This window comes from Rhododendron vialii, chromosome 7a (assembly GCF_030253575.1).
Source record: "Rhododendron vialii isolate Sample 1 chromosome 7a, ASM3025357v1".
NCBI classification, from domain to species: Eukaryota; Viridiplantae; Streptophyta; class Magnoliopsida; order Ericales; family Ericaceae; genus Rhododendron; species Rhododendron vialii.
The window spans coordinates 12,207,112-12,263,328 of NC_080563.1; the positions used below are offsets into that span (position 1 = coordinate 12,207,112).

Consider the following 56,217-nt stretch of genomic DNA (forward strand, 5'->3'; position numbering starts at 1 on the left):
CTCTAATCTTATTTGTAACTTTCGTAAAACGATTTTAGTATACAATAAAAATTTTATCAGAAGACAAAACCAATTTTGGGCTTATTTCCAAATAGGAAACTGATATTAATATGATAACGTTATTTATATAATCTATTTCTTAAAATTAACAATGTGTGATTAATAGTTATTCCACCAAAATAAATAAATTGAATTGTCAATTTACGGTGACAGCCAGAATGGCATGCATGCGTTCTTAGCTTTGTATGTACAAAAGTGGCGAAGCAATCACTGTACAAAGCCTGCTATGAGTCCTTTTGGGGGTGGCCGTTCCCAACTTTGTTTCGGTTAGCTAAACAATTTAAAATATTATGGCGATTGGAAATCAATAAGTACATGATCGGTCATCGGAGTACATTTATTTTAGAAAAAGAGAGAAACTTATTCACAGCGGAGTCTCCATTTCAGCCGTCCGTTTCGGTAATTAATAGTTCAAATTTAAAAAAATTTCTTCCAGCGAATAGTTTTTTTTAAAAATTCGGACCGTTCAAAACACTTTTAGATGCGCGCAATTGAGCGCCGTAAAGTATATTCACGGCTCCGCTGTAAAAAGGTTTTCCTCTTAGAAAAAATAAGTTAGACACAACTTGAAGAAACCATTTCGTTTTTTCAAATGCGCGTACTTTTAAAATCACGTTCTGATTATATTGAACGGTTTGGATCATCAAAATTCGATCGGAAACTTGGAGGGTTTTTTTAAGGGTCCCCGAAACCGCTCCGATATATATTTATGGGGATGCTACAACCGGTTCAAAAATAGTTTATCTAAGGGATTAATTGCGATCACATTACTTCGATCGGACTTCTAATTTCAAGTTTCAATCATATTCTAACTCAATATGAAGCAGCAACAACAACCCCAAAAAAAACGCACTGTTCATTTGTAAAACTATTCTCAATTGTTTGTTACTTTAGTTTCTTCATAAATACATAGGACCCATTATACAAATTCGCCTCGGGAACCGATAATCGCAGGACCGGCCCTTTTTAGTGGAGGCCTAAATCAGCAAATACATTACATATGCATGGAGAGGTAAAATTTGGATCTGCATCATCTCCGCTCCAAATCTTTGGATTAAACGAGATAGTTCATATCGCGACCGTTCATTGGCCTAAGCAACAATTCGGATTTGTTCAAAAACTCTTTCATGAAATCGTTAACTTTTCGCTTACATGAAAAAGTTTTTCAACAAATCCCGACCATTCATTATAGAAATGAACGGTTTATACATGGACGGTCTCGTCGAGTCAACCTTAATTTGGGCCGGAGAGGACCCGTTCCCTAAAATCAAGGAAAGGAAAACAGGTGGCAACTCCGAAGCTGTCAACTGGCCTTGTTTTTACTGATAGAGTGGTCAAATCATAATGTAAAAAGAAAGCTTTTCACTTATGAGTCGTATTAATTACAGTACACACTTTTGTTCAACAAAAATAAATACAGATTACAGTTTTCTTGGTGTGAGAAAATTCATCATGTGTAGGTGATGATAAAGTTATGATTGTAAGAACCCTAAGGAGACGGAGAGGTAGAGGGAGTTGGAGGATCTGATCTGATCAGATAGGGCTCATTTGTATTTGCCCGGGGGGTCATGAGAGAGAGAGAGAGAGAGACCTACCTGTGCAGTGGGGGTAGCTGTATGCATAAGTGGTTCCAAAAGCCATATCTTAACTTTGAAAACAACAGGTGAATGAGCGGAAGCTTTATCACCTCCCATGCAAACGTCCCTTTCTCGCTCCTCTCCCCCATGCGCTCTCTCTCTCTCTCTCATGGGGAATGCCAACCACACATGTTCTCTTTCCTTCGTACCATATTGTGCCGATATTATTGGCCATATAAATGCCCACCATGACACTTATTCCTTCCGTCCCAAATTAGATGTCAATTTTTGATATTTGTGTTAATTTTAATTTTTTATATCTTTCAAGATAGATCTCAAAAAATAGACAATATGAATCTTATTTAATAGTTCTTGATTAGTTCTATTATACAAAATTTTCAAACTTATGAAAAATATTAGAGATTGAAAGATATAAGCGATGAAAAATGATACGAATTTCAAAAAATTGTCATCCATTTTGGGACTGAAAGAGTATTAATTACCGCAGAATTTGAAGAGTTGGCATTGTAGTCGTCCCCTGTCATTAGAGTCTCTAAAACCCATTCGTTTTGGAATTTTGAATTGGATTTGTAATTAATGAATGTAGACAGACATAGAGTAATAATTGAAAATATGAGTAATGATTGGAGAGAGATAGAAAGGAAAAAGTGAGAGTAATAATTAAAGAGAAATAGGATAATTATTAGAATCCAAAATCAAAATCCTTAACCGAACAAGGTCAAAGTTCCGGCTAAGTTACACTAAGATTTTAGGTTTTTTCTTGTTTTGTTTTTTTTCAATTTTTTTTTTTTTTGCATTTGTGAGTTTTGCACTTAATTTTTGGAGATTATTGATTCATTTCATAAAAAAAACCGGATATGTAAAAAATTATGACTTTTTCACAAGTATATTTTGGGAAATATCCAAGAAAAACAAAAACAAAAAAAAGCTTTTTGGATTTTTTTTTTTTGGATGTTTCACAAAATACATGTGTAAAAGTTATAATTTTTTATTTTTTCAATTCCTCTCATTGAGACAAACTATAATATATAAAAGTTTGGCACAAAACTAACATATGTGAAATTTTTTTAAATAAGAACAAAATCAAAAGTTGTTAACAACTTATTTCTTAGTGGAAACACTCCAGATTCTTGCTTGTGTTGGCCTAGTCAATAGTGATTCTCTTTGGATTTTTCAATTTCTTAGCCTTTTTTCCATCCTTTCAACCACTGGATCCCATGTTTTGATTCTCTTTGGATTAGCTTCCAATGGCAGCCCCAAGTACTTGATTGGCAAGTGATCAATTTTGCATCCCATAATCATAGCAAGGGAAGTAACATCCTGGTGGCTCACTTTAATCCCACACAAAGAACTTTTGGAGTAGTTTATCTTTAATCCTGACATAAGTTGAAAACATCGCAGAATTCTTTTGATATTAGCCAACTCCTCCCTATCATTATTGCAGAAAATAATCGTGTCGTCAGCAAATTGGAGGTGAGAAACTAAGATCCCAATTGCTCCATTCAGTCCAACTCTAGCCCCTTTAATGATGTTCAGATCCCTCGCCCTTTCTAGCAAATGTTGAGCCCTTCAAAAACAATATTAAATAGAAATGGAAATAGAGGATCCCCCTGACGAATGCCCTTCTGAATTTGGAATTCCTTTGAAGCGGAGCCGTTTATCAGTACGGATATGGACACCGTGGACATACACTCCTTAATCCAAGCACACCACTTCTCCCCGAAGCCCAATTTTGTGGATAAGTCAAGTAAAAATCCCCAATTAACACAATCATAGGCTTTCTCAAAATCAATTTTCAAGATCAGACCTCCCTGAAAGCTGTTTTTCCACCTATGAATAACCTCATTTGCTATAAGAACACCATCCAAAATTTGTTTGCCCTTAATAAACGCAGCTTGGGATTCACCGATAAGAGGAGGTAAATGGCATTTGAGTCTATTAGCTAGAACTTTTGCAAGCACCTTATAAACCCAACCTACCATACATATGGGACGGAATTCTTTAAAGACCTAGGGCAATCAACCTTCGGAATTAAAGTTATAAAGGTTAAGTGCCTCTAAAGAGCTTGCAACCGGAGTAGAACTCAGAGAAGAATTGCAGTAGCAGTTCCTTCATAAACTTCCACCCTTTTTTAACAAACGAGAAGTTGAAGCCATCCGGGCCCGGAGCCTTGATACTGCTGCAGTCCTTCAAAACCGCAAGGATTTCCCCTCCTCAAAAACTTCATTTAACTGGCTAGAAGTGGCTTGATTTAGAACTCTAGGGAGCTCTCCCCCCAGCATTGGTCTGAGCTTTCTCTCCTCTTTAAAGTTATCACTAAAATAATCAATGGCTGCAGCTTTTATTTCCATGGGATCCTCAAGAACTCTATCATTCACCTTTATCGAGCCCACCATATTCCTCCGAAACCTGTTATTTGCAATGGCTTGGAAATACCTTGTGTTTTTATCCCCCAATTTCATCCAAGTCAAGTGTAGGGAGGCACATAAACATTACCATATGTAGTATGTTTTTGCCAAAATATAGCATCTTAAGACTAATAACCCGTAACAAATATTACTCCCTCCATTCATTTTTAAGTATTCAGCTTTGTAACTTCAACTTGTTAATGAGGTAACATTTTTACACCTTTCATATAAATTTTTATCTCATTTTTCCTACTTACCTTCTATGAAGACATCATTGTTACATTTTTACTCATTAATTTTTAAAAATGGAATCTACTTTTAAGGGAAAAAATGAAAATGTATATATTTTTACCTACTAACTTTACAAAATGGACACTTAACAAGGACAACTCAAAATAATAGGGTAAATTATTGTTTGCCCCCTCTAACTATGGGTCGGGGACACTTTATCCCCTCTAACTATTTTTTTAACACTTAACCCCCTCTAAGTAATGAAACTCTTGCTCCATCTAACTTCCATAACGGAGAGGCGTAAAGTTACAAAATGCCCTTCACAAAAACAGAAAATTAGATCGTAAAGTCACCCCCCCCCCCCCCCCCCCAACTCTCTTTTTGTACATCCGTCTTTCTCTCTCTCTGGGTTTCAATGGAAGCTTCAAGCAATTCGGCCCAGATGTACTGTAGTGACTATGCAACAATAAACTGTCGTTGTGGGGAATTGCACCATTGAAGACCTCTAAGACAAAAACAACCTAGGCATTGCTGCAATTCCATAGAGATGAAGAGAAACAGACAGAAATTCAAGAAATGAAGAACAAGATTTCTGAGATGCAAAAGGTAATTGATGACGTGGGTTGTGCTCGAATTTCCTTCCCTAGCTGTTGCTGCTAATGTGGATTCGAGTTAGGGTTTTGATTCTACTGAATAGAATTAGGTTTAGGGTTAAGATTGGGGGTTTGCTGATGTTGTTATTGGGGGTTGAAGGAAAGGTGCGGAAGGCCGAGAGGCCTAAGGTGGGTGTCAATGTTGGAAGGGAAACAAGAGATGGCTGATTGTTGCTATTAAAGATGATGTTGTTTCTGCTGTTGTTGTTTGAATTGTTGAAAGAGAAGCTGCTGTTGTTTTTTTTGGGTACATAGCTGTTGGTGGTTCTATTGTTGTAGCTGATGTTATGCCAAGGCCAAATTGAGTTTAAGGGTTAGTGAGAAATGGCTCTTTAGCCCTTGTAAATTCTTGTTTTCATGAAGGGCATTTTTGTAACTTTATGCCTTTCCGTTACAGAAGTCAGACGGAACAAGGGTTTCATTACTTAAAGGGGGTTAAGTTTTAAAAAACTAGTTAAAGAGGGGAAAGTGTCCCTGGATCCATAGTTAGAGGGGGCAAACAATAATTTATCCAAATTAGTATACTGGACCCTATTAAAAAAAGACAAATAAAGTGACATTTCCAAGGGGGAAAAAAAGTTTTGGCTCGATCAACTAAAATTATATATCTAATGAGGGGTTGGTTGTGTATTGGAAACTCATATTTGGTTGGACAAGTTTGTTATTGGGTTAAACATACACCTAACATCACTTACAAGAGTATGACCTTAACTTTGGTTTCGGCATGACAAGATACTCCCTCCGTCCCAATTTACTTGTCTCAGTTCTATTCTAATTGGATAAAAAAACTAGTTATATCTTTAAATTGATAATGAATTTTATATCAAATATGGATCTTGTTTGATAGATCTCGATTTGTTTTATAATACAATGTTTTTAAAATCACCTAAAATATTATAAATTACAATATGTAATCAATTGAAAAAAAAATGGTACAAACTTTCAAAAGTAATAATTAAATTGGGACCGAGGTAGTACCATACTAGCACTTTCATTTTATATACCAAAATATCTATGCAGTATGACCGTACCTCTCTTACTGAAACACACACACACACTCTCTCTCTCTCTCTCTCTCTCTTGATTGCTTCCTCTGCGAAACCCGGCCCCCTTTATTTCTTTCACAAAAGGCAGATCCAAGGCACTCGGTTAATCTGTCATCCGCCCATCAGTCAATCAAATCAAAATCAAAATCAAATCATACACCCAATCAATTTCTAAAGGAATCAAAGGGAGAGAGAGAGATGTCCTCCTCCTCCTCTTCATCATCTTCCAACTTGTCATTGGACCACCATCAGCTCCCTCCCCACTCCTCCTCCTCCGACCAGCTCTGCTACGTCCATTGCACCCTCTGCGACACCGTCCTTGCTGTATTGATTTCCACTCTTCCTTCCCTCCTCCACCCATTTTCAATTATTTATCATATCTTTTTTGCTAGGGTTTCTTTTTCCTTTTTTGATCAGGTCATGAGTGTTTTTTTATGATGATTTTGATTGTGTGTTTTTTTATGGAATTAACAGGTGAGTGTTCCTTGCACTAGCTTGTTCAAGACCGTCACGGTCCGATGCGGCCACTGCACAAATCTCCTCCCTGTGACCATGCGAGCTGGGTTCCTTGTTCCTTCTTCGAATGCAAATCAGCTTCATCTCACTCACTCTTTCTTCTCTCCTAATCCCCATAATCTTTTGGTAAACATTAACCGAGTTCGGTTCATTGATGAACATCATATATATCCCTTTGTGCCTGGTGGTGCCCTAATTATATTTCTTAGTTTAAATTTTTAAATATCACGAATTTTACTCGTATTTAATTTGGTGAATTTGTTCTTAGTTGAATCTAGTCTTTTAAACTTTGCTCTTGGAGTAACTCCATTTTCTGGGTATTTGAGAATTATAAGACTCTTTTAATTCTCGAATAGTACTATTTTTTTTTTATAAATAAGATTATTATTTCTATTGTTATTTGAGGATTATAATTTGTTGCAGGAGGAGATCACAAACCCTAACCCTAACTTCCAGATCAACCAGGCCAACCCCGGGGATTTTTGCCCACCGGTTCGAGGAGGACTTGATGGGATTTCAAGGCCGCCAGTCGTGAACAGACGTGAGATTTTACGGCATACATATTATCATTTCATCCGGCCTGTTTGTTCCCTGAACAAAACTTTACTTTCGGTTGTTTTACACAGCTCTTTTTTCCAAAGGAATTACTTTTGAAACAAGGTGCTAAAAAAGAATGGGAAATTAATTTATAGTAATTTTGTGCGAGCATAATTTAGCACATATCAACCAGAACCCTAACGCCCTAACCTAAACTACTTTGGGATCAATATTTCCCGATCAATTTAATGTCTCGAAAAAACGAGATCACTTTCATTAAAGACATTTTGGAAAGGAAATTGATATTCACATTCCCTTTTTTGTTGTCTACACTCTTATTTCTTTATGATTTTTAATCTCATTTTTTTCTTTATCTCTCTCTAATTATCACATATATTTTCATTCATTAATCTATTTTTTTTTACAATCATTGCCTACAAATTCAAATCCAAAATTTCAGAACGAAGGTACTCTTTGTTTGTTTAGAGAGAGAGAGAGAGAGAGAGAGATTGCAGAAGCCACGAAGGGCAGAAATCACGAGAGAAATGATGATGACGTGACAGTTGCAAGAGTAGTAAAAGAAAAAATCAGAACTGCAAAAAGAAGCGAACAAGTCATACAGTAATACAGTCGTAGCTATGAATTTACTTGAAGTTTGCGTCTGTTGGCATGCAGCTCCGGAGAAAAGACAGAGAGTCCCCTCCGCCTACAACCGATTCATCAAGTGAGTTTTTTACTACTCTCATCTCATCTCATCTCATCTCATCCCTCCCTTTCACTCTCCCTCTCTCTGTTTTTTGATCCAAATATATGGGTATATTTAATTATATACTAGTTGAATAACAATGCATGCTAAAGCTCCCCTTATAATTAAGTAGTACCCTAATCTTTGCATATTTATCAAACTAACTTCATTAATTTGTGAGTCTCATTCCGAATTCGTTTCGTAGATACAAGGTTTTCCTCGGGGAAAAAGTACATCTCTATAAGAAATCCGCTTTGATTTTTAACATTATTGTTGTTGCTGCCTGCCGATATTCGGATTTTTATGAACTACAGGAAGAATGGTTTTAATTTATGTAAAGTTATGAAAAGTTTAATATAAATAAATATTATGATACGATATGTAGGGGAGCTAAACTTTCAAGAAAAGTACTTCTTTTTTTGTACAAAAGAAAAGTAAGTACATATGAAATGAAGAAGCAACTGATCATAAACGAGAGATCGAGGTCATGACGTCTATTAATTGATTTGTTATTATTGATCAGGGAGGAGATCCAACGAATTAAAGCAGGAAATCCAGATATTAGTCACAGGGAGGCCTTCAGTGCTGCTGCCAAGAATGTATGATCATCCCATCCCATCCCATCCCAAGAAATAAATAAATAAAAATTACATTCATATTAGGTTTCTTCTCATTATCCATATATGCTCCAATTCTGAGTTACTATTAACGTTTAGTTTTGTTCACTGATCATTTGTCCATTTTTATGGGTATGTATTATATTATTATTATTTCTCAGTGGGCCCACTTTCCACACATTCACTTTGGTCTCATGCCTGATCAGACAGTGAAGAAGACTTCTACCGTGCGTCAACAGGTACTTTGCTCTCCCTCCCTTCACAGCAAGTGCACCAAGTTAGACGACAAATTTCGAGTAAAAACTGTTAATGAACAGTGCACATTTTAGCTTGGTTCACTTAGTAGAAAAAGAAAAAAAAAAAAGTGATCAATGGATGTACTTTGCTCTCTCTGCTTCGGGACAATTTTAGCTGCAGGATCACGCAAAACTATTGTACCAAAGATAAGATGATACTTCTGGATGATTATTTATTTGATACTGCATAGAAATGGAGGTACCAAAAAATTCCAATGCTGGTGATTATTTGGACCCTTTGTTTAAGACCACTAGGTTATTACTTATTATGTTAAATTCCATTTATTACCTTGTTAATTATTTACTGGTTGTTAAACCACTTCTTTCACAAATAAGATGACGTTTGAAATTTTTGGTAAATAATAAAGAATATTGAAACATATTAATTCGTGCAAAATGGTCTGAAATTCACTTCCCTATGTTTATCATAATTGTGTTTGTTTTTGTTATTCTTTTGTGTAGGAGGGAGATGTCCTTATGAAAGATGGTTTCTTTGCTTCTGCAAATGTGGGTATCTCTCCTTACTGACTAGGGGAGCTGCCTCTCTCTCTCTCTCTCTCTCTCTCTCTCTCTCTCTCTTAAGGGCTTGAGGTTCAAATGCTAGCTAGTAGAGAGCCAATTAGTTATGTTACTCTTTTTAGAGTGTTTATGCTTTGCTAGCAGGCATGTAAATCCTAGTCCTTCTAACTCGTGTACTTTTGCTTGAAAAACATCAACCTTTTAATGTTTCACATTTCTCACCTGTATATGTAGCTTCTTCCTATCTATTGCGTACGTAAGGTATATATGTTATTATTTGTTCTTCCTTCTCATTAGCATTCATGGTCAATCAGGGACGGAACCAGGATGTTATAAACGCAGGGGTCAAACCATGAAAGACAAGATTTTGAAATTTCAAATTTCGAAAATCTAATAGTTTGTTTGGTTTAAGTTTTGAGGAAGGTTTTTTAGTTAATGAGTGGAGAGAGAGAGAGAGAGAGAGAGAGAGAGAGAGAGAGAGAAATTAGATTAATAATGGAAGAAAAACTTATGAGAGACCGTATGCTGAGAGAGAAATTAAGGTTTGGGACCAAAACAAACACATTTTTAAAGCATTTAAAATGTCTAAACAACATTTCATACAAAGTACAATATCTAGGTGTTCTTAACAAATAATAAATAAATAATATTTAATTGTTTATAAATAAATAAAAAAATCCGAAACAACGCGGAGATTGTGGCCCTCATATGCCCCAACATACATCCGTCTCTGTGGTCAATATTCTTTATTTATATCAATAGATGTCTGTATGTATATGTCTGTGTTTTCTAAGATTACCATGACAATGCTTAGCAAAAAAAAAAAAAAAAAAGATTACCATGACAACATCAATTTGTCTTGAAACAATATTCGCCTTATAATTAGTACTACTTCAAAGTGATGCGCGAAAACTTTAATAATGTATAACAAGTTACAAGGGTGAAAAACTATATATAGGCTAACGGAGCCCGATGCTTCTGCCACCACGGTTTTTGAAAAGGGACGTACTTGCGTAGCCTCACCTCTGCAAACAAAGACACGATAGTTTCCTTATCTCAAAATTGCATGTAACCAAAGTCCTATTAATAGGGCGACCTAACTGTACGTTGTGCCAACGCCAACTCAAGGAAAGGTTAATTTTTTACGCAACTTAATAGCCTAGCTTGAAGCTGTTTCCATATTTTAAAACCACGAAGCCAGTAATCAACGGGGAAGGCTATCCTTTATAAAGACCACTTTAACCTTAGTAAGTGTGGAAGTTGACCCAGACATCTCGAATTATCGGGAAAAACAACCACCAACTTTGGTGGTTTTTTTTTTTTTTGTCATTCGTTAATCATAATCTACTCTATCCTAGGGGAGGGGGATGCGTGCTTACGGGAATCGAACCCCGCCCATGTGTATGAGAGTATAAGGGAGGCACCAACTGCACTTCACTCCACTTGCAACTTTGTGTTGTTTAAGAACCCCTTTGAAGTTTGAATCGCTGAGTGTAGTGTTTTCTGTTAGAACTAACATTCTAAAACATAATTTGACACAGCTATTGACATGGACTAATTAATACTCCCTCCGTGCCAATTTGTTTGTATAATATTGGGATTGAATCCAATTTATTTAGAGAGCATAATGGTTACACCTAAAAGTAGTTTATTTTTCATTGTTCAACCTTCAACTTTTTTGAAAAATTACTTATTTTCGAAAAAGTAAGGGCAAAAAGAAAATTTTATACATTTACAAGTCAAACGGACAAACAAATTGAAACAAACCAAAGTCAAAAAGTGGTCAAATAAATCAGAACAGAGGGAGTACCTCAATTTAAATGATGGTTCCTATGAAGTGGGTTTAGCCATAAAAGTCCCCAAAACCCTGAAGTTTTAATACCAAAGTAACAGTTTAACCTTCATTTGATTTGGTTGTGTTGTTTGTCTTATTCGTGTGGAATAAGTCTTTTAGTTATATTAGATGGACATGATAGATTGTAATATCGTTATCATTAATGTATTTCTTGCCCATTCCACCCAAAAAAAAAAGATATCAAAGTAACAGTAGTGCCCCGTTCCGCTTTTAGTCCTTAAAAAATAAGTACTTATTTGCAATTTTCAAGTTTAAAAATAGTAGGTTTATTGAAATAAAAAAATATGCAATATAGATCTTGTCTGCCCTGCAAAAAAAATTAAAAAATTATTTTTGAAAGTCTATTATTTTTAAACTTAAAAATATATCTTTATTTTTTAAGTACTTATTTGAGAAAATGGAACGGGGTGTGATTTCCTTTTCTCACTTCAATACCTAAGAGTGGAAAGGGTCGATGTCTCAGTCCAGTAGGGATGGAGGACTGGACTGGACTGCTTTCAGTTTGGTTTGGTGAGCTAGTTATTGGGCCCATTTTGGTAAGACGATGTATTCATTTCCTAGGCTCCTCTGTGTGTGTATGTGTTTTTGTGTGTGTATCTATATATATATATATATACACTTTTTTTTTTTTTTGAGAAAATGACGACCCAGGACGTGTTTTGATAATTAATATCCGCCAAGGACATACTGAGAATATTTGTTATTGCTGAAAATGTCCTTGACGGGTATTAATTATCAAAACACTTCATTGGCCGTCATTTTCCCCTTTTTTTTGTAACGCTCCGGTGTATATATTGAACTTTGGAGAACCATCATATTTGTCTCCGGGAAAAAAAAGCGTATTACAAGACATTTTAAAATCAATACTACCATCCACTTTTCCGGGAAAAAAAAACGTATCAAATCATTTACTCCATTTTTTCATAATTGATCCACAGCCTAGAAAATGAAAAAGGTCCTAAGTGGGCCTGTCCACTTCAGTCCTCTCTCCCAAGCAGACAGAAACTGGGCCCAAAAAAGTTATAACGACAATAGCTTTAGGCCATATTTTAAGGGAGTCTAGTGTGATTCTAACTAGTTAAGGAGGTCTAGTGTGATTCTTGCTTTGAGGCTTTAAAAAGAGTGGCATTCCTTCATTCCTATTATCCTACGTGTGCTCAAAAAATATTACTCCCTCCTTCCTAATTTAATTGTTCCACATTCTATTTTAATCGGATAAAAAATTAGTTATATCTTTAAATCTGTAATAAATTTCATATCGAAGATGAATTTTGTTTGATAGATCTCAATTAGTTTTATAATACAATGTTTTCGAAATCACATAAAATATTATAAATTACAAGATATAATCAATTAAAAAGTGACACAAACTTCCAAAAAAAATAATAAAATTGGGACAGAGGCCAGATGGAGTACTATACTACGTGCTCCCTTCTCCTGTCCCACATTTTTTCTCTATGAAAACCGAGGTGAGTGATTTTCACTCTTTTCTTTACGATTCACTCTCATTTTTTTGTTTTTATCCACATAAATTTATTATATTGCCCTTTTTCCAATACACTTTCACACATCCAAGAGCAACATTGTAATTTCATGTGCAACAAGACAAAAAAAGAGAGTATTGATCGTAGAAAGGAAGTGTGAAAATCATCAAAAACTAACTCCAATCCACTTTTCCCCAAGATTTGAAAAAACGTCGACTATCATCATTTTGTCAAAACGTTGAACTATTTTTGTTCTATGTCGATGGATCTATGATTAACCAAGAGATTATTCAGTGTCATTAGAGCCCCATACGGCGGTGTCTTAAGTTTCTCCCCACCGCACATTGTGGTGGGGTTTCCATATTTAATCCCGGATCCCACAGAAATATATGATTGAGGAGAGGCCTGAGGCAACACATGGTGGTGCCTCACAAGCATTGTATAATTTTTCAGGACTAACCATACAGTATGTGTACCTTTCTTCTTCTCTTTTTTGTGATTAACTACAATATTTTTAGGGAAATGATATTGACACTCCAAAAATTAATGCAGACACTCCAAAAAACAAAGGAAAGTGACTTTGGAGTTACACTGATTTTGGAGTGTCTGCATCAATTTTTGAAGTGCCAATATCATTTCCCTATTTTTACTTTTGTAGGTATTAACAAAGATTTAGGTGGGTTTTTTTTTGGAATGTGATTTTGACATTCCACTTTTAGTTTTGTTTTCTCACATTATCAAGACACAAAGTGGAGTATCGGTTGCTAAAACTGGAATGCCAAAATTCTTTTTTTTTTTCCTTCAAATTTCGCCATCCTCGAATTCAAATCCTCGCGTGATGACGGAAATAAATGACAGTTGACCCGCTTTTTAAAAGCTTATGAAACTGATGAAAGTAAAAGAGAAAGGAAAGCGAGGCATATTGGAGCCTGGAGGTGCATGTGGTGGTCCAGACCAGGGTGCATGTGGGGGATTATGAATGATGCAGTACAGGATAAGTGGCACACACACACACACAAGAGAGAGAGAGAGAGAGAGAGAGAGAGATGAAAACGCGTTAAAGTAAAGATCCCATGAGGATCCAGCTAAGACTGCACCTAATAGCTCTTATTCTCGAGGAATGGCCATACCAAACTACCATCAATTGGAAAAGTTTTTCATTTGTGGTGTGGATTCACATGGAACATTAAGCAATGTATTGAAGGCAAATTCCAAGTTCTATGCATGAAACAAAAAACAGTATTTCAATCAAGTGCGGAAATACTAGGGACGTTAAGGATATTTTGATAAAATAATCTAGCAATCACTAAACAAGTAGCAGCAGCAGCAGTCAAGAACTAGGCATTCACAGTCATTTTGAATCGCCCGACCTTCTTAAACTTGCATTCCTAACGCACATGTCCTAGTGTGTTCCAGCGTGTCCGACCAAAATAATTAGTAACAATGAAATAGGACACATGCATTTGGAACAAATTACAAGGTTGGCGCGTAACTTGATCTTTAGATAGAATCCCTCTCCATGCTCTACTAATTAAGCATGTGACTTGAAGCTATTTTTTCATTCTACATTAATTTCTTTTCAGTAAGTCTGTTTTTTTTTTTTTTTTTTTTTGACAAGTCAAACATTTCAGTAAGTCTGTTTACACAAACTTTTTCAACACAGATTATGCACAGATCATCTTGTGGGACCCACATAAACGATCCAATCCGTTCATTTAATGTAAAATATTTTTTCAAAGGCTCTTGCAAAAAAAAGAGCTCAATTTGACACTTGTAAGTGCTTGATCCAATAATCTAAATTTTCATTATCCTGAAATCTGAATAAAAAGTTAGATGATTGGATCGAGCATCTTTAAGTATCAGATTGAGATGATTTTTTCGCGGGGGGTCTTGAAAAAATATTTTACATTTAATGAATGGATCGGATCGTTTGTGTGGAACCCAAAGTGGGCCCTACACAATGATCTGTGCATGATATGTGTGAAAAAGTCTGTGTAGCACTGTTGCATTTCATTTTTCTTCACGAGCCGTGCTAGAGGTACAGCAAAACTGGTACAAACAGCTTGCACAGATCCGTTTTGGACCCGTTTCGGGTCCCGCAAAAATGATCGGAGCCCCTCATTTTGTTCAAAATTTAATTTTTACGGTCCCTGTTTCTTCACAAATCGCCGGTATATCAAAGATTCAAACACAGCTTGATGGCAATAATTAACTTGCAGTACAAACAGGAGACCTCACGGAAGTGGATGTTCTTATACAAGTTTCTTCATAATCTTATCAGTAACTGTTACGGAGTAAAATCCTAAAAGAAGATTCATGGCATATGAATGCAAGTTTTCGAGAGGATTCACAAGTTGTTCTCGGTCAGAAAGGGTATGTGCACTTCACGAGTCCAATATTGCAACAAGACATACATGAATACAATATCAAAATTTGGAGAGTTGAAACTAGGATCAGGGTTTTTGGTCAAATTATATAGAAAATTGATGAATTGTCATCACTACATCGAAATACAAGTTATCAAAGAATCGTAAATCCCAGCAAAAAAACAATGATCCCAGGTAGCATTTAGTACATCAGGAACAAAAAAATGTCCGTGAAAATCAACAAAGATTCGTATGAACAAGCCTAAAGTTACACACACCTACACACTCACAAACACAAAACTCACTAGGCAAGCCAGGCTCCCGCAAGCAACACAGAAGCATCCGGTTTAGCGCAAAATAGAAATCACTGTAGATATCAACATCACCAGATTGAATAAGAGTTGTGATGTACTTCCCATGATTGATGCTGCGGAAGAGATTTTTTGGGGCCTGAAAATTTATCAAAGATACAAAGTTAGGATAGTTAACCTTGATAGAAATTCAAACATAGACAAAATCGAGACAGATGGGTCTGATACATACTTTTGCATTTTACTGAGGGCACCACAAAAGAGAGCATTATCTGGCATGGGGAACTCCGTTTTGTTATTCACCTCTGGATTGACAACTCTCACATAGGTTTCCTGACCAAGATACCAAGAGTCGAGGTTATCTGTTCTCACATTCCAGACTCCAACATTATCAAGCGAGATTAAGATTGCCGTCCACGCCCCTGGAAAAACCTGTGCAGAGCAGGAGGGAAAAAATGAAGCAAAAAAGGTTCAGGAAAACTAAAGGAAGGGCACGTGTCAGATACCTAGTAAATAAACAAGGATACATGGATGTTTCCAATAATCGCCTCTTTTTTTCAAATGGTTGCATCAGCAGGATGTACATGAATGTTACACGATGAAGATGGTTTGGCAAACTTTACGTCTAGCATGACATCAGAACAACAGTTTCAAGAAAATGTAACAAGAGGGAAAGGCAGGATTGTCTTCCAAAATCCAGGTGCTTGATATGACCTTTTTTCCCCTCATCCTATAATTATTTATGATACAATATGAATATGTTCATAAAGCAGTCAAATAACAATTTACTGGGGTCTGGGGGTCTGACATAAGTAGCAGTAGGAAGTTTTATCCATGTCTATTGTGGACAGCCTGGTTATCATGAGTTGAGGCCACATCAGAGTGTAGGGCGGGCTAGCATTGTCATTATACTAAAACAGATCCTCCCATATGACACCAAACTATAATTTTTTTCGTCTGCTAAAAAGACAGATCCTCCCATATAGGCAAAGAACATCAAAGGGCCAGCAAGTAGCTATTAAATACAAACATCCTGAGGCCGCATAGTAGTAGAGTATCTCACAATGGAGAATGCAAATCTGGAACCCGGCTCCCAGCATTACGGAGGAATAAGTCATCAAAAGACTTACCTGTATTGTGCTGCGGGCAATACCATCCCACTTGTTGTATGTCCCCCTGCTGTTCTCCGTCCACTCCCCAAAATCCATCCTGCAAATAATTAATTTAAAATATTGGTTCTCCCATCAAACTTGCCAAAAAGAAAAAAAAAAAGGTGTATTCACATGGAAGATAGATATGATGAAGTTTGGATGAAGGAAGCCAATTCCTACCCAACCACAAAAAAGGCATATCCATCCACATGATAGCTTTGCATCTTTGTGTCATTGTTTTGCAGTATAACTTCCATAAATCCCTTATATGTGCCGTTTATAACTGATGTCTCCATCCTGGGTGGTCCAGTAATTGGCCTACTGGGGAAATCAAGCTTGTATGCTCCCTTCACTTTGAATTGGTCGGCAAGCCTGATTGGTGTGCCAGGATTGACAAATGAGATCCCACTGAGCGTCGTTCGCTTCTTCCCATTGATGGTCACCGCTGGCTTGTTTTGCAACACATAAACTTCAGTCACATTGATTGAGCCATATCGAAATGAGCCTTGAGGGTTGGGGCGAGCACCACTGGCGGACACATTCCACCTGCACACAATATTGACCAAACGACTCAGAGAGAGAGAGAGAGAGAGAGAGAGAGAGAGAGAGAGAGAGAGAGAGAGAGAGAGAGAGAGAGATTTTATCGGTTCAAACTAAAAACACTGTCAGATCTTACGGCCATCCACTAGTTTTGCAACATTTGCTCAATGTCATACCTTCTTGTTTCCTTTACTAATTTTTTTCCCCAGTGAATACTTCCCATGTTAAATATACTATTCCACATTTTCAGCTGCAATCCCTCTGACCCTCAAATCAATACCTTGATTAAATGGTTAATTCAGAATCTTTGGCCAAGTCATAATTTACAGAGGCAAGTGTCTGATCTTTAAGTTCTCATTATGCTTGAAATGAAGAAACATCATTATCTCAAAGAATATATAGACATAGAAGGAAAAATATATACTCGTTCACTTAACTAATTGGCCAATGCATCAAAAAATTTGCCAACAAACCTGATCGATCTGGCCTGGTTCATGGAGAAGGTTTTGTCATATTGGTCATTTGGTGGGTCGGGAAGGGGGCCTGATGCCTTCCCCTTGGAATTTGAGTAGTGCAAGATGGCCACACCAGTAACTCTTTGCCAGATTGATTCATTCACAAACCTGGGACTTGCTACGACGTAGTAATCGCTACTTGCATTCTGGTCCATGGTTACTAAGAAAGAATATGATTGTCCAACATGAATATCTAGGTTAGTGTAATTCTGCTGCACTGTATATGATCCCTCTGTCTCCGCTAAAAGCAGGTTATGGTTCTGAATTCTGAAGTTCAAACTAGTTGACACCCCCACGTTGTGTACACGAAGACGATATGTTTTCCCTGGCCAATATCACATCATAATCTATTAAGAACCGAAAGGAGGAAGTAAAAATGGATGAAAGAAAAACATCTCAAGACCAAAAAGATCATAGTATACAAATAAAAGAAGCTACGAACTGCAAACAAGTTAAGAACAGGAGATGGCAACTTCAAGAGGGATTTGCCAAGAATGGCAAAGGCAAGGTTAACAGAGGAGAATTTAGAGCCCATAAACGTAACATCATCTTCCGAATGACAGAGAAGAGGGTAATTTGGATACCCTGAAAGACTCTAGTCACTCTACAATTCTTTTCAACCATATGTATAGTAATAGTACACCATCGCAGCCCAAGCAAGTTTTCTGATAAAACGTAGTACATCATGGCGGTATATGTATTTCCTAGCACCTAGGGATTTTCATAAATCATCTTTTTATGCTTCTATGTTAAGAAGTTTTGAGCAAGTATAAAAGGAACACACCAAAAAAACAATGAACATGTTTCTTCCATAAATGTTTAGAAGTTTTGAGCACACCACAGATTTGCTCCCCCTTAACTGCAAGGGTGAATGATTACCCCAAAAGTTTGCTTGTTTTCAATTTTCAGAGAATGGAAAGAAAAAAATAGAAGAGGAAAGGAAAACCGATGCCTATGGATCATATGGCCGCTTGCTCTTTCTAGATATACTTGTGTACATCTACTTGCGTTCACGAGATTCCAATCCCATCAGGAAAGTAGAATCAATCGCTGAAGCTCGTACGAAAGAACATGATATCTCAGATAAATCATGTTTCAGAAACACCTCGAGTATAGCAAACTTAATTCCATCAAGATAGTGGTCTACTTGAAAACATACAGAAACAGACAAGCATGCACATCCCAGCCTATAATGGAAGGTCAAAATGTTTATTTCTATATATTGCATAAAACTATCAAAGGTAGGTTCACTGCATAAATATGTCATTGCAAGGGTGGTTATAGTTCATTCAGAGCCTGAGACCAAAACCAATCTATTTCAACTTCTAGTTGACAAAGTTCCGGGACATATTAAACACTAATCCATTTGGTAAGAAACATTAAAATTTCCGGTATACTATTCACAAACGAACACTTTAAAACATACTAACCTGGTTGAACATCAATTGTTTCATAGTCAATGCCGTCAGGCACGAGTGTAGAGTTGTATTGGTAAGGGCCTTTCCCGTTGATAAGGACACCATCCGGCATCCCAAGATCCTTGCCTGCACTAAGGGTTGTCCTCAAAGCCTGCACCCGAAAAAAGATCCTTACATGCAGCTTCAATATGACCAAAACAAAGTCAATTTTGACAATTTACCAAACACTTACTGTGTGGTTCCGAGTGTACCAATCACCAATCAAAATTGTTATATCCCCATCTGGAGTCGCAAAAGGAATTGGAATAATATCTCTATTATTTATTATAAATCCGCCAAAACCACCCGAGGCCCTTTGAAAGTTAAGCGACGGGAAGTAAAAGAAACTCCCAATCTGGTCCTTAACTTGGAATTGGTAAGTCCAATTCCACTTGGGAGGAATCGGGCAAGTAGTGCCGAGTACCCCATCTTGCCAAGAAACTCGCCTCTGTTGAATACCATTCCTACAACAAACCAATAATTGTACACCCCACAAGGTCAATAAATAAATGAAAAACAAAAACAAAAATACAAAAAATCCCAATAAAATCAGTACAAAATTACTGCAATCCTACCAAGTCAGGAGAAGGTCCTCATCTAGTTTGTTCTTGACATTGACAACTACATTGTTGTTAGTAGTCACGTTAACGATAGGCCCTGGAAATTTGTCATTAATAGCAATAACCTGCATTTAAAAGCAATGTAGCTCAGAAAAACAACTAAACCCCTACTAGCTCTTCATTACTAGATAAACCCTCCATTTTTATTGTTTAGTAAAGAACCACACACACATACACACAAACACACACACACAAAATAAGCACGAGAAATAACCACGGTTACACGTGGTTGGACAAGATCGTCTCTCCCCCCAAGAAGAAGAGTACACACACACATATAGATATATATTAGGGTTTACATCACATTACCGTAGCGAGGAACCCAATACTAATGAAGCTCCAAAAACCCAACAACAGAAACTATAAACCAAAACCCACATGAAGTTTTAAGCACATTTTACAGATCTGAAGCTAAAGTTTCAAAATATCGAAAAACTAGAGCTAACCGATTATCTGTTCAGATGAATATCATAGAACCCCAGATGGAAATATCAACAACAGAGAGGAACTAGAATAGATAGAGCAAAAACGAGATCTGTAAACGTACCTGTTGGGGAACACCCAAAGGAGAGGCAGTAATGTAAGAGACAACGAAATCGTAGTTGACAAATGGGTCATCAGCCAAACAGAGGCTCGTGAAGAGACAAATGTAGATAAAGAACCAGGAGAGAATGTAGCTAGCCATTTAATCAGTGTTTTCAGGGGTTGAATTTGAAGAAGAAGAGTCTATTTTAAGTAGTAGCTTTTTTTCTAGGCTATTTTACATTATGAGAGCAACAGCAGAGGAGAGAAAAATAGCAGAGGAAGGGACTAGAGACTGGCTTGAGTCTGAATGAGAGAGAGAGAGAGAGAGAGAGTTTTTGTTGTGCAGTTTTCTTAGGCATAGTAAAAAAAGCGGAGTGTGATCACAACGGTTGGCTGGAGGGAGTGACAGTGAAGCTTTTGTCGGCGTCTGGCCCACTTTGGTACTATCATCCTGTGTGTAAGCATGCCATGGAGAAAAGAAAGCTGAGGAAAAAGGGAAATTTTTCCAAAAATTTGGATACAAAAATCTAGAGAGAGGGTTTGAGTGAGAGAGAGGAAAAGAGCGTGCCGGGCCAGCCCGTAGCCAGTTCACACTGACATTGTATTTCCGATCCATCATTAAGATCCAAAATGGAAAATAGATCTCTTAAAAAAAAAATGGATAATAGATGTGACATAGTATTAAAGAAAGATTCTATAATTTATTTTTATTTTTTACATTTTATGAGAAAATGTAGGACGGACTTATCATACTTTCTAAATATTTAGTCTTCCAAATGCCTTTGGTTCTTCAAATGTGGAGACCCTACTCCTATTTTGGAGACAAATTTTCTAAAAAGTTCGATGAGTCACTTTTAGATTCTCTCATAAAGTGCAAAAAGTGGGTATAAATTACAAAATTTTCCTCCAATATTTCCTTTTTTAACAAATGCACTTCTTTTTTTTCTTTTAATAAAAAAATAAACACAAAAAAATTATGGGAAAACAAAAAATGGAGTGTTTTTATCAAAGAATGGAGTGTGAACTGTGTGATAATCATTTTTTTAAACATATTAAATTTAGTTTGGTGGATGTGTATAATTGTTGGGACACAAAACCGAATGTGATTAGAAAATCGGTTTTGGGTTTTCTAATAATGGGATACCCACAATTTCAACCAACATTGAAAATTTGGAATCGTCTCAAGGAAACATTAGGACGTAATCAAAATTTTATCATAGGGAGGCGAAGCTAACATTTTATTTTTTATTTTTTTTATATATCCGGATGTCCGAGTTATCTTACGCATACCTTAACTAATTTCAGGATCTAGCAGTTAATGATCAAACAAACTTCCTAGTGAAATTAATTGACATCAAACTCTTTTCCAAGCCTTTTCCTTCCCTTAGCTAGTGGGACCTCCTTAATAAATTTTCATTCACCGGCCGCTCTCAAATTGAGTATTGTGAATCAAAATTCAGTTTGATGGTGCGTTATCAAAATTGAGTATTGGCATGTGCTCACGTCTAGCTAGTTTGTGTTAGTATTGGTTCAATCCTGTATTTTGTGATGTACTGTGTATTGCCTTCGGGCTTCTTCATTGTATAACGGATTGACATTTTCCAAAAAAAAAAGAAAAAAGACGGTGCGATATCATACATGGCATAGGTCATATTTCTTGATAGGGCTCAACATAACACATGCGACTGGGGCGTTGAGGTGGGGATGCCACAAGATGATGTAATAAAATTGGATTTACGAGAAATCTACTCTTTTCTGGCAGAGTTTAGTAGGGTTTCCTTTGAATTAGGGTTCGGAAACTTCGGATTATGGCATCCGATCGAGCCGAGCCCCACTTTTCTTTAGTTAATAATTATATTTGTCCGAATTAATATGGGATGATCATTGGCCCTGGCCCCTGCCTGATTTGAGGAGGATGTTTTTGCTTGATTACCGTTGATTCCGTACCATATTCGGTTTACTTCGGAATCCGAGATTACTAGAGTATAAAAATATGAAATTTAATCTAACTTTAGTTGTGTTCAACAAACCCATGTGCACTTGAGGTGATCGGTCCACTTTAAGATAAATTACTCCTAAAAAACACTATGATACTAATAAAAGATTTTGAAACTGTTATCAATGGAAAATAATTCAAAACAGATAATTTTGTGATTTATTTTTGTCTTTTCTCAATTCTGTCAAAGTTCGGTCTATAATTTCTTTTTCTTTTTTAAGTTCTCCTTAAGATGAATTAAAAAAAAAAAAGTTGTTTTAAACGGAAGTTAAAGAAAATTTACTAGGAACAAAAATAAGCAAATTTACAGAAATGCTAAAACCACCGATGGTGGCTACACCGACCGGGAATCAACTGTGTGCGAGCCCACTCCGGATTCCGCAAGGATGATCCGAGCTGTTCATAACTTTTTAAAAAAAAAATCAAGTGGGCCGGAGAAAAAGTTAGCAAAATCCGATATATATAGGTGTTCGATCCAATCTTTCATTTTTTTATCCAGATTTTAGGATCCGGTAATCTGAATGAAAAATGGAAAGATTGAATCAAGAACCTACACATATCGGATTGAGCTGATTTTTACCTTGCCCACTCGATTTTAAAAAAAAAAATTATTGAACAGCTCGGATCATCCGTGCGGAATTCAAAGTAAGCCCCACAGAATGATTGATTCCCCTATAGGTGCAGCCACCGTCGATCGCCATAGACGGGTTCAATTATAAAAGAGAGAATAAACAGTCCAAACTCCAAAGAGTTGGATCTCTAATGATCTTTTGGGGGCTTTTTACCACCTGTTCAAGACGATTAGGTCAACACAATCCCGAAGCTATTGCTCGAAAATTGTTCAAAGGTTTTACTCCTAAGAGCATCGTAAATGGGTGTAAATAAGTAAATTTAACAACAATACTCAAAAAATATCTCACATAGTAATAAGTAAAGTTATAAGTCTTTTAACAAATAATTAAATTTCAATCATTTCATAACCAAACTTAACAACTTTTAAATAAATTTACAGTCGCGAGGTCATGTCTTGAGAATTGAAGGGCGGGTGTTTTCAAAACTTTTACACCGTGCGGTTGATATCCCGTCCAGTCTCTTATGATCTAGTCCGGTCTAGTATTGAACCATTTGTGGGCCCTTTCTGAGCTCACAACAATGATCGAAACAGTTCAACTTTTAGAGCTCGCTGAAAATATTAAGCACGTCGAAAATCACAATAATCCGATACCATTTGATATGATTTCGAACTGCATTGAGCTTTTGTATAATTGTGTTACATGGATTTTCATCCAGTGTTACACACTTGTTTTTTTCCGATACCATTTGATATAATTTCAAATTGCATTAAGTTTTGTATAATTTTGTTACATGGATTTTCATCCAGTGTTACACACTTATTTTTTTACAAACTTAATACATTTTAAAATCATATCAAATAGTATCGGATCGACATGATTTTCAACGTAGTTAATGTTCTTGGCGAGCTCTAAAACATGAACGACTCCGGTCATTTTCGAACCCACAAATTACCCAAAACTGAACCAGACTTGACCGTTAGGAACTGGACAAGATCTATTCTCCAAGATATTTGCCATCATAAACTACGAACCACTCTTACCAACCCTCTTACCAACTGCTATAATACGACGTCCCCTGAAACTCGTTATTTAAACTCTCGATCATTATTACTACAACTAATATATTGTCCTCCTCTTAAAAAAGGATCTTATGATAAGAGCAACCAAGGTCAAAGTAGTGGAAACACTGGAACCGAAAGCAAATCTTGTCACGTGATCCTCATATGATCTACTGATCAGCACACCCTGGCACCAATTTGGCTGGTCCATTTTTGTCACCTGTTTCTTAGGGTATGACTTTTCAAATTTTGGACCAAATTACACATTAAAAATTCACTTTATTACTTTAGCTATTTTCTCTCACTCTCTTCTCAATTAAATATTCGTATTTAGGATAAAATGATAAAAAAATAAGATCTTCGCACCGGTTCAAACGAATTAAAAATTGAAAAACTTAATTTTTTTACATGGTTTATATATTACTAAAAAATATGGTTAAAAAATTGGCTTTGTTCGGTTAACCTTTTATTTTTAGTTTTAGTTTAGTTTTTAATCATTATTCTATTTCTTTCTTCAATCATTACCCTATTTTTCTAATTATTACTTTCTCATCTCTCCAATCATTACCCCTATCTTTAATCATTAATCTATTTATCTCTCCAATCATTACAAATATCTTTAATCATTACTCTATTTCTTTCTACACCCACTACCAAAACTAAACTAAACTCCCAACCAAACAAAGCTAAATGTTTTAATTTTTAATCTGTTTGAACCGATGCAAAAATTTTATTTTTTTGACCCTTAATTTTATCCTAATAGTCATAATAAATTTTTGGCTCTAAGACTTTCAACGAGCTCCCGAAAAAGCCCTATAACCAAATATGAAATGTTTGAATTGAAAACATTAAATTAATGTTTAACCTGTGAATAGTTCCTCTTCGTTTTCCACGAGGTACTGTAGCAAATGTTTGTTTGATGCCAAGAGAGGAGAGGCTGATGCAAGGCCAATTCCTCTTTCGACTGGTTACTATAGAGGCACTAGGGAAGTAGCGTCCCCAGTGCAGATGCTCTTACGTATTTGGCGCACCCATGCACTCTGCAATGGCTCACCCTTTTTTTTAATGAACTATGCAACTACGATTATGAATTAAAAATAAGTCTGGGGTATTTCATCCATAGAGAATTTTGATGCAATTGAAATAACAATAAGGACGGAACAACATTAAAAGAAATATAACCCAACTCATGAGACAACGCATTCCTTGCTAGCAAATTGGCACATCGATTAACCTCCCGATAGTCGTACTTGATGAGCATTTGTTGAGTCTAGTTTTGAAGCACATTGGTTAGTGTAATAGCATCAGTACACACAATAATATTGGAATATTAATTGCAATCGATCTTAGGATAACTTAAGGCCATCCCTTAAGCCCCAAAGCTCCGCCGCCAGAACTGAACAAGTCCCAATCTTCCTTTGGAGACCCAGAATAAAAGCCCCATTGTGATCTCGAATAAGACCCCACAAGCTGCATTACCATGTGCATCCACTGAACCATCCGTATTAATCATTAACGCACCATGTAAGGGGGGTTTCCAATTGACCAAGATAGTGGTAGCTCGGATATCCCGCTTAGCAATATGCGCTGTAAAGAACCATTCCGAAGACTGGGCCAAAACATCAACGCGGGTAAAAAAATTCCTGTTCTGGTGGAACATTAGGAGTTAAAAGACCGAAAAAGAAACCTGTTCCGGTTGTTCCAAATGCACCAACAAGCCAAAGGACAAAATGATTGCCCGCGGAATGCCCGAAGAATGGACCCAACGAGCACGGCAATTTGAAAGGACCCACTGAGGTAATGGCTGAGAAAAGAAGAGGGAGCTGGAAGGAGGAGGAATGATACGATTCCAGATGGAGCGAGCAAAAGGGCAGTCACGAATGACTTGCAGATTACTCTTGACAATAGTTTGATTCTTAGAGTCAGATCGCAAAAAAATAATTTTGTGTAAATTACCTAATTTCGGCGTGGATGACCTACCTTTGACCAAACCAGGGGAGAACATTAGTTATGGTGCGCGTAAGTTAGTCCAAACACCCCTTATCGACGAAAAATAAATATTGTTCACGTTCTCATTTCCTCTTTTTGGAGGTAATTCAAAAGTATTATGAAGTTGTAAAAACAACCTTATTCGGGAGAAGGGAAAATCCAAAGATTGACAAAGACATGTCACAAATAACAGATATATCACCAATCTGCTCAAACCGAAATTCCAGGAGTTCCACAAAATCCTTATCTTTCGAGTATTTGTATTATATGTCGTAAAATATGGACATGATGTTGACATTTTCCCCCCATTTTTATTTGATAAGGTTCATCCGTAAACAACAATTATAGGATGCGCTTATTTATTTTGCACTCGTATCAAACTGTATCTGATCAAAGTGATTTTAGGTATGAGTGAATGACAGTTCTCTTGACGAGTTTTAAAAAGTAAACTATTTAGATCATCAATATAGATCTAGAAAGGACCCTTAAACAAGCAAATTGGATCATCGAGTCAAGTTTTCTTTCCATTTGTGGATCAGAAAGGATCTCTTTCCTTTTCGATAAATTCTCCGGTTGTATTTGAATGTTGAATTTAGAAAATTGTGAAGAGAAAGGTAAAGGTAAGACACTTTCCTCCGCAATTCAAGTTTTATTTTCTCTCTTCACAAAATTTCTTGACCATTCCCAATCCAAATCAGTGTCCCTGGGACATCACCACGTGGTTCCTCAGGCCCTTTCTCCATAACACATTGCGGTGGGATCTACACACTTTGCCTTGGGTCCTACAGCAACGTGGACATTGAATAATTTTTCGACTAGAAGAGATAGAAAAACCGAAGCTCACCTTCAAGATTAATATTCCATAAAATTGCAGTGTCTCTTCATGCCTTTGAACAACAGAGCTAGCTAATAATGAAGAGAATCAATTGACAAAATAACAATAGTGATTCTTTACCGACAGTGGAGTTCACTTATAACTGTACCCTAATTGTTGAACCCTCCATCATGCAAGTGTGCGCAAGTGTGTAAAGGCATGTTGATCATTTCACAACATGGAATGATGCATAGACATGCCGATTCAGGGTCCATTCCGCTAAGGTTTTTATTTTTTAAGTATTTATTTTTCGCTTTACGAGATATGTTATTCTCTCACAATACATCACCTTTAATTCAAAAAATATGTACTTATTTCCCTTGACGGAATGGGAACTCAAATTGACTAAAACCAAAAAATCTAGTAGATAATACGTAGCATATACTATAGCAACTAATTAAACACTAATGTATTCTGATTGATGCTATTCTTTTCTCTCTTTTTTTGGATTTTTTTTTTTACATTATATAAGGACAATGCTAACGAATCTTAGTCATTTTAAAATCAAAATTCAATCAAAAAAAAAAAATCTACTGAAACAGTTTGTGATAGTGGTTATGGAGGTGGTAATTAATAACAATTGTTGTCTCCATCTTTGACAGATTTGAACCAGCCGTGCCCATGTAATTATAAAGGTGAGATACGCAAACTAAGGTTGCAATTGGTGGGATCGGATTATACAAAAGAAAAAAAGAAAATCGAAAGAGAATTTCATTAATTATGCTCCATCTTATCATCAAAGTTCTTTTACCGTCTGCGATTAGGATTAGTGAGTGTGAAGACTACATACATTAAGGCTCCGTTCAGTTGCCAGGAATATTGTACGGAAAAATTATTCTTAGGAAAAGTCAAATAAAGTGAAGTAAAGGAAAAAGAAAATTATTTTCCTGTGAGTGTTCATTTGACAAAAGAATTTTGCAAGAATAATTAAGGTTTAGTTGTTCATTTGTCAGGAAAAAGAAACTTTCGGGAAAATTTTGTGAGTGTTCACTCATTTTCCTTTTCCCGCGACCAAAAATTCTGTGTTTTTTGCAGGATCACTTTTGCAGGAAAGTAATTCCTGCAGGAAAACTTAAAAACATGTTTCCCATTACTTTCCTGCCAACTGAACACTACAAAAATCATGGAAAAGTTGATTTTCCCATCCTTTCTTGTACTTTCCTGGCAACTGAACGGAGCCTAAGACATTATTTAGTTTAAACTTTTGCCAACAGCATCATGATTTACCCCTGTTCAAGAAACCTTTATCAAAGAAGCACTTCTTCTCCTTTTGATTATTTTCTTAATTGAACTATTATGAATCGCATTTGGTACATGGTAGAACTCGACGTATTTTGCATTCTTGATATGTATCCTTTATGGTTTCGGTTTACCAGTACCCAATCAAAAAGAAAAATACTCGGATGATAAATGATTAACATACATACACCAATGAAAATTTATTTACCTAATGTAACAATAGCGTTTGTAGTTCTTGTTGGGTTTGCGAAATCTGATTCAGGTTGGGTTGCGCTGGCAGTGCTCCCAAAACCTAGACAGAGGTATGACCATAATTGATGCAGGAGGGGAGAAAAGAGGTTTTTTATTTTTATTTTTATGAATGGTGGGGTGTTAGATAAAATTCTTAGAGAAATGAGGGACTGAATGGCAGCTTGGAGAGTGGAGACGTATCCCAATAAGTGCAGAATACATTTACTAAGTATTAGAGACAACTGGACTATGCATAGCAGTTTTTTTTTTTTTGGATAAAAGCATAGCAGATTTTTTTATGGTGGCAGTTAGGCAGGTTCTGGTATTCTTGTTTAGTGCATGCGGTTAGCTTTTTTGCTGTGTAGATTGGTTCCTGTTTGTAATCTAGTGCAGAGCTTTTTCTGGTCTGGGTCAGTATGGTTTGCCTCCCAAGGTCATATACCCTTGGCTAGAGGTGTCAAACGGGCCATGCCGCGCCGGCCAAGCCCATTTACCTCCGTGCCAACCATGCTTAATTTGTGCCATGTCCTGCTGTGCCATGCCATTTCTTAATCGTGTTATGTCGTACCAGCCCGTTTACGTCATCACATCGGGCCTTGGCCTTTGTTCCTGGAGTTCTTTTTTCTTTATATAAGAATCACCTTACCGCAAAAAAAAGAGAGAGAGAATTGTTATGTGCAAAGGCCAAAGAAATTTATCATCGATTGCAAGTAAAAAACAAAATGCCAAAGATACAATTAACAACATAAACTGTACTCGGGAGAAGAAAACACAGCGATACCAACTGCATTTGAAGAAGCGCGAAGGAAAAGGGGGGGAAAGGAACATGAAGAACTGCACTTTGAGATTGATCTGTGACTTTATTTCAGAAAGGCAACATCCACTTAGCTGCTTACGAGAACTTTAGACATTCGGGGGTGGCCACATTTTTCCAAACAACTCCTCAACCCGCTTAGCTTGAATAACATAGCCGTCCAGTCCAGCAGCCAGAAGTTGCACGGAGGCCGGGCCCATAGCTGATGCAAAGCTGTATTGGTCCCACTTTACAAGCTGGGAGAAGAATAACCAGTAAACTTTAGTTTCAACCCAACACTTGATGTAACTCAGATTGATACACCATTTATTTCTATCAGCTTATACTCTCTACTAAACCAAACCAAACCAAACGAGACCTTACGTCCCACTCAACCTTCCAATTTTCAACTAGCTTATAACTTCATATAAAGTTTGTTTCAAGGAGAAGAATAACTTGTTACTTCTTCAAGAATTAACTTCCCCACTAATCAAGTCAACCAAGGTCTAAAAGGAGATGAGAATGCAAACCTCTTCATCACTGAAGCTATAGGTAGCAGCGGATTGTGGGGACAACCTCTTTAGAAATGAGTATTTCTCATCAGGAGGAGTGACAGATTCCTTGAGAGACTGCAATAACTTCAATGGGGTGATGATATAGTCAACCCTGAAGAAGAGGACAACTGAGCTTGAGCACTTGAGTCAAACCTGTAAATCCTAAGTAACGACAGAAGGTCAGTCATTGTTACCCTAGAAGATTGAAAATATCCTGCTTGTTCCGCACAGCTGCTGCCATCAACTTTGATTTATACCCATGTTTGTGAATGTAATTATAGGCTTTTGTCACCTGCAGTGAAGGACCATACAGATTAGATAATAGCAAAATCGATGCGGTTACCTCTAGTCCCTTGAGTGTCACAATATGACAGAATACTGCAAATATTCGAGTTAAGCACCAATTGGACGGAGAAACAAATGCTCGCAGTGAAGACACATGAGCCTCATCTTTAACAGGAGGAATAAGGACAAACGGCAACCACAATAGCTATAGGCCATTGACATATCTTGATCCTTCCCATACGGGTTACCCTTCAATAGTTTTGTCTAAAAATGGCTGCTCCAAAACCGGAACTCAGGTCGCTTTGCTGGGCAGCACAAGATTTGATGATTGCGCCAAACAATGGCATCTAGAGTCAAATTTGTTTATCCTAATCTGTTATGCTTGTAGTTGTCAGTTATCACTATGATATAATTATTGCTGCTGATTTTGTTGTTTACAAGGCGTAGTAGATGAGAAATGAACTATGATTTCAGTAAAAACTTGCCAATATTTCAGGGCTGCAGCACCTCTCTTTTTGTTTATCTGTAATTTATTTTATGTTTACTCATGTTGTTTAATATTTTGGGGGAGATGACAGGTTAAGAGTTGCAGCAGGATCTTTTAGTAACATCATCCGACGAAAGAATGTGGTAGAGTCGAAGAGATGTAACAGAATAAAAACTCAAAAGGGAATAACAATGTATATAACTTACAGTAAAAAGGAGGTATTTAATCTCTTAAGATTCTGTCAAGCAATTTTCTGAATACATGGAAGTTTTATATACTTATTACTCATTTTCCCATGTGTGTGGATAGGTGGTTGGTTGGTTGGTGAAATTCCATGGTACAAGCCACCTAAATATTTGTCCAACATTTTGGAATTCAGTAATATCATTAGGATGTCTCCAGTAATAATGATAGTAGTTGCACTCATAAATATTTCAACGAACAGTGAAAGACTTGCAGATGCAGGACATAGCAGTAACTGTAGGGCCACTCTACAGGAAACTAGGCAAGCAATACTCTTTACTAACCATAATTAAGGAACTATGAAGTCAAAACAGGAGAGAGGCCTAGAACTAACCAAAGCCACCCCAGGATCTTCCCCTCTTTTAAGAGCAGCTTCTATCTCAGGATCACCAGAATGGTGCCGTGCCCAATCCTGAAAAATATGTCAACCGATGTCACGAGATTGATTATTTTCCAAGGAATGTAATTTCTGGCAGACGGGAATGGGTATTACCCTAAGGCGGCCAACAAAAATCTGTATTACAGAGGCACCAGCTTGAGCTGCAGCTGCAGCTTGGCAAAAGCTGAACCATGACCAAATGGCAAAATTAGCAATGGGTCATGACATGCAAATTCATTCTAATAAGACGTTTCAAGATGATTGAAACTGGCTCTAGATATACTGATATACAAAGCCAATCTAGAAAGGAGACGTTGAAAAAATGGTGGGAAAATACTGATTGCTTACCTTATTAAACGAATTTTTTTTTTTTTTTAACTAATAAGATCAGATCCAAATGAATTGAGTTATTTCTCAAGGAAAAGTAACCGATAAATATTTACCTGTAAACAAAAGTCAAGTGTGTCTGTATGCCTTCAGCTTCCAATAAACTTGATGCTTCTATTCCCTGAGCAGAAAGCGATACATTAAAATCCGCAAAAGAAGACAAAAGATTCTAGCATCCATCAAGCTCAGACACTCACTTGCCAAGTTGAAGGAATTTTAAACAACAATCGTTCTGGAGGGATGTTGATGTCATTATACAATTTCAGCAGGTCATGCACCTGCAGACAATGACAAACTCAAAAGTGCTAAATATCCATATGAAGTTGTCTGGTAAATGGTCAGTTAATAGCATTCACTTCACCATAGTCAGCTTGAATATGCTCAAATTACTGATCCCACTATATCTAACAGACACAATGCTATAGCCATTCAGTAAATAAAACAATATATGCGCAATTCCAGAAACCTTACAAACGATGTGAGAGAACATAAGGTAGCCGCATCAATAATGACGCAGGACGAGACCTGCGACGTTTAGGATAGTCCTAGGATGCCACTCGACCGGGGGTAGCGGATACCACTCGACGCTGCTAATCGCGGACGTCACTCAACTCGACCAAGCCACTCGCTTGATATATTGTAGGAGGAATCACTCACTCCAAGAGCAAGACGCACTTGCACAATATTTTCATAAACTCAAACTCTCTTCCTTCTCATTTCATTAGATCAACTATATATAGGGATTACAAAGATGAGACTCTTCAAGACTAATACTAAATACTCGACAATTTCCAACACAAACCTTTCAAATGCCTAGACCACTATTAAATCAAAGACAACTTACTAGATAGTTAAGAAATATAATAAATACTTGGACCAAAAACTAACGGACATTGACTAGAAACCAAAAGACACTTTGACTAGAAACTAAATAGACACTTCAAAAATTCGTTTCCAGATTAGCTCCTGCGTCATACTCCCTTTCTTCAAAAGAACTCGTCCTCGAGTTCAACTTTCCACGGTCCACAGGTTGACCAATGAGCCATTTACATCCTTTGTCTCGTTACCTTAGACGTTGCTTGAATTTAGGTTTGCGACCAACAAGCAAATAGTATACTTTCATAACTCTTGAAGTTAACAATCTGCATTGGAACTTCAAAGCCAGACCAAAAGTCAACTTGTCCACTACTTCTTCCCCTTTTCCTTCCATAACCATTTGTATTTCTAGCCAAGAAGATCAGCTCGCTCAGGACTTCCTTAACCATGTCTTCTTTTGAATACGTTAACCAAAAGGAATCCTTACATTGTAGGGATGGTTTTGTTGCATGTAACTCCAAGTTATCAATCGTTTCATCACTAACAACTTCAACTGCGTCGACTTTTTCACTTTTCAAATCTTTAGAACTCACCACATGATCACAATCACATTCAGCAGTAATTAGGAAACCATCCTCTGTATATTCATCGTACCTCAGAGGCAGTGTCCAATCAACTTCTTGTAGAGGGGACAAGTCTCTCGACGAGAATATCTCCTCCAAGTTCATTCCATGAAATATGATGTCACCGTTCATCTTCCATGGGATCAAAGCAGTAGCAACTCCATTGTTTTTGTGATATGTCCTCGGTCTTTCACTCATGCGCAACATCTTATCTCAAAATGCCACGGGATGAAAACTCAGCAAGGCAGGATCATCGCTCTGATACCAATTTGACGCAGGCCGAGACCTGCGATGTTTAGGATAGTCCCGGGTTGCCACTCGACCGGAGGTAGCAGATGCCACTCGATGCTACTAATCGCAGACGTCACTTGACGAGACCAATCCACTCACTTGATATATTGTAGGAGGAATCACTCACTCCAAGAGCAAGACGCACTTGCACAATATTTTCATAAACTCAAACTCTCTCCCTTCTCATTTCATTAGATCAACTATATATAGGGATTACAAAGATGAGACTTTTCAAGACTCATACTAAATACTCGACATTTCCAACACAAACCTTTCAAATGCCTAGACCACTATTAAACCAAAGACACAACTTACTAGATAGTTAAGACATATAATAAATACTTAGACCAAAAACTAAAAGACATTGACTAGAAACCAAAAGACACATTGACTAGAAACTAAATAGACACTTCAAAAATTCGTTTCTAGATTAGCTCCTGCATCAAATAACTTATGTCACGTCAATGAAGAAAGTGGAGGAAAATCAAAAAATCAAGAGAGTATCAATATCAGGGAGGAAAAAAATGTTATTGTCGACAAAGTAAAAAGTGAACTTTCGACAAACAGGTCATTCTCAACAGGGGTAGAAGTAGAACATACCATACAACAACCCAAAATAATCAAGCAAGGCAAAGGTTGCTTATGAAAGCCAAATCCAGAAGAAGTGAAGGCAAGCTATATGTTTATTGGACCTTGCTGCACTATCTCGCTATGTTCATAACTGAATGGAACAACATGTAGCTATGCGGGCCCAACTTCAGAGATAATTCAATGGATGAGGACAACTGGTTTGGACAGCAATAGCATCAATGACAATTGATCAACCTTACGAATTCTAGAATCAAAAACCAAGTTAAAATGGATTGGAATTAGAAGTGCTTTATAATTTCACACATCTCAATTTCTCTTTGTATGAGCCATTGTATGGGAGTGTGTTATCCAAAGTACTCCTTTTTACTAGAACCCCCATAGGTTTCCTAATCATTTTTGTGAATGCTTCAAAGAGGAACAATTCCTCAAGTTGGACCAGACAAAGGAATACAGAATCCATGCATCCTTCAGAAGCACTATGAAAAATCCAAAGCCCACATAGACATACAACAGCTGGGCCAAAAGGAGCTAGGCTAGGCTCTCGCATGTAATAAAACGAAGGTTCACTTTCCTGAACTTTTCTGTGAAGCAATGTAGTCATGTCTTCTGGTTATAGTTCAGTACGGAACTCACTGTGGACTTCTGAAATTTCCTTTTCCAGAGTTGTTTAGCAGGGAAATCATCGACACAATTTTCTTAGTCAGAACCAGAATATACCTTCAATACTTGCAGAAATATGCTATCACATTGGACATTTCACGTCTTAAATAACAGCTATTTACTCCTCTTGCTCTTTTACCATCTTCAGTCTTCCTCAATTTTTTCTCCCAATTTTGGGCTTTCTGAGAACTAGTTTAAACCTCTTCGGTGAGTGCATAAGGTTTAATTTCACTTCGCATACAAGACGACAATTACCGAAAGCGATCTGTGGCAATACTTCCACCAAGTTGAGAAAAATCATTACGAACAATTGAACAGTTTCCATGTCACAGGTTACTTCAAAGTTCAATCCAACTATTTTTCCATTTTGTTTTCCTGTAGGTTTATTATTTTTTTAATTAATCAAGCACTCTAAAGGTTTTCCATCTATAGCCCAATAAAACTGAATGTTACAGGCTCAGAATGCATAAGCACAGCATATCACAATATGAAACATTAAAATTTAAAACCCAAAAAAAAAAGAACGAAGCAAACATTGAGAAGACATAAATACCTTGCTAACAATGCCATGCTTGTCATATGCAAGACGAGCATCCACTTCTGTTGAAACTCGGCCAGGGACTAGCTTTGTAAGATCACCACCAACATTCACTAAAGCCTACACTACATGCACAGCTGTCAGACCAAAAAGTTATCTTCCTATAGATAATATGCACACTTGACACTACCATATACCTGTATGTTTGCATATTGAATAGGAGACAAATGAGAATCTGATAATTATCAAGGAACACCATACCAACCTTGTTAAAGAAACATGACACTTTATTATCGGAGCCCTGCTGACCATAACACTGGGTATCTGACAATGCCATATCCACAGCATTCTACATCCCGGGAATCCAAAAAAGAAGAAGCAATCAGACTCGCAATCGCGTGTCAACAAACAAGAAAATAGTGTCGCAATTATGTCAGACTTCTATGTCTTCAAATCCCAGTCGTGATTGATTCCATGATCTCTCTATCAAGTTTGAAGTGCATTTATTATAAGGCTTATACTGTTATACACTACTTCGGGTAACTCCCGTATATGTACATCACTACATCAGAATAATTATAAAATTGACTGGGCGTCGATGTGTGCGTACATACGCATGTAACATTTAGGTGTTTACGAATATCCAATTAAAGAAAAACGCCACAATACACACCCTATTTGAGTGCATACCATATGCACCCATTGAATTGCCTAGAGTTCATAACATTTCTCATTTAAATTCACGGTATCAGTCTTGAATTCATAACTTTTGAATAGCTATCCATAGGACCATAACATCTGGATATATCATAACATTAATTTTGAATTCATAAAATTTGCGCCTAATGAGTTTTTTTCTTGATGTTATGAATAATTAAATAAATGTTATGAACTTCTATGCAGATTTTATGAATCTTTATGCAAATGTTACAAATTCCGTACAAAAGGCTATGAATTCTTGCACAAAACGATACAAATTCAAAGTGATTCAAGAGGGACCATACCGTACCCCAATCAAACAGTATCCGAGGTCGAATACTTACCTTGAATTTCGTGTCGGGGAGGCTGCAGATACCGAGCAGAAGAGATGAGCTAACGGTTGCAGCAGTTGGAGGAAACCTAAATAATTGCAAAACAACCCTTAAAAAATGATAGTATAAATTATGAAATCAACAACCAAAGCAATTAATCCAAAAAAGTTTTTAAAAAATTGGAATCTAGAAACAAAGAGTTGACCTCTCGAAATCATCGAAAATGACAGTATCAGGTACGATCTCGCTGTAGCTTGACACGGAGTCCCACTCGGTGGTTGAACCTTAAAGCACCAATAACACAATGAATACAATCAGTTACAATTAAATTTCCAACGTAAGCGAGTACATGTTTATTTACAGGATAATTGTAAAAAGTATCGAGAGAGAGAGAGAGAGATGGAGGAGGGGGTACCGGCGTCCAGAGAAGATGAGAAGCCAGTGGAAGCTCGGATTTGAGGAAACGATCTGTGAGGGTTGAGGTTGAAATTGGGTTTGGCGGAGGAAATAATGAACCTTCTCAACCTTGCCTTCTGTCCGATCCGAAACCACAAAATGAGCGATCAGTACACTACAGATAGAGATATAAATACGCACTCCTATATACATATGTATGGAGAGAGAGGGGGAGAGAGAGAGAGGGTTACTTGAAGAGAGGAGGAGAGAGCTGAGGAGGGCGGAGGATGCAGCGAGGTTGACATTTGGACCGAGCGAGCGAGAGAGAGAGACGAGAGTGTTGTATGTGTAGTGTTTGTTTGGAGCTGACTCTGGAAGTGAGAGAGAGATCAGAGATAATACAGGGGTAACATGGGTACAATAATAAACTATTATCCAAAATTAATGCATCAAGGATCAAATTGGTACTCTGCTCTTTTGGCAAAAATAAGTGAGGTGGTTTTTTTTTTTTTTTTTTTGCCTTTATTCAATTTTTTTTATCTGTTAGTTTTGCGTATTTGTTTTTTATATTATTGATCCTCCTCCTTGAGAGGAATCAAAAAGTACAAAATTATAATCAAAACTCATATTTTTGGAATAAAAACAAAAAAATAAGTCAAAAAAGCAGAGATTTTTTGAATTTGGATCATAATTCTTTAAATTTTTGATTCCTAGCGTCAAGACAAATCAATAACTAATAAAATTTTAAGGTAAAATTAATAAATACGAATTTTTTAAATAAAGGAAAAAAATTAGCCGGTTTTTTTTGGGTGCATGTCATGGTAGTATTATGTTATGCTTCCGGACTAACGCTATAAACACGGCCAAATAGCACAAATGTGCTAAAAATCGTCTAATGCACATGAATTCCACGCAATAACGAACGAATAACACAAATATGATAAAAATCGTCCGATGCATCTGAGTTTCACCAAATAAATGCATAGCTTACAGAGTCTACATGCATAAAACGGCTTTGAAAACATTTTCTACCGAATACGTGCCCGTAGCGTTTTTATCCTTTTAAAACATTAATTTACAACTAGTGGCAGTTTGTTAAGGAATGGCTGACTAAAGATAGGGTCGTTTTCAATTGTCATCTTCCCCTCGTGCAGTCCGCCCAGGCCCCCCGTACAGCAAGTTTTTTTTAGTCTGGTGTTATATCATATTATTAGTGTTTACTGTTAAAATAGTACGAGTGGATAAGTTACATGTGTGACTAGTAATAGTAATAATAATAGTAATAGTTCAGTATGTATAGGCTAGACTAAAAGTCTATGGTAAAATAGTGCAAGGCAATTATGTGTAGTATTCTGTGACATAATCGATAATGTAAGTAAGAGACCCTTTTATGCCTATAAAAAGGGGTCACCTCTCCGATATAAAAACCCAAGTCAAAAAATCATTATTGATGTGTACTGTTGTTGTATAATTATTGGTGTTGTATCATATTATTAGTATTTACTGTTAAAGTAGTAGTACATGTAGATAAGTTATATGTGTATGACTAGCAATAGTAATGGTTCAGTATGTATAGGTTAGGCTAAAAGTCTATGGTAAAACAACAATTATGTATAGTATTCTGTTACATAATCGATGATATAAGCAAGGGACCCTTTTATGCCTATAAAAAGGGATCATCTCTCCGATGTAAAAACCCAAGTCAGAAAATCCAAGTTAGTGTGTGTTCTATAATATCTCTCCTTTTGTTTTCTATATTGCTCTCTTTCACAATCCTAACCTATTTTGTGTTTGTACACATTTCGTGTCTGCCATTTGGAAGAAAAACAGTGTAACCGCGCTCCAGTTATTTGAACGTAAAATATTTTTCATAACAAACAATTTTGTCAAAATGAAAATTTCTGTTTGTGTTTTGGGGTGTTTCGTAGATAGTGGAAAAGAAGTTTTGTGAAAGAATGTAGAATTTTTTGATTGTGAAGTTACGAGGTGTTCTGCTTTCGCCCCTTAAAAGATAAATATTTATTTATAATTTTCAACCTTAAAAATAATAAATTTACTGAAATCAAAAAACATGCAATATGGAACTTTTGTAGTAGATCTCATCGAAATCTATCAAACCCTGCAAGAAAATTAAAAATTTATTTTTGTAATCTTATTATTTTTAAACTTAAAAATAGGTCCTTATTTTTTAAGTACTTTTTTTAGAAGGATGATCGAGCGCGTGAAATTAATTGGAAACCAAAAATGACTTGCACCCTTTCCGGGAGGGAAACATTTTTATCCATATGACCATAAATATTTTACCTGATAAAATAATTTATTATCTTTTTCCCAATCAAACACTGAAAAATAGGCATATCGAAACAAACGGAAGCTAAACAAAAACGGGCCAAAAAATTCTACGAAATACTTGGTCTGACCCATTCATGTCACTGTACTAGGCCCAATAATCCCTTCACGAGCATACAAGACCCAGCTTCTTGGGGCGAAAAGAAGGGTTAAGAGCATCCGCAATCGGAATAATCAAAATCGATAACCAAAATGTGTCACGTTAGCATTTGATTATCCATTTAGTTCATAATCAAACTTAAAAAACTTGACCTCCACATTGGTTATTTTTGTATCCCTATAAAAAACCCCCCCACAATACGCAATGCACCTATGTCCAATTGCAAACGAGTTCCAATCACACATCCGACCACACCAAATTATTCGTCTCGATGGGACGATTCTAATGTGAGGTGTTTTTTAATTTTTTAGTTTTGAATTTGGTTATTGGGTTTGGTTATTGAGTTTTGGTTATTGGTAAAAGTTGTTAAGTTTGGTTATGAAATGGGTAGAATTTGGTTATTTGCTAAAAGATTTGTAACTTTGCTTATTACAATGTGAGGTATTTTTTTAGCATTGTTGTTAATTTTGCTTATTCATACCAATTTGCTTATTACAATGTGGATGCTCTAAGGTCACCTCCGTATCCTTATTGAAAAAGTACATCTAAACTGTTTCTCTCTGTCTCTCTCCAAGTCTTGTATTCAAGAACATGTGGATGAAAAACCAGCTTGATCGATATTAGTAATGCGTTACATAAACAAATTATTTAAACTGGACGAGCTCCAGTTTCAGCCATTTTTTCTTTTATATCTATCGATGTCAGATGTTCTCGAGGTCGAGATCTACGCAATGAACAATTTGAATCTTCTTTGTGTCTTCTTTGAGGGTTCGGGTTGAAGCCAACAAAGTTGAGTTTGGTGGAGCATGGAAGATAAAAGGTTTTTACAAAATATAAAGGAGCCCGAAAGAAAAGGCTTTTACAAAATCCAGAAAAGAATTTCCTCAGCAACAAACAAGACAATTAGCTATAAAAATTAGATGAAAGTAAACTAGGATTGGAAATAAATGAAGCAGCTCCCACATGTCCTAATTTACCAGAAACTGCAATACTTTTATTTAAATAAAACTGAAAACAGTCTATCATCTAAATAAGTCACTAAACTCAAGGCTCCTATTGTTTATGGACTTCAGCAGTTCATTTTTCTCCTTCCATCTCACAAGACACTTCAGGAATCGTTGCACCTCTGAAGGATCTTTGAGAGAGAATTTTGCCTTTGTTTCTTTCGGTATAGACGATACAAGAATTCCATAACCTCGATTTCCCTCCCGAAATACCTGAGATTCATATTGTTAAAATCATACAACTAACATAAGGGGCGGATACAACTTATTAGCTCACAAGAACCCGAGACTAAATCGGAATTACCTTGAAAGCATCTTCATCGGTCCTGTCGTCTCCGACATAGATTGGGAGCACATCCTCTCTATTATTTAGCTCTGCACCATTTCGCAAACTATATGAGTTAAGGAACTAGTTAAGACAACGCAAATAAGCAAAACTAGAACGTTCCCAGTGAGCCTACTTACCAAGTGACTCGAGAAGAAACTCAACTGCTTTCCCTTTATCCCAGTTGATCACTGGACGGACCTCTAAAACCTATATATGTGGAGAATAAGAGGCGAAATTAATATCTACTACAACACAGTAAAGAAAATATTAGAGACCAAGAACATAAGCGTGGAAATCCGCTGACAGAAGCATACAAAATTGTTAAGACAGTTTTAGCATAAAAAATTACTATTACTTAGTGAAAACAATCGAGCTCGTTGAGTAAATTACCTTCCGGCCATGGTTTAGTTGCAATAGCGGGTAACCTTTTAAAATGTCAAGAACACATTGTGCAATTGTAGGCCAATTCTGGAATTATTGAAAAATCAAATGAACGTATTAAACTTGTGAAACTACATGTAACAGTCAATGCCAGCAATTTACCAGATAATCAAATCTAAAGAACCTGCCAAAGTTTACCTTCTCATCTACGTTACGGTAATGTACAGATGCACAAAATTTGTGATTCTCAACTTTAGCACCTTTGATATCTTTAGTTTTCTCGACAAGGATTCTAAAAACCTGTTCAAATCAATGAAAAAAATTGAATCATGTTAGTAGGTAGAGGATGGTTACTTGCACAATATAACAGGTATAAGCAAAACAATTACACACCTCATTAATCATGGGTAAAAATTCTCTAGCGGGCTGGAAGAGGTTTGCCTCCTTGCCCTACACATGAAGAAACATAAGATGCATATCATAATAACAAGAACTCGCAAGAAAAAGTACCCCACATTTTGATCATCGTGGAAGTGTAAGAAGGGGGAAAGGGGAGGGGATTTTAGGAAGATTTTTAGTCTCTTACCAGCTGGTCAGTAGATTTAATACGATTCGAAGGGTCAGCAAACGCACTGTCTCTAACCGGGAACATGATGTCCATACCATGACTACCCGCATAGTAGAGATCTGTTAGTCCTACCAACTCATACACCTGAAAAGATGAAAAGAGGTAGAACAGACACTGATTGCATCAATATAATGTGAAACAAAACAACTATACAGTTTAAGGTAGTCATACTAGTAAAAGCGTCTGTTTGGGTCGACATTTGTCCCCTTACCTTGTCAAGGCTCCTTCCACTAATTATTGCTGTCGGGATATAATTTGCAAGATTCCTAACAGTAGAACGCATCTGACAAAGAGAAGGTTTACCATGAGTATGAACACACAGCTAGAGAAGGACATGAGGAACGCTCACACATATAGAAGATATGACACTGACCTCATCAGACATGAAGGCCCGATCAGGGTCATTGACTATTGGAGAAAGAGTCCCGTCATAATCTAAAAACATTACTATCTTTTTATTCCTTGCGTGGTTCATGATTTGCTGAAAGGAGCTTAGAGCCGAAGGGTGCTTAAGCTGCAAAATAAAGGAATAACATAGCCAACAAGAATTGTTTTTTTTTTATTTATAAATTCCCATTGTACTGGAATTTAAAAAGATTCATAAAACACTAAGCCTACCATCCAGGAGTAGTAAGCAACATCACTATCATCTGAGGCCACCTCAACATTGAAATCCTTAAGTAGCTTCTTCTGGGGTGGTGATGAAGATTTCATGGCATCGAGCCAACCATTGGACCGAACATCATCAAGCTTCCCTGGCTTCTTTCTCGGAATTAATATGCCCGAGGAGAATGGTGCTCCAGATTGCGAAAAAGGCAAAAGACTGGAGTGTATTCCGAGTCTGGACTTATTTATTGGTGCAGGTTCAGTGAGAACAGGAGAGGCAATTGTTGAATTCAAATCCATTTGTCCAGATTACTTGCACAAGGCCACCCCCAGAAAAATAGTGAACCACTTCTTGGAGAGAAATTTGGCCCTAGTATTAACCTAAGGTAGAGAGATATTCTTTACCCAACCCTCTTATCTATGAAGAACCACCTCTTTAGAGTTTTCTTGTCACTGCTGCTGGGTGAGCAGTCCATCAAGCAAAGGCTTCGTGAAATCTGATAACGTAGGAACATTTTCAACAACAGATATAGATTCAGTTACCTTTCGATTAAGAAGTCCATTCTACTTTCAAAACAAAGATCCATATAAGATTTTCATTTGGCAACATACCTCATTGCTTGTGCCACAATGCATTTATAGCAGAAGGCCGTACATTAACGGGTAGACGTTATCCCTAGAACAGAGTGAATAGCCAATGCCAGCAAAATCAATACAGTTACCACCTGTAAGGTTGGAATTAGAAACATAGTCCAGTCAATCTAATTTCTGCATCACTACAAATGGTTATGCACATAAAGGCTATCAATACACTTTTTCCTGCATATGGGTACTAGAAAGCGCAGTCATAGTTGAAAATACACTCTAAGAAGCAATAATAACAGAGTTCTCCAAATACAACGGGACAGGAGAACAGTAATTGAGCGAATCTGGTAACAGTACATAAGAGGCATAAGTTTGAATGACTCAATGTTGTATTCTTGATCATCTCAAATAAAAGTGTTACCAAATTGAAGCCAAAATAATACTCCAAGCAAACATCATTTTCCATAGGCCCCTAAAGATCGATTTAGATTCCACTAGATTTCCGGGGGGGAAAATTCAGTGTGATAAAAAGATCTGGAGACTAGTACTTATGACAGATTTTCAACAAAAATAATTATGAAGGGTTAGAATCCATGGTGAAATTATAGACATGGCAATTCCTAGTGCATGGTACCTACCATGCTTTCTAAATAACATAAAATATCATTCTTGTGCCTGCATAATACAAATCATATGCGTAGATATGTCTCCATATATGCATTTTCTAATCAGCAATCTTGTTCCTTTTTGTTCTATGAGATTTGGTTTGTACTTTTTATCAGCCTTTATATATATGTGTACGTGTACTTATTTGTCAATGTCCCTACATATGCTTGTCAATGAACAAACCTCACCTAACAATGTGAGTCAAAAAGTTTGTGTTTAGAGCTGGCGGAGACTCTAAATGACAAAATCAATGTGATCAATGTGAGCATCCTGTGCAGGTGACCGGAATGTCACACCAATCTTTTTGGGCTACCAAAAACTTGGCTTTATACGTTTTGGACCATGTTTAAAGGAGCCGATGGATAGCAATTGAGGGACCAAAAACTTGGCTTTATAGGTTTCGGACCACGTTTATAGGAGCTGATGGATAGCAATTGAGGGAAAAGAAGCAAAAGCTTCGAAAGTCACTTTGATGACATTAGAAGTGGATGTCGTGCCTGGACCTAACAATGAAGGTTATGTTGAAGAAAGCACTGCTACACCTATTGGAAGAATGCTATTTCATCTCCATGCTTTGAACAAGAGCTATCTTTACCGGCAGTTGTACAAGCAAAGCGAATAACCAAAGATAACCCATTTTTAAAAAACTACCATGTAAAGTGTGACTGGGAACCTCTAAGCAAAATGATCACTGAAGTAAGAAAAGAAGTAAGAATGGCTTGTCCTAAAATTAAGAGCATGTAACTTCACAAGATCCATAAATAATTTTTTATAGTTACATAACTTACATTGCAAATTTGCAAGGCAGGCAATATGTATAAGAATAAAGAAGTAGCATCATGATCTGATTCGCATATCCACAGTACCAATTTAAAATGACAAAATGGACGCAGTGAAAATAGACAACAGAGGCATTAACGTCACATATTACCATACTTTTTCAATAATGTCATGACCGTAACATTTGCCAAGCAACATAAATTTACACACAACCCTTGCTGGAACAATTATTGTTGGATAGCTTGACCAGAAGACAACGACAAAAGGTTCTTGTTGGATAGCTTGATAGATATTGTAGGATTGAAGCCTTTCAGGCGATCAGTAACTCACCGTCACATCCTATACCAGAGTTCTGGTATGTAGAAAGTGTTGGGTTTAAGCCTCTTCATTTTTTGGTTGTCACACAGATGATTACGCCTCCAAGTGCAAGATGCGTTAGGGAAGGTAAAGATATGTTAAAAGTGTTGTTAAAATCCTATGATTCACGATAGGTACACATCTTACGACTTGATATGTGTACGTACCCGTATCAAGTCGTAAAGGAAAAGGATCCAAGAAAGCGTAACTTAATTTGATCGGAGAAAGCTGAAGTTGTTTCAATACCAGGCGCAGAGAGAGGACCTCTTCTTCTCAATTCCACCTCCCAATTTACCCTTTACAACTTGATACGTACACATCTTACGACTTGATAGTTTCCGCATTATGATTTCTTTGTGAAAAGCATGACAGTTCTAGATCCTGACACAAACGTATGTTGTTAACAATCAAACACCATAAAAAAAAATTACAGGAACATGTTATTCAATAAAGTCTGTATTCTATTTTGAGTATAATGATTTTTCACTCTTGGCAACATATCTTATGATACTCGCTAGGGAAATTTATAGAAATAGTCCTCCTAGTTTTATCCCAGTCTCATTTTCGTCCTTCAAGTATTAATTGCAACTCTTTTGACCTTCAAGTTTTGTTTTCATATCAAGTTGGTCCAAATGATAATATACAAAAGTTATCAATTGGACCAATTTGGTACGAAAACTAAACTTGAAGATTAAAAGAGGTGTAAATGATACTTGGAGGACGAAAATGAGACTCAAATAAAATTAGGAGAACCATTTGTATAAATTTCCCTACTCGATATGAATCAACAAGACACCATACATAAAATAGAAAAAAAAGATATACGACATGTCACCATTTTTGGCAACCTTAATCTTAAATGTATATTGTCGAATCCCTTCCTAATAGGGAGTTAACCATCCTAAACTACACTTAAAGGCCGCTTATCTACTGCCGGGAGGGAAGTATTATTCTCCGCACAAAGAACTGATAAATTATTGGTCCATGTTCTGGTTCAATATGAATTATATTACCAAAACAAAAGAATTGCTGGACTGAAAATTGGTGGTTTAACAATGCCAAACTGCACAACGATAACTTGGTATATGTTTTATACAACCATTAACTAAAATGTCTACGATTACCTAATTGTCAGGCTCCGGAAATAATCAAAGCCAAACAGATGAATAAAAAAACAGGATGTTATTTTCACGCATTTCAAGTAATTGTAATAAAAACTTGACTGATTGACCCGTTGCTTTTTCGGCGATAGTAGACGTAATTGTCACTTTGCAAGAAACCAAGGGCGACTGCAAAAAAGAAGACGCACTGCTTTATGATAAAGTCACACAAGTTCATACATATAAGTCACCATGATTGAAAGTTCCTACTTATTTCTGTGGGAGGGGTGGGGGCTGGGGCGATATTTTCAACATGGAGAATCAGCTGGTCCTTTACCAAGCAAAACCATCATAGTTGATGGGATGTTTAGGTGTTCGGACAAATAAGCCACTTTGATTTATTTTTTGTTTTTATTTAAATTTTTTTCGTATCATTTGGCTTATTGTCATTTTTTTGGAGATTATTGCATCCTCACGTCAAGAGGAATTTAAAAAGTAAAAAATTTTGACCGAAATTCAATTTTTTTTGAATAAAGACGAAAAAAAATCAATAAACAAATTTTTTCGTTTTTATTCAAAAAAAAATTGAATTTCGGTCAAAAAATTTTACTTTTTAAATTTCTCTTGTCGTGAGGATGCAATAATCTTCAAAAAAAATGACAATAAACCAAGTGATACGAAAAAAATTTGAATAAAAAAAAAAAAAAGTCATTGTGGCTTATTTGTGTCCGAACATGTTAAGATCCGTATCTTCTCTACACCCAGCAAACGACAAAACCACATGTACTTTTTGTTTCGATAAGTACCACATACTTTTTGCTTAACATCAAGAGCAACTACTAACAAAATTATGCTGTCAAATCGAAACGCATTTGTTTGGTAGTATCGCATTAAGAAACAAAAAGTAAGAAACCCACATTTAAAACACAAATTCAAAAACAACTGTGTCAAGAATCGACTAAGCCATCATGGTGGTAGCCCAGTTGGCACAGGTGATGGGGCTTAAGTGCCTCTCCCTTCATGTGCACTCGGGTTCGAGCCCCTCCAGTTGCAAAAAAATATATGAGCCGGAGGGACACATGGAGGCCCTGTGCCAGCTGTGCGCCTAGGTGGTGCTGTGGTGACGGTCTGTCCTCCCGGACAGTAGCTATGACTCTAACCGGACATTCCACAGCGGGTTAGGAGCCCCTATGGTCACGCCCAAGGGGGATTGCTACGCCGGTCGCCCCCTCCTACCCTTTTCGATTATATAAAAAAAAGAATCGATTAAATATATATGAATTTTTTTACATTTAACGGTTTCAGATACGATTGTGCCTGCAATTGTGTTTTAAAAATGTGTTTGCGGCGTTACTTATTAGATTTTATATATATATATATATCGGGGCGATTCCGGAGACAACTAATTAGACATTTAAAAAAACACCTCATAGTTTTCAATCAAATTTTAATGATTTCGAACTGTTTAATATGATTAGAACATGATTTTAAAGGTACCTGCGAGGAAATGCACACACACACGGCACTTCTCTCAAGGACGACCGCACTTAGAGAAAATGCAAACTTCTGTTAACAGTCGTTGGATTATGTTTTGAATGGTCAGGATTCACAGACAATATATTCGCGCGAATAGATTGCCCTCGAATCCGGACCATTTAAAACACAATCCAACAGCAGGCGTTTGATGTCCACATTTTCCCACTCTAAGGGTGTCCTTTGGAGAACCGCTGTGTGTGTATATATATTTATATATATGCAACTATTGTGTACAAACCTATACACCCAAGGTAGAAGATCCGGATATCTAATCTTCAAAACAGGAACTTGCAAGTCGATTGGGTCCTAAGTTCACGAGAGGGCCAGATTACCTTTCCTATCACTAACTTTCTAACATAGTGTATAACACCAATATGGCTCTGTTCAATTGTGAAAATGTTGCGTGAAAAATAGATTCTTAAAAAAAATTGAGGTGAGATGGAGTAAAGGCAAACGATTTTTTGTGTGTTCTCTTGATAAAAAATATTACCAAAAAACTAAAATTCCTTCCCGTGCAACTAAAGGGGGCCTATCTTATAAATTTTTGACTTTCCTCATCAAATAAAAAATTAACAAAGCAGGTGTTCAGAAACTACTGGCAAAAAAAATTAGAAACTCATCAAATTGTAATTAACCAAACCCGAAAAAAAACAACAGAGAATCTGCATGTCGTCACCGGAAATATGCACAGTAAAGAATCACTGTAAACGATGTACCAAAAGAATCACTGATATCAACCTAAAACGGCAAAAAATACTCGACCTAAAAATGGAAACGAATCATATTCTTCATTCAATTCCGACGTAACTGGAGCAAAATGGACTTTCTTTTTCAAACTAAGGAAATGGACTCGAAAAACAGGAACTTTAACGACATCGCAGAAAATCAGAAAGAAACTCAAGCAAAAAAAGATAGCGCAATATGTACCTGATTCGAAAGCTGGAAACGTTATATCTTTCTCCGTTCAATCACTTCAAAATGCAGACGCCGGAGACGAACCTGGAAACGGAAGACGTAAATTGCGGGGAAAATGGTAAGGCGTTAATGAAAATGAAGAAGAGTCGGGAAAATTGAAAATGACGAGAAACAAACGGAAAACGTAAGAGAAACGGGGAAGTGAATCTACCCCTGGAAACACGGGGGGAGAGAGAAAGCCCTAGAAATGAAGCCGGGAAAAGGTGGAGTGAGAGAAAACGGAAAGGGCGAGTGAAAAGTTTGTGGGTATTTATAGAGTGGAAATAGCCGTGCCAAACAAGGCACTAGTCTGTTGTTCAATTGGGGAAACACCTTGAGAAATTGACCGAATTACCACTCCGTAAGCCTTCGACCTTAGTTCTAATATTGTACACATGGGTTAGAAAAGTGAGTAAATTAGTATACAAAATTACAAATGGTTTCAGAGGTTATTTATATTCTTGAATTTCAAATGCCCATGATGAAGCTCGTGATAGTAGATTAGTATACAAATAGTTTCAGAGTCTATTCATAGTCCTGAATTTCAATTGCCCACGATGAAATTCGAATCCTGATCTTCCACATAAAAAAGACTAGGAGATACCAACTGAACTAAAACTTATTGATTTCGACCTTCATTCAATTGTCGAGAATGTTACGGAATAAATAAATTATCGAAAAATAGTAAAGTGAAAAGAGACAAAGGAAATGGTAATTTAGTTTGGCAGGATTTTATGGAAAAACTAAAATTACTTTCTTTCAGCCGGATATATTTTGCAGAAAAGTGTTCTCTGTGAAGAAATTAAAGTTTTGGTTATCGCAATTTTTTAAGTATTGAACACACAAAAATTCACAAAAATGAATTCCATACAAGTGAACGGGATCTAAATGTGCTAATTAACTGCTAACTTATATACTACGAGGAAAACCAGGCGTGAAGTTGTCGTGACTCGTGAGGGTGGCATCGGGTGGAAGGGCGGGGCAGGAAGCGAACACGTGTTGGTGGAGCGTCCAGTGGTCAGTGGGGTTACGGAAGAATGACGACAGCTGTAGTAAAGGACCACGTGATGTAGTCCTACGTGTCAAGTGGGCCGCTGCTTGGGATCGGCGGCTTTCATATGAACCATGAGTAAAGCTGATTTTCGGGCGCGTGATTATTAGGTCCCACCTTAAACTTTAAAGTATTGGCCATAAACGACCCGGAGTAATTTTTTTTTTAAAATCTGAAGTTTTGGTTAATTTTAGATTTTTTTATTCCGTTTATCTTTTTTTTTCCTAAAAAGTGATTATTTTTCAACATACGTGCATAAAGTAAAAAATATATTTTTCTGATTCTTCTCGTTAAGACGAATCAATAATTTACAAAAATTTGGTTCAAAACTAATAAATGCGAAAAAAAATCAAATAAAGACAATTTCCAAATTTAAGTTAAATTCAAGAGAACTAAACCTTCAAGCATTTTTGAACTCCCAAAAATATATTTCTACATATTAGTATTTTTTTTATTTTCTTACACCAAATTAAAATGGTTCTTACGAGGCCTTAATTAAGATAAGTTTTTGCGTGGTTGAACTACTCATCATGTCTACAAAATGGGGGCAACATAAGCTTAAGCAAAGCTCACATGGATCCGGATCCTCTATGAGAATCTCCCCTATGAGTAGGGGTGTGCAAAAAACCCAACCCCCGACCCGACCCGAAGGATTTCGGACGGGGTCGAACATATGGTTCTGTCGGGTACGGGTTCATTTTTTGAAAAAAATCAGTTTTCAATTCAGGGCTTGGGGTGCTGTTTTTCTTACCCGATCCGACTAAAAGACGACCAATTCGTATAGATTACTTCGGTTTTGATTGGACCCGACCCGACAAAACCCAACCCGACCAAAAAAATCGGTGCGAACGGTTATTCCTTCTCCTTCGGTTCGGGTTCGGGCCCCAAAAATTCGATAACCGACCAATCTGGTTCGGGTTCAGGGACGAACCCGACCCGTCCGACCCGTTCACACCCCTACCTATGAGGATCATGTGAGGCTTTTATTGTGGAGCTAAGAACACATCAAATGAGAAGATCCAATGGTCCACAACAGCCTTCCTTATTTTTAAAGCAAAAAACAGCACCGTTTTAGAGGATAAAAAGTCTAACGGAGAATAAAGCCGTTTCTTCTTCCGTTTCTTCTTCCATTTCTTTCTTTCGCACACGTTTTCTTCTTCTCCGTTTCGTCGAAACCCTTCTCGGTTCTCACCACCTCTTCATTTTTTTTTTAAATGTCACTGGATTACAAAAAAAACAGAGACTTACGAAGAATCCTTAAGTAAAATGGACTCTAACTCGGGCGGAATACAACCCGTAAAAGGCAAGATCTTCCTATCTAGACAATTCGTTGCAATCCAATGGGCAGCTTTGTTATAAACACGGCTGCACCAAACAAATTTCCACTTCCTACCAACAGACCAAGCTTTAATATCTTCAATGAAGCACCTCTTCCAAGGCTGAACGATCACCTCTTCCTCAGGTTTGAGATTTCTCTTTCCAGTTCATCTATTTTTGTTGAATGAGAGATTTCTGTTTATATGGTTTCTAGTCCAGACTTGATTCCCCCACTGCAATCAAGTCTTGATTGCATCGTATGGTTCCAATAGATGAAAAGCAGTCGTAGATCTAAAAATACTAATGGGAGAAGCACAATGAGTTCAAATCACAAAAGATCACGATTTTATTTATTATATATCTATTTATTCTAACAAGGACAATTATTGTTGGAAATATGCCTTGAATTTGGGATGGTAGAAAAGATATTTGACTTCTTAAAAGATTTGTTTCCTTGTTGGTTTAGACTTTAGGTGCAAGGAATTTTGTTTGGGCAAGTATTGGTTTTAGGAATGATTCTGTATATAGCCTTATTCTCTTCATTAGGTTTTAGGACTTCTTGAGTGAATTCCTTTGGAGAGGCCCCCAGGGGGGTCTCTCATGTTGAAGATTAGATATTAGAGTTTTGGTTTATGCTCTATTGGATTCCACCTAGGGTTTTAGTATCCCTATCAGGTTCCGCCAGAGATTTGTCCTTAGATATCTGTAATTGGATGCTTCAACGAGAGTTACGGGTATAGCCGGCTCTCTGTGTGTTATTTCTCTGTTTATAGTGGATCCTCTTACTCTTCTCCCGTGGACGTACCCAGTTTGGAGAACCACGTAAATCTTGTGTTCTTGATTTTCGCTTATTGTTTTGTTTATATTCTCAATTTCTTTTTCGGCACAACAAACTGGTATCAGAGCTCCGGGTTTTCAATTCGAGGCTTTTCTTTTCCGCTGTGGACTGTGCAATTGGTGATCGTTTCAATGGCGACTTGTTACAAAGTTGAGAAGTTTGTTCAACAAGGATTATTCAAGGGTTTTTTTGTTGGAGGAGATGTATAAAGTTTGTCAAGAGTTTGAGGAGGAGACTATATTTATCGGTATACTCGTTCGGTAAGTAACTCCGTGGTGGAGTCTGTAATTAACTCCGTGTGGAGTTTGAGCAGATCTTCGTGTGTATCCAGGAGGGATGCGTTGGGTGGGAGGTGCCCGTTGAAAGATAGAGGCTCAATTTGGAGGCATGTGCGGCTGGATTTTCCTGAGTTGCGTTTACAAGGTCAAGTAGGTGTGCTTGAGCCTTGCTCGTTTGTGCCGTTAGTGATTGCCCCGTGGGGCTTTTGGAGAGATGAGCGATTGAATTAGAGGATTGCCTATAGTTTTGAGTTCGAGGGAATTCAAGTCAAGGTGGAGATTTGTTGAAAATATGCCTTGAATTTGGGATGGTAGAAAAAATATTTGACTTCCTAAAAGATTTGTTGCCTTGTTAGTTTAGACTTTGGGTGCAAGAAATTTTGTGTGGGCAAGTATTGGTTTTAGGAAGGACTCTGTATATAGCCTTATTCTCTTCATTAGGTTTTAGGACTTCTTGAGTGAATCCCTTTGGAGAGGCCCCCAGAGGGTCTCTCATGTTGAAGATTAAATATTAGGGTTTTAGTTTATGCTCTATTGGATTCCACCTAGGGTTTTAGTATCTCTATCAGGTTCCGTCAGAGATTTGTCCCTAGATATCTGTAATTGGATGCTTCAACGAGAGTTACGGGTATAGCCGGCTCTCTGTGTTATTTCTTTGTTTATAGTGGATCCTCTTACTATTCTCCCGTGGACGTACCCAGTTTGGAGAACCACGTAAATTTTGTGTTCTTGATTTTTGCTTGTTGTTTTGTTTATATTCTCAATTTCGTTTTCGGCACAACAAATTTGTTAGAACATGTGTGAACGTTGAGTCCCACATCGGATAAACAGAAAAAGAGTTGGACCTTAATATACAATTGGATGGCTCACCACTTATAAGGCTTAGCTTTTTAAGTGGATATGGGTCATTCAATATATATTGGGCCCAAGTAATGTGGTGGACTTTTTGCCGTTACTCCCTCATAAAATTGGGCCTTGAGCACGCAGTGACGAGTTGATGCATCGGACAAACTCCAAACAATTATAAATCAAAAGACAGATTTTTTGGGCAAATCAAAAGGACACTTGTGAAACAATTAGCCATTAGATCTCCTCTGTTTGATATGCCATTAGTAACAGAAAAGAAGAAGAAATGAAAAAAGGAGCGAAGGAGGGCTGTTAGTAACAGGAAAGAAGAAGAAAAAAGGAGTGGTGTGTTTTTTTATCTCGGTTACTTCTTTTTTTCCATAAACGGCGTAGTTTTGTTGAAAAAACAAGGGAAGCTGTTGTGGACCATTAGGTCAATGGTCCACAACAGCAGTATAATCAAAAGCCAATTATTTTTAAAGTGTGTAAAAACTGGTTTACAATAGTATAATCAAATTTAGCAACATCCTTAGAAATAATTAAATTTTGGGCTTTGGATAACCAAAGCTAGCAACATTTTTCAATAATCAAAATTTATGAACTCCACATCACATAAGTTAATTAGTTCCAAAATTTGTACACACACGTGTTTCAATTTGTATTTTTTCTTCTCTTGTTCGCCTACTTTATATCTTCTTCACTTCGCTCACAAATTATTTCTCTTTCTTTTCCTTAAAAAAGTGAAGCTCGTATTTCTCAATTATCTACAATTTGACCCATCATCGCCGAATTAAGGTATTTCATTATTCTTTTCCGTTTCTATTTTTTTTCTCCCAAAAAAATTCATAATAGGAGAGAAGAAAGTCACCGATTGTTCTCCAAAATTAAGAAAGAGAATCGATATATTTTTGCCAAAAAAAAAATGTAAATGGAGGGAAGTGAATGACAAGAAACAGAAAGGGAGAGAGTGAAATTGTAGTAGACCCTTATTTTGGTTATAGATTAGAAGTGACCATTGTGAAGCTCAACATTATTAAGCTTAGCAACCTCTTAAGTGAATAATCAGAAGCTGATATGTCAACTTTTGATTATTCTTTTTTTATTGTACCACTGTAGATGACCTTAGGCCATCCACAGTGGTATAATCAAAAGCCAATTGTTGTTAAAGTTAACAATATTGGTGCAAAAAATGGCTCACAATGGTATAATCAAACTTAACAACATCCTTAGAAATAACCAAATTTTAGGCTTTGGATAACCAAAATTAGCAACCTTTTTCAATAATCAAAATTTGTGAACCCCACACCACATAAGTTAATTGGTTCCAAAATTTATATACACGCGTATTTCAACTAGTATTTTCTTCTTCTCTTCTTCACCTGCTCTATATATTTTTCACTTCAACTACAAACTGTTTCTCTTTTTTTTCTTCCAAAAGTGAAAGCTCATATTTCTCGATCATCTACAATTGAACTCATCGTTGCCGGATTACGGTATTTCACTATTCTTTCCCGTTTCTATTTTAGGCTGCATTCTTATGAACTTAACTTAAATCTTAAAATTGTCTTTATTTGATTTTTTTTGGCATTTGTTAATTTTGTGCCAAACTTTTATGGGTTATTGATTCATCTCGACGAGAGAAATCGGAAAAATATTTTTTTTTACTTTTACCCAAGTATTTTGAGAAATAATTACTTTTTAGCAAAATAAATAAATTTTTCGACTAAAAAGTGGTTATTCTTTTTTTTCCTCCCCTTATAGTTTAGTAAATGAAGAACCTTGCAAAAAAAAAAGGAAGAACCTTGCATTATTTTCCAATTTCAAGAACACATCTGATTTTTTTTGAAAGATTAAGAGAGTGGTGGATTTGTGATATAGGCTACAAGAATAGGAAGGAAAAAAAAGTTTGTGTTGTTTTGATAAATAACACTAGGAAGAACACCATATGTTTGATATATTTTTGCCCAAAAAAAAATATAATGGAGGGAAGTGAATGACGGGAAATAGAGGGGGAGAGATAGATTGTGTGAAATTATAGTGGACTTCTTATTTTGGTTATGGACTAGAAGTGATCATTGTGAATCTCAATATTGTTAAGCTTAACAACTTCTTAAATGAATAATCAAAAGCTGATGTGTCAACTTTTGATTATCCTATTTTGATTATACCACTGTGGATGGCCTTAAATCTCCCCTTTTGATGTATTGTTAAGCCCACAGTAAAAGACTCACAAGATCCTCACAAAGAAGATTCCCATTGATGATCCGGATCCGCCCAGCTTGAGTCTATATTGCCCATTCCACTAACAACTCTTTTCATTTTTTTAGTTTTGTCTTTATTTAAATTTTTTTCATATTTGTTCGTTTCGTACCAAATTTTTTTGACTTTTTGATTCGTTTACTTTTTACTCAAATATTTTGAACAAGAACCACTTTTAAGTAAACTTTTTTCTCTTTTTCTACTTAAAAGTGGTACTTATTCAAAATATTTAGGTAAAAGTAAATTTTTTTTACTTTTCCGATTCGTCTCGTTGAAATGAATCAAAAAGTCAAAAAAATTTGAAACAAAACGAACAAACGCAAAAAAATTTCAAATAAGGACAAAATTGTACTCCCTCCGTCTCAAAATGCTTATTGTCCGGTCCGCAAAATGGAGTGTGAAAAATAATGCAATTTTTTCAAGAAAAAATTCAAACTTTTTTCAAAAATTGAAAAAAAAAATTGATATCTAGTAAGTTGTTAAAAAACTTTTGATTTTTTCTTGCAAAAATTGTAATATTATTTTTAACACTCCGTTTTGCGAACCGGAAGCATTTTGGGACGAAGGGAGTAACTTTTAGAAAACGTTTAGTGTAAATTTGTAGACAATAGCAATATGGACTTATTTTATCCTTCTCATATTTTGGACCATCTACGAGTTTTTCTAGTTTCAAATAATTAAAATGAGTTTGGAATGTGTCCAGAACAAAAGAGTGGAACTAATTTTTGGTAATCAAAAACTACAAAGTTGAGTACAGAGCACATGCATTGCGGCATTTCCATTGGAGTAGTGCTATGTGTACATATAGAATATACATACAATGTATATATGAATTTTGTGGGGCTCACCTTGGGCCCTACAAAGATGATTCGAACTGCCCATTATTTCTAAAACATCTTTTTATGAAGCCTTGTAAAAAATTAGCTCAATCCGATATCAGTAAGGATTTTTTCTGAATTTGTAGTGGCAAAACTGAACAGTTAAGTGGTTTCGCCCCCGAAATTCAGCAAAAACCCTTATCGATATCGGGTTGAGCTGTTTTTTACAAAGCTATATAAAAAAATATTTTAAAAATAATGAACAATTCGAATCATTTTTATGGGACTCAAGATGAACCCTACAAAATTCATATATACATCATATGTACATTCCGGGGGAGTTCGGACAAATAAGCCAAAATGACTTATTTTTTGTCCTTATTCAAATTTTTTTCGTATCCCTTGGCTTATTGTCATTTTTTTGGGGATTATTGCATCCTCACGACAAGAGGAATCTAAAAAGTAAAAATTTTTGACCGAAATCCAATTTTTTTTTAATAAAGACGAAAGTAAATCAATAAGCCAATTTTTTCGTCTTTATTCAAAAAAAATTGAATTTCGGTCAAAATTTTTTACTTTTTAGATTTCTTTTGTCGTGAGGATGCAATAATTCCCAAAAAAATGACAATAAGCCAAGCGATACGAAAAAAATTTGAATAAGAACAAAAAATAAACCACTGTGGCTTATTTGTCCGAACGGGCCATGTGTACTCGTAGCTTTACTCTTTTCACTATTCATGCTCAAGTGCATGGTTTTTCCAACTGTGTGCATGGTTTGCTATCAATTGCCTTGTCTTTTCAAGTGGTCTTTTCCGAATTTATTCGCTTTATTTGTCTTAGGCTCCGTTCGGTTAAATAAGTCAATTGATTTATTTTTTTATCCTTATTCAATTTTTTTTTTTGTATTTGTTAGTTTTTCGTCAATTTGTTGGAGATTATTACATCGTCATGACAAGAGGAATCGAAAAAGTAAAAAATTACGATCGAAACCTAATTTTTTGAATAAAGACAAAAATAAGTCAATTTTTTCATCTTTATTAAAAAAAATTGAATTTCGATCATAATTTTTTACTTTTTAGATTCTTCTTGTCATGACGATGTAATAATCTTCAAAAAATTGACAAAAAACTAACAAATACAAAAAAAATTTGAATAAGGACAAAAATAAACCAATTAACTTATGAGAATTGACTTCTACACTCCCATTTTTACCACATACATTCTCTTTTTTGTCCTTATTCATATGAATTTACCTTTTCTCTTTCATAAATTCATTTTTTTACACATTAAGGGACAAATAGAGTAAATTCACACCAAATAAAGACAAAAAAAGGAGTGTATATGGTAAAA

The 56,217-nt window shown here is 36.4% G+C and overlaps 5 protein-coding genes across 12 annotated transcripts; 1 reads left to right on the forward strand and 4 right to left on the reverse strand.

The window, feature by feature from the left end:
- Nucleotides 1-2,831: 2,831 nt before the first annotated feature.
- LOC131332660 (uncharacterized) lies at nucleotides 2,832-4,054 on the reverse strand. The gene is made up of 4 exons (XM_058366958.1): nucleotides 3,855-4,054; nucleotides 3,682-3,767; nucleotides 3,369-3,633; nucleotides 2,832-3,225 (listed from the first exon to the last, which is right to left on the reverse strand). Exons 1-4 carry the CDS (start codon nucleotides 4,052-4,054, stop codon nucleotides 2,832-2,834), a joined length of 945 nt encoding a protein of 314 aa, XP_058222941.1.
- A 1,924-nt stretch (nucleotides 4,055-5,978) lies between these two features.
- Nucleotides 5,979-9,470, forward strand: LOC131331976 (axial regulator YABBY 1-like). Its single transcript, XM_058365958.1, has 7 exons — nucleotides 5,979-6,320; nucleotides 6,471-6,638; nucleotides 6,936-7,053; nucleotides 7,725-7,773; nucleotides 8,318-8,393; nucleotides 8,573-8,650; nucleotides 9,170-9,470. Exons 1-7 carry the CDS (start codon nucleotides 6,195-6,197, stop codon nucleotides 9,233-9,235), a joined length of 681 nt encoding a protein of 226 aa, XP_058221941.1. The 5' UTR covers nucleotides 5,979-6,194; the 3' UTR covers nucleotides 9,236-9,470.
- Nucleotides 9,471-15,013: 5,543 nt separating this feature from the next.
- LOC131331974 (monocopper oxidase-like protein SKU5) lies at nucleotides 15,014-20,571 on the reverse strand. The gene is made up of 9 exons (XM_058365955.1): nucleotides 20,073-20,571; nucleotides 19,481-19,590; nucleotides 19,099-19,369; nucleotides 18,879-19,017; nucleotides 17,407-17,773; nucleotides 16,574-16,939; nucleotides 16,373-16,451; nucleotides 15,475-15,674; nucleotides 15,014-15,381 (listed from the first exon to the last, which is right to left on the reverse strand). Exons 1-9 carry the CDS (start codon nucleotides 20,208-20,210, stop codon nucleotides 15,279-15,281), a joined length of 1,773 nt encoding a protein of 590 aa, XP_058221938.1. The 5' UTR covers nucleotides 20,211-20,571; the 3' UTR covers nucleotides 15,014-15,278.
- Nucleotides 20,572-28,683: 8,112 nt separating this feature from the next.
- LOC131331975 (uncharacterized) lies at nucleotides 28,684-36,500 on the reverse strand. 2 transcript variants are annotated; one of them, XM_058365956.1, is made up of 13 exons: nucleotides 36,338-36,500; nucleotides 36,106-36,223; nucleotides 35,896-35,974; nucleotides 35,703-35,778; nucleotides 34,925-35,008; nucleotides 34,675-34,779; nucleotides 31,338-31,418; nucleotides 31,197-31,261; nucleotides 30,868-30,937; nucleotides 30,709-30,786; nucleotides 29,554-29,651; nucleotides 29,336-29,471; nucleotides 28,684-29,062 (listed from the first exon to the last, which is right to left on the reverse strand). In XM_058365956.1, exons 1-13 carry the CDS (start codon nucleotides 36,389-36,391, stop codon nucleotides 28,916-28,918), a joined length of 1,191 nt encoding a protein of 396 aa, XP_058221939.1. In that variant the 5' UTR covers nucleotides 36,392-36,500; the 3' UTR covers nucleotides 28,684-28,915. The 2 variants fall into 2 exon arrangements, with proteins under 2 accessions (XP_058221939.1, XP_058221940.1); XM_058365957.1 differs by having other exon boundaries at nucleotides 36,106-36,220; nucleotides 36,338-36,479.
- A 2,999-nt stretch (nucleotides 36,501-39,499) lies between these two features.
- Nucleotides 39,500-47,729, reverse strand: LOC131333978 (probable trehalose-phosphate phosphatase F). Of its 7 annotated transcripts, none has more exons than XM_058368833.1 (13): nucleotides 47,633-47,718; nucleotides 47,434-47,505; nucleotides 42,095-42,207; nucleotides 41,495-41,979; nucleotides 41,250-41,390; nucleotides 41,088-41,159; nucleotides 40,835-40,960; nucleotides 40,642-40,698; nucleotides 40,447-40,548; nucleotides 40,258-40,335; nucleotides 40,005-40,074; nucleotides 39,844-39,914; nucleotides 39,500-39,752 (listed from the first exon to the last, which is right to left on the reverse strand). In XM_058368833.1, the coding sequence occupies exons 4-13, from the start codon at nucleotides 41,780-41,782 to the stop codon at nucleotides 39,558-39,560; spliced, it is 1,200 nt and encodes a 399-aa protein (XP_058224816.1). In that variant the 5' UTR covers nucleotides 41,783-41,979; nucleotides 42,095-42,207; nucleotides 47,434-47,505; nucleotides 47,633-47,718; the 3' UTR covers nucleotides 39,500-39,557. The 7 variants fall into 7 exon arrangements, with proteins under 7 accessions (XP_058224816.1, XP_058224818.1, XP_058224823.1 ...); XM_058368835.1 differs by having other exon boundaries at nucleotides 47,434-47,477; nucleotides 47,633-47,711; XM_058368840.1 differs by having other exon boundaries at nucleotides 42,095-42,158; nucleotides 47,633-47,685.
- Nucleotides 47,730-56,217: the final 8,488 nt, after the last annotated feature.

Excerpts from the sequence above, each read along its gene's own strand:
- LOC131332660 (XM_058366958.1), bottom strand. The coding sequence starts at position 4,054 with ATGGTGGGCTCGATAAAGGTGAATGATAGAGTTCTTGAGGATCCCATG. Across the intron at positions 3,768-3,854 it reads GAGGAGGGGAAATCCTTGCG|GAACTGCTACTGCAATTCTT; the intron begins GTTTTGAAGGAC and ends AAGTTTATGAAG. Across the intron at positions 3,226-3,368 it reads TTGGGCTTCGGGGAGAAGTG|GGCTCAACATTTGCTAGAAA; the intron begins GTGTGCTTGGAT and ends TTGTTTTTGAAG.
- LOC131331976 (XM_058365958.1), top strand. The coding sequence starts at position 6,195 with ATGTCCTCCTCCTCCTCTTCATCATCTTCCAACTTGTCATTGGACCAC. Across the intron at positions 6,639-6,935 it reads CTAATCCCCATAATCTTTTG|GAGGAGATCACAAACCCTAA; the intron begins GTAAACATTAAC and ends AATTTGTTGCAG. Across the intron at positions 8,651-9,169 it reads CTTCTACCGTGCGTCAACAG|GAGGGAGATGTCCTTATGAA; the intron begins GTACTTTGCTCT and ends TCTTTTGTGTAG.
- LOC131331974 (XM_058365955.1), bottom strand. The coding sequence starts at position 20,210 with ATGGCTAGCTACATTCTCTCCTGGTTCTTTATCTACATTTGTCTCTTC. Across the intron at positions 16,940-17,406 it reads AACCAGGCCAGATCGATCAG|GTGGAATGTGTCCGCCAGTG; the intron begins GTTTGTTGGCAA and ends TATTGTGTGCAG. Across the intron at positions 15,382-15,474 it reads GCCCTCAGTAAAATGCAAAA|GCCCCAAAAAATCTCTTCCG; the intron begins GTATGTATCAGA and ends ATAAATTTTCAG.
- LOC131331975 (XM_058365956.1), bottom strand. The coding sequence starts at position 36,391 with ATGTCAACCTCGCTGCATCCTCCGCCCTCCTCAGCTCTCTCCTCCTCT. Across the intron at positions 31,262-31,337 it reads AAATTCCTTCAACTTGGCAA|GGAATAGAAGCATCAAGTTT; the intron begins GTGAGTGTCTGA and ends CTTTCTGCTCAG. Across the intron at positions 30,787-30,867 it reads TTTTTGTTGGCCGCCTTAGG|GATTGGGCACGGCACCATTC; the intron begins GTAATACCCATT and ends CATATTTTTCAG.
- LOC131333978 (XM_058368838.1), bottom strand. The coding sequence starts at position 41,782 with ATGGATTTGAATTCAACAATTGCCTCTCCTGTTCTCACTGAACCTGCA. Across the intron at positions 41,160-41,249 it reads GGGCCTTCATGTCTGATGAG|ATGCGTTCTACTGTTAGGAA; the intron begins GTCAGTGTCATA and ends TCTCTTTGTCAG. Across the intron at positions 40,961-41,087 it reads GTGGAAGGAGCCTTGACAAG|GTGTATGAGTTGGTAGGACT; the intron begins GTAAGGGGACAA and ends TCATCTTTTCAG.